This window comes from Cajanus cajan, chromosome 2, assembly GCF_000230855.2.
Source record: "Cajanus cajan strain Asha chromosome 2, NIPB_CcT2T_4, whole genome shotgun sequence".
NCBI lineage: Eukaryota > Viridiplantae > Streptophyta > Magnoliopsida > Fabales > Fabaceae > Cajanus > Cajanus cajan.
Window position 1 is genome coordinate 15890705 of NC_138518.1, and position 72089 is coordinate 15962793.

Consider the following 72089-nt stretch of genomic DNA (forward strand, 5'->3'; position numbering starts at 1 on the left):
AAAAAAATAACTCTCCTCTTAATAAAAATATATCCCATCAAAAGACAAAAATAACCCATAATATATGCATGAGATATATCCCCGTCAAACAGATCGATAAAAATAACCCATTAGATATGCATGAGTTGTCACTTAGTTAGTTTTTTTAACAATAAAAGAAATAACTCTCTTTTTGATAAAGATATATTCCCATCAAATAAATTGACAAAAATAACCATCAGGTATGCATGTGTTGTCTCTTAGTTAGTTAGTTTTTTTTAATAACTTTTTATATATTATTATAAACTCTAAATTTTAATAATAATAGAGTAAATTATTTTTATCATGCAAATTAAAAAAAATTATTCTTACTTGTATCTGAAAATAGGTTAAAATATGTTTATAGTCCCTATAATTTCACTTATTTTATCTTTTAGTCCCTATAGTTTAAAATAGACTATTTTAGTTCCTATACCTATCTTTTTCAATCTCTATAGTTTAAAATAGATATTTTTAGCTCCTATTCTTACAATTTTTTAATCTTTCTAGTCCATGTAAATTAAAAACCTCTACAACATCAATAGAGACAACATTACAAACAAAAAATTAATGATAAGAACTAAAAGAATTAAAAAATTGTAAGTATATGGACTAAAAAGATCTATATTAAATTATAGGGACTAAAAGTTAAAATAAGTGAAACTATAGATAATAAAAAAATATTTTAACCTTAAAAATACAATTGCTGGCTCCTTTGAAATTAACTTTATTGGACTATTTTATGTTGTTAATGCAAATTAGACTTTTAAATAATTGAATAAAGAGTAGACTTATAAATTTTTTTTAAGATAGATAATATGCAAATAAGTCTGACTTAAATTTTAATTTTATAGAACAAACTTGACTTATATGTTCATAGTAAAACCGTACTTAATCTATTCCAATTCTTAATATGAAAGAAACTAAAATCATATAATTACTCAACTAAAAATTAAAGATTTAAATTACATAATTATAATATTTAAAAAACTAAAATTTACGGATTTAATTCTAAGTCCTTGTTTGGTAAAGAGTAAATAGAGAAGAAGAGGGGGAAGAGAAGATAAGTATAGAGAAATTAAAAATTTTGTATTGTTTAATAATGAGGAATTGTGAAGAAAATAAAATAGTACCTAAAAAAAAAACTTTCCCTCTAAAATGAGAGAAGTGTGAAAAATTTTTCTTTTTATAAAAATAAGAAGGAAGGAGAGGTTATAATATATAATAATATATATATATATATATATATATATATATATTTTAAATAAATTTATAAATAATTAAACTCTTAATAATAATAAACAAATATAATAATAATTTATATTATTATTTTTAGACAAAATCATTTATAAAAAAATAAACCCCAAATAATAGTAATAAATAAATATAATAATAACAAAAATAATTTTTATTTATTTCTTTTGAATAAAATTATTTATAAAAATTATATATATATATATATATATTTATGTTAATAATAATAAAACAATAATCCAAACTATATTATAAGAAAAGAAAAAAAATAATAATTATGAATATCATTTATTTTATATAAAAATTCAATTATATAAAACAATTTTAAAATACTAAATTCACTCTATTTCTTTATATCTAATTTCACTCTACAAAATAATTACAAAATTCACTTTAATCTATCCTTTTTTTTTTTTAATACTTATTTTATATGAATTAATTGTCATATATTTTACTTCTATTCCTCCCGTAACAAAGCCTAAGAACCTCTCACAAAAGGATGCGAAAAGCAAATGTAAGTTAAGATTGTGACAAGCAACACTTTCTTCACATCATTCATTTTCTGTTACCCTTCTCTTTTCTTTCTTCTGCACATTCCTCTCTCTTCAAATTAAAACCCCACAGGATACAACACAACCCAACGCAGAAATTCTCTCTCCTAGTTTCACGAAAAAAAGAAAAAGAAAAAATTTGGGAACACTTTCGATTCTCTCTGTGACACCCACCGACGGTTCTTGCTGTGTGAGTGTCATTCTTCTTCTTCGCCGCTCCCAATGAAACGTGGGTACCAGGAATCTCCTTCAACCTCGTTAGGTCCACCTCAATCCAGAGCTAGGCATGATCCTCAAGGTGAACTTTTTGGTGCTTTTTGCACTACCCATTTGTTTTTTTACTTTCGATTTCGCCATTTGGGAGGGTATGTGGATCTGGGGTTCCTTGGTTTTGTCACTTTAGGTTGGTTGAGTTTTCAAGTGGAGGAATGGGGGTAAAGTTAACGATTGAACGAGAATGAAAGTGCACCCTAATTTTGTAATATTGGGTTGCCGTTTGGGGATTGAGGTTAAAAGTAGAGGTTTGTTTTGACTGTGTAATGAACAAGCAAAGTTGCTAGCATATTTGATGAAAACAATATTACAGTGTGAACGATGCTGAACTAATATAAATGAAGTCCCCGAGAATTTCGTGATACTAAGTTTCTGTGTGTAAAGTATTTGTATGATTCAATTGCGGGAAGTAGAGGCTTTCTATCTACTTCTCAAGGTTTTAAGGAATGGCCTATAAACTGCTGCAACATCATGGCTTTTGGGTTTCTGGGAGGTATCACAACCACAATTGTGGCTGCATTAAGTGCATTTGTGCAATTTTGTATAATATCAAGAATCTGTGATGTGACCGCTACTGCAATTGTTTTTCTTGTGGCAAGATCATAAGGGGTTGTGGTTACGGTGTTAATTTTCTTTTAATGTTTTGTATGTAGGTGGTGCACACTTTCTTGAGGACGAAAGCACTAAGAATTTTGCTCGGAAAGTAGCTGATCATTATAGTGCAAGATCCAACCAGACCTTGGAAGAACGGGAGGCGAGTCCTATTATTCATTTGAAGAAACTCAATAACTGGGTATGTGTTGTATTTTGTAATGTATGATTTGTTTTCCATGGAGTGTTGTTACGTGATTGCCTATTAATTGCTTTGTCAATTTTGTCATTTAACAGATTAAGAGCGTCTTAATTCAGCTTTACACTCGCCGGGGAGATGCAGTACTTGACCTTGCCTGTGGCAAGGTGTTAATGGTTTTCAGTTGTTGTTTATATACTACAAGTCATTCCCAGCTTCTTGGCTAAGCATCCTTTTTTGTTTCATATTGTTTATCAGGGTGGTGATCTTATCAAATGGGACAAGGCCAAAGTTGGGTATTATGTTGGTATTGACATCGCTGAAGGCTCCGTAAGTATTACATTTTGCCAAAACCGTCTGCACTGGTTTTCCTTATCTGATTGTTTCCATAATCACTTCCATCAAATCATACTAATGTAGTTGAATAAAGTCATTTCTAGGCAACTTAAGTGTACATTTGTATCTGTATTGGATATGTATCTGATATCGATAATCTCAAACATAGTAGTCAATAGCGCCAATTAGTGGTGCTATAGTGGGGTAGCAAAGTGGAGCTGCCCTGCTGCTATGGGATTCAAATAAGGAAACAGATTTTGATAGATAGCACCCGTTGAGGCTGCAATAGCTTCTTTTTCACGTGCTATAGTGCAACTACCATGATATACGCTTAAAAAATGCAACAATGAGTCATTATATCTGTTTCAAATTGTAAAGAACCCAGTAAGTATTATTGAAAAAAACCTTGGGAGAACTACACCACAAAAGCTAGCTGTTGTAGTTGAAGAGCCCAAGCTCTTCTAAATCACACACCAAAATCCCATACTTCACGGTTAAATTCTAACATCATGCTTTAACTGGTTGTAGTAAATTTGCCGTTGCAGCTATACATTTCCCCCATGTTTAGGTGATGAACTTAAAATTATGTTTTATTGCTCAAATCCTTGTGTTACATGGTGAAACGATATACACCTTATCATGTCAAACTATTTGTAATTATCATGCATGTGTCCTCACTGTATGCCTGTTGAACTCAACAATCTTTCCAGATCAAGGACTGCCGGACACGTTACAACGGTGATGCTGACCATCACCAGAGACGTAAAAAGTTCACATTTCCTGCTCGCCTTATTTGTGGAGATTGTTATGAGGTGTATTTCTACCCTTTGAAAAATAAAATTCTGTTTTATGATTGATAACTTAAGTAGATCCCAAAAGCAAGGATTTAGCTTACTAATGTTTGAACTGTACTTCAAATTTCATCTCTATTTATTCTTTTTGGTTTGTTTAAAAGGGAATGAAGATGGACGGAATTAAAGCAGAGAAAGATATATAAATAAATGAAATATTATATTCAAAACAAGGTTTTAGAAAATGGTTTGCAATTCCAATTGCGGCTAGAACATTGAGATCTTTGGGACTCTACTATCTCATTGCAACTGCAATTATGGTTGCATCAGCTTTAAGTGTTTACAATTTCTTTGGCAATATCAAGGATTGTGATGAAATTGCAACCATAACTACAATTTAAAACTTTGATGCGCAATTTCTTCTCTTCAGATTCATTCCCCTCAAAATCACTCTATTTGAGGTAAATGTATTTTAACAAAGTTGAAGCAGAAGATTTTGGTGTGTTACTTATGTCTCCTTGTCAATAACAGATGCACCTTTTCTTTCTGTTTTTAATCTGGTTGCGTAAGTGTTGTTAGCATACTATAACTCAAATATTCAATACCTTTTAAACATTTTATTCCTGGCTTATTATTATCATTTTTTTTGAAATTATTTAATAAAATAGATTAAATTTTTAGGATCTCTTTGTTTCTTGTTCTTAAAAGCTGTTTTCTATTTTTAAAAACAAAAATAATTATTAGTGATTCATACCTCTTTTTAAGTTTTTAAAATAAAGAACTCAACATCTCTATTACTCATGTTCTTCCTTACATTCTTTCATCTTCTTATCCCCCTTCTATTGTCTAAAAATTAGTTTCTGAATATTGTTTCATAAAATTATTTTCAAAAACTAAACAAAAACACAATCAAACACCCTAAATTTTCTCTAGAGAAAGTGATCTTTCTTTCTTCAGCTTCAATACGAATTTCTGAATTTTGTTTAGATGTTCAAAAAGGTCTAATTGTTTGTATCATTCACAATTGCAGGTTCGCTTGGACAAAGTTCTTGCAGATGATGGTCCTTTTGATGTTTGTAGTTGCCAGGTAAATGATACACTCTTGATTCAATTATCTTTAATCAATGTATTTATGCAGAAAGAGAAATTGATGTATGCCGTTAGAAAATCTAATACCTTTAGAGGTGGCATCTCCAAGTAACTAACTTTTTTTTTAATTAAATTTTTCCCCATATATTCTTGTTAAGAATTCTTATATTTTTCTTTTATTACCTTTAAGATGATTTATTTCGCATCTAATTCTGTTCTTGCAAAGCCCTTCTTCTGCTACAGTTTCCCTGATACAAATTATATAAAAAAGTAACTCAGTGATATGTTTACCATTTAAGTTATTGATTACTGCCTTTTCCCCCTTGAATATGCAACACCACTGTGCTGTTTTGTCAGTACGAGCAAAATCACCATAATATTTACACTAAGTTCTGTCGAACATCCTTCCATCTTGAAAGCGTATGTTGGTTTTAGTCTGATAATTTTTTTCAATGTTGCAGTTTGCATTGCATTACTCATGGTCTACAGAGGTCCGTGCCCGGAAAGCTTTGGCTAATGTGTCAGCTTTACTGCGCCCAGGAGGCATTTTCATTGGAACTATGCCTGATGCCAATGTGATTATCAAGAAGCTTAGAGAAGGTTTTTCTTGCACGTTCAATTCTTATTATTATTCTTTTAAAATAAATTAAGTTGTCAATGAAGTTCTATGACATGAATTGATTCATGTAACCAACCTCATCTAGTGAAATAAGACATGATGATTGTTGTTATTTTAAGAAAATTAATAGAAATATGCAATTGAACTAAGTATTTGCATGAACATATGCTTCACCAATAACTCTGGCTTAGAAGTGCTATTGTGTGATTTGTGTTGTCTTAAATATTTTATTTATTTACTCCTATATTTGTAGTCAGAATACACAAATTTGGGTCACTCTCCCATTATTTCTATTAATCTTTCTCAATATTCCGTTTCTTCTCTCCTTTATATGCACATTTCACACAACACCCCACAACTAGCCAAAAATAAATATATTAATTATGATATAATTTATATATTAAAAATACAAATTATTTTATATAAAACTAAGCATTTATCATGTATAATGCACAATCTAAATACTAGTAATAAACAAAAGAAAATTCTGTGCTGTATTTATTTCCCCCTCTTTTGGTAAAATAGAGATCAAAGATTGCTATGCTGCATATAAGTGAGAATTTTGTTGGGTGTGACGGGTCCTTTTTGTCATTCTTGATTGGGGATGCTATTTTCACTGTGAATTTGCAGCTGAAGGATTAACTTTCGGTAATAGTGTCTATTGGGTGCGTTTTGATGAAGAATTTTCTGATAAGGTAATTTTGTTTTCCTGGGCCTGATGGTTCGTCTTTTCATTATTAATGCATGGAACCTCTGTAGCTTTGGAAATGATTTTGGGAATTCTACTTACCTGAAATTCTCCTTTTTGTGATTCAGAAATTTAAATCTTCCAGCCCTTTTGGAATAAAGTACACATTCCATTTGGAGGTATCATTGTTTTTTATCTTCTTTTTCTAATCATGGTAGCCGTTCCCCCATAGCACAAGGATGATTTGGAGTTTCCCTGTCAAATTACTATGAGATGTATGACTTTGTTCATGCCTAAACTTAAAGAACCTTTGTGTAACTAGTGTTATGATGTCCTCATTCAATGACCATGTCTCTTAGTTACAGTTGCATACAGTATATACCTATGCTGCCATTTAAGATGTGATGTCTTGTTGCAGGATGCTGTTGATTGTCCTGAATGGATTGTCCCCTTCCACATATTCAAGTCATTAGCTGAAGAGGTATATATCACTGTCTGTGAAACAATGCCATATTACTAGCTTTTCTAAGATGAGTATTGGATTTTTAAGGCTTGTGCTTCTTGATTACTCATTTAAACTTATTGTTTACAGTATGATTTTGAGCTTGTTTTTGCAAAGAACTCGCATGAATTTGTGCACGAGTATATGAAGAAACCAGATTTTGTGGAGCTCATGCGAAGACTTGGTGCATTGGGAGACGGCAACCAAGATCAAAGTAACCCTTTGTGCCTACTGTATATCTTTTCAATTTCCATTAAATTGCATTGAACGTTGTTTTTCCCTGTCTTTTTTTGTGTGAAACCCCCGTTTAACTATCCTGGTTAGTAGGAATCCTAGTAATGTCATGTGTATATTTCTATATCAGGTACACTCTCGGCCGATGAATGGGAGGCAGCATATTTATACATGTCATTTGTATTGAGAAAGGTCAGTAACAAAAGCGCTTAAATTGGCCACTTCATGTTGATAAGGTCGTATGTTTGAGGAAGGAAATGGAGAAGAGTGATATAAGATGAAAATACCGAAGTTCTGTTTATTTGAGAGGAAAATAAAAAGGAAGAAAGTTTTTATGGGTCTTGCATATGAAAACGTTTCCCTTCCAAAAGGGGGAAGAATGCTTATTGCATTTGAGAGAAAGAGAGAGTTTCAACTGCATATTCTTTAAAAAACTGTTACTCCAAAATAGCTGAAATGGATTTTTCTTGTGATCACACAGCGTGGTCAACCTGACAAAAGTCAACAGAGTAGCAGAAGGGACCGAGGGTCGATGCACATTTCAGAGGAAGACATCATGTACATTAGCACTGAGTATTAAATGTGAATAAGAAACAACCAGTCTCTGAAATTTTCTAGAGTGGCTTGCATTGTCATGTGCCAATACCAATGATCTCACAACCGTGAGCTTCGGCAAATTATTTTTGCTGCAAATTATTTTTGCTGCAAAATATACGATGAATTTTGTAGGTCCACTATAAATAAATAAGGCAAATTTTTTGCCTTCCAATTTGTATTAGCTTCTGGATTAGACTTATGGCAGTTTACTTTTAGCAAACTCCCTCACCAACATATTCTTCCCTGTTACAGCAGATGTTGATAGTGAATATTGAAAAGGTTCCAATGACAGTTTTTAATTTTTATGGAAGGAACAACTGTGTTAACAGTAACACAATACATTAGAGTCCCCCTTTCAGATGAAGCAAAACTTGTGGATGAAAGCTAGGGTAGATTATACTACATTTACGCTTGATCTCTGTTCACTATAATATTTTATTAAAACTTTCACTATGTTTGATGGATATCTGCACTCTGGCAGTTATAATTCACATTATCCTTTGTTTCTACTTTCCACTTGAAACAGTGTGGAACAAATAATGAAATATTATTAGGAACCTCTTGCAATGATGATTATCTCAGTACTGGATCTGTTCTGGAAGCTTCCTTTTATTTATTTATTATTATTTTGTTTTTACAGAAGTGTGGATGAAAACTCCGGTGAATGAAATTAATGAAATATATTATCTAATTGTCATTTATTTAATCCATCTGGACTTTAGGCCATGTTTAATTCCTCTTGTTGATGGCTTTGATCCTTGATTTAATTCCAGACCACAGTTTTCACCTTAGTTCAATCTATTGCTCTTATGATCAACTGGAACAGTTGGAGCACAATGTTAAGCTTCTTGATTCTGCAAAATCATTTATAAAAGGGGAAGAAGATTGTGAGATACTAACTGGCTTGTCAACCAAATTCTTAATAATTTTCAAAAGTTGATGTTTTAATAAATGATTGACAAAAAGTAAGCTCGCCAATATGATAGATGTCCTCAATACTGAATTTCATTCTCAAAATGCCACTCAGCACAGTAAGAATGTAGTGCCACGAGTCATTTCATGACTGCTTTTATGTTTGATTAGCAGAAAACCATGGGAACTGATGCAATGTGGGCAAATTTTAATTGCTGTCTGGGATGAGAGGAATGTCAAGAGAGAAACTAACTTACCCATTTCTATTTGGTTGTGCAATAGAGCATCCATAATCAAGTTGATGCCAATATACAGTGCATTCAAGGCATGGTTCATATGGAAAAAGTTGCTTTTATGCATAAATGTTAAAAATATTAGTTCGAGGTCAAGAAATAGATTAAGAAGTGGCCATGTACAACAGGGATGGCACAGGATCAAATAAAAGTGTTACCATTCGATGGAAAAATGACTTTTAGTACTGAAGCATTGAGGCTGGTGTTTGATCTAAATGTAAATTTACTCCAAATTTTCATTGAAAAATTGTTGAAAAGTGATTACCTTATTGAATGCTGGGCATCATTTGGATTTACCCTGTATTGTTATCGATTAACAAATAAAAATTTTAAAAGAAGATTGCAGGGTCCTTTTTTGAAGACCCTTTATAAAAATTAGTGTATGCAGGTTAAAGAGACAATCACATTGTATTCTTTAGTAAAAGGTGAAAGAATAGTGTGCTTTGTTCTTATCACACAGCTCCATGTCTACACATAACTGCAGCGTGTCATTAAACAACGTGAAATCTTCACTTTTTTACAAATGTTTTCTTTATTTCTTGCAGACTATACTTGCTGGATGTAAAATTTTACTGTGACAGAATTTTTTACACGTTCTACATTTAGCATTTTTTTAGTTTGTAGTTTTTTTTACCACCGCATACATAACTATTGTGTTGGACGAGGAAAATTAACTAATGTAAAAAATCAAAAAATTAGTATTTTACGAGATTTGATATTATTATGTAATTTTTTTTTTCATAGTTACCTCATTTAGGAATAAATGAATCTCTATAATAGGATAAGATAAGAATGTAATTGGTATGATACAAATGAATAAAATAATCTCTTTCAACATGGTATTAGAGCTACTGATATTGGGACCGCTGTTTCTGCTGCCTTGTCCTAGAATTAGAGTTGTTGTCGCACTCTCCACTGTCACCATTGGAGCTGGTTGTGAGCTAGAAAGGAGCACCCTTCACCAACAATCACAACATCATGAGTTGCGTAGCCAAAATCTCTCCATGCATCATCTTAATTAATTGCTAGTTTGCCCCATTTTCTGGCTTGTTGTTAGGTTAAAGATGACCTTAGATTCCTCAAACTATAAGTTTTAATGATAATAAACTTAATCATTTTTCAAGAAAACATTTTTTAGATCATATTATAAGACTAATAACGATAAGACGATTAGTTATTATGACATTAAGTCTCTCATATAAATCACTTTATCTATAAGACACAAACTTTTAATATGTATTAATTTATGATGTTTGATAACCAAATCACTTTGTCTATAATATTCCTTAATAGATCTAAAGGAATAAAAAACTTCTTCAGTACTCTCACTTTGTAAAGGAACAAAAAAAAAAATGCTTTGCATTAAAAAAAAGACTAGCATATATATATATATCCCTAGAAGCAAGTGAAATATCAGAGAAAGTTGTTTTCAAACTAACATGCATAATTCCTCTTTTTTGGTACCTCAAAGATGATAAACAACTTCCTTAATTAAATAAGAAGTGATAATTTAGTGAAATGCATTTAATGCACCAATGGACACTTGATGGAAACCTACTCCCTAAGGTTTCCTTTGGAAGAGATAAGATCAACAATGGTGAAGATTGATCCATGGGAAGTTCACACTTAAAGGCCATTGGACCTTCAACATGGTCAATGGTTAGGCGGCTAGAGGAGGATTCTATAGAGGAGGTGCTTCTTAGACCTATGCTCTATATGAGCATTGATTATGATTTCTCTTTTTAGTCTCATAGTCTCTATTGTACATACCTTGTATAGTTTGAGTTCTTGTACCTTGTATATAGTAGATACTTGTATAGACTTAGTTTTTCCTTTGTATTTGTAAGGCACCTTTATCTTTCTTTGTAGGTCATACCCTTAGGATTTTAGGGTATGTTGCTTGGAGATTTTTACTTCATTTGATCTTGTATTTTGGGTTAAGTAGTGTAGATAATTTTGTCTTTGTATTATTTTTACTTAAGGGTATAATTAGTAGTTTAGGGGAGGTGTAACTAGACTAGACCATGATTTATTTAGGCTTGGATGACCCAAACAAATTTTAAATCCACCAAGGTTGGACATCCACTTGCCTAAGAAAGTGGTTTGGACGTCCAATCTTGGTGAGGAATCCATCCAAGTTTGTTAAAATAAGTCACATGGCCTTGAAAGTGACATCTCAACAAACTAGTTAAAAGTAATCATTAGGTTAGCTAGATGGAGTTAATTTTAGCTAGCCTAGGTTATTTCTAAACTAGGATTAGCTTAGCTTGCTCCATAAGCTTCTAGGAAGGTAACTAGAGTTGGTTAGTTTAAGTACAAGATAGCTAACCATGGTTCCACTTGACCATGGTTAGTTTAGCTTGCACCATAAGCCAACTACACTCTATATATTATTTTTTTTTTGTAAATACTTTTGGATGTTATTTTGAGAATTAGCTGAGTTATATCTCTGAATTCTCTCTCCCTAAAGTCTTGAAATGTCTTTGATTTGGTTCCAATTCTCTTATCCTTTTCCTAAAGAGTGTGGTGAGAATTGAAGTAGTTCATCTTCTTCTAAGGAGTGACATCACTTGAAGAGATTTTTCACCTTCTAAGGTGAAACCAAAGGTCTCTACCTACATTAGAGACCTTAAAGAAGCTTGAGAAGTGTCAAGAAGCCAAAGATCTAGGGAGGAACTTGAAGGAGAAGCGAAATCCATTCCGATTCTCCAAGAGTTTTCCATCAACACTTCTCTCCAAAAGGAATGAAGATGAAGAAAAACGAAAGTAAGCATGTGAGAGATGCTCAAAGATTTAAAATAGTCATCTTCATGAAGCAATAATATAAAGAACTTTGAAAATTCAGAAAGAAAGAAGAGACACACGAAAAGAGAGAACACTCATTGTAAAAATATATTCTTTCTTTCTGTAAAAAGCTTTGTACTTAATTGGTTGTATCACATCTTGGTAGAAAGATGAAACAACATAGTTATTTCCCAACTTTAACTTTGTGTTATTACTTTGAGCTTGAAGAAGCTTGACTATAAAAGAATACTTAGTTGTTGAAGCTAAGTGAGACTTTGTGTTTAAAGAATACTTAGGTAGTTGATTGAAGAGGGAAGTCAAAGAACACTCAGGTTAAGTCAAAAGGAACTTGTGAAAGAATACTTATATCTTTGTAAAAGATAGTGAAACTTGATCGAGTTGATTAAGAATTGGATGTATAGTCTCGGTGGTTGAGATGAACCAATATAAAAACACTATGTATTTTTCGTACTTAACACTTTTCCTAAACTTATAAGGTCTTGATACTACTTCACTATTTTGAAAAAAATGTTTAGCTTTTCTATTGATATTATTCAACCCCTCCTTTTTAGTGTTTTTCTTTACACCACACTTGTATATGTCATGCATCTAACTCCGACGAGATCCACTTGCTAACGACCCCTAACCTATTATAAGGGTGTTGTTGTTTAAATCCATTATATTTTTTTTTTTATCACAAATATGAGTTTTCTCATTTTTTTTTGTGGTTTTGTATATTGGAATCATATAGACTTAAAGGTTGAAATTATTTGCTTAGGTCCTAATGACTTGTCGAATGTGGTGAGACCATACAGTCTTGATGGTTGAAATTATATCCAATGGGATAAATTAGGAAATTCTTAAAATTTGGTCAAATTAAACTATATTGAGGGAGAGTTTGGCTTTGAATGACCCAAAATTTAAAGTGTGATATAAAGAAGACTCTTATCATGACTAGGATGTGCACTTTGTGGTATTTTAGAAATCAGACAGAATTATACATTTTACCCTAATATAAAGGATATTGTTAGAATATCTTATTATGGGAGCTTCTTCAAATTGTATTTTACTTTTCTTTCATATTGTATAGCTTGCTTTGATGTGATGTTATAGGTTTTTTAGCCAGATCACCCAGGTTGAACCCGTGGTGAGCCGAGCTGACTCACCAGTCTGTAATTAAAAAAATGCAATAATTATTGGGCCAAGGTGCAAGTTCAACCTAACATGAGATAGGGTTTCAAGTTAACTTTCAACTTTAGAATAATTTCATAGCCCCTTTCGCAGTTATGCCTCACTAGTCACCATAGGCCGTAATGCAGCCAGCTCCAACCTCCCTCTCACACCACACTGTACCACAACTACCACGCGTCGCACCACTGCTGCCACACACCACTATGCGCCACGTGCCACTATGCGCGTCGCGAACCACCTTACACGTCAACACCCCGGGCCACCTCGCACCGTGCACGTCATTTGGGGGCCACCCACCACTGTTATCCTGACACCACCGCCTGTGCCACGCACCACCCTAGAACACCTCACAGTCTTGCACCATACACCACCTATGAAGGTAAGCATTTTGTCATTCCTTGAGTATGAACCTAAATCTCGATAATTTGATAGTTCATACTCCATAGACACCTTTTTGAGTTCTTTTCATTAAATTTGTGGTTATGTTATTGTTAGCTTTTTTGACTAATTTTTTTTAATATTAATTAAATTTGTTGGTTGTGCTGACTGAAGCTGATCGAATCAATGAATCTTGATATGGTTGAATCCCAATAAATTTCTTTTGTATGTTGGTTAAATTTGTTATTATTGGCTTTGTTGCCTGTGTTGGCTAATTTTTTTTAATATTAATTAAATTTGTTGGTTGTGACGTTGTGTTATTGGTTGAATCAATGTAATATTTGACAAGCTAAATTTCTGTCTGTTACTAATTGTGTTGTATATATTTATGGTTTTACAAAACAAAATGAGATATGAAATCGTAGATGAACAATGTGTTAATAATAATTTGAATGAATCTTTGCCATCAATTGTAGAAGAGATTGAAAATGAGGGTATTGATGCTGATAGAGAAAGTAAGAGATCTAGGGTAACTACTTCTAAAGTTTGGGATCATTTTACAAAAATTGGTATAAAAGATGGTAAAGAAAAGGCGAAATGTAATGCATGTGGTGTTGAGTATGTTGTTGGTGGGACAAAAATAGGAACTTCAACAATGTTGTGTCATTTGTCAAAGTGTGTGGTGCTAAAAAAATTAAAAGATAATGATGTGGGGAAAATGATAATTGATCATGTTGGGAATTTAAGGTCTAGTGTAATTGACCAAAAAGTTGTAGATGATCTTATTTTAGTGGCTATTATTCAACATGGGTTGTCATATAATTTGTTGAATATAAGTGGATTAGAGAATCCCTTATGTATCTAAATTCAGAAGTAAGAGTTCCAAGTAGGAATATAATCGTGTCTAATATTTCAAAGAAATTCCATCAACACAAAGAGAGAATGAAAGTTGCAATGCATAAATCTCATAGCCGAATTTGTTTAACATCTGATTGTTGGACTTTTATAACTCAACAAGGGTATATTTGTTTGACGGCTCATTTTGTTGATGCTAGTTGAAAGTTGAATATCAAGATTATTGGCTATTGTAAAATGGAACCTCCACACATTGGTCATGATTTGGTACAATTTTTTTTGCTTTGTTGCTTGGTTGGGGAATAGATAGGAAAATATTTTCTATCACATTAGACAATGCTAGTGCCAATGAGGTGTTGCAAAAATTTTGAGTGAGCAATTGAAATTGCAAAATAATTTGATATGTAATGGTGATTACTTTCATATAAGGTGTAGTGCACATATCTTGAATATTATTATGCAAGAGGGCTTAAGGGTGACTTCTGATGCTTTGCACAAGATTAGAGAAAGTATTAAGTATGTGAGAGGATCGAAGGTAAGAAAAATTGCATTTAAAGAATGTGTTATTCAAGTGAGGGGTATTGATACAAAAGTAGGTTTGAGAATGGATGTTGCTACTAGGTAGAATTCTACCTATCTTATGTTTGAAAGTGCAATTAGATATCGACGTGCCTTTGGAAGCATGGTTATCTGTGATAGAGCTTATGTTCATTGTCCATCAAATGATGATGGAAAAGGGCTGAAAAAATGTGAGTTCTTGAAGCCATTTTATATCATGACATGACTAATCTAATTTCAGGTTTATCTTATCCAACTTCTAATCGTTATTTCATGCAAGTTTGGAAAATTGAATGTTTGTTGTGGGAAAATGCCAAAAGTGATGATCCGACAATTAAAGATATGGCATTGAATATAATGAACAAGTTTAGTAAGTATTGGGATCATTATTGTGACATTCTTTCTACTGGGGCTATTCTTGATCAACAAATAAAGTTTGAAGCTATTCAGTTCTGTTATTCAAGGATTGATCCTTCTACATGTGACGAAAAGATTAATATTTAAAGGAGAAGATGTACAAGTCTTTTGAAGAATATGCCAAATTACATTTAAATGAGTCAAATACATCAAGTTCTCAAATTTCCCCTCCAACACAAGTTGCTTCTTTTACGAATGATGAGTAAGTGATGGATGCATTTGATGCAAGTTTTTAATTCTCAAAATTTTTAACACAACTTGTTTTATTTTATTTACATCTTATTTCTTACTTATCAATGACATTAAAATTCTTTTATAATGTCTTAGGAATATGTTGATTATTTGAGTTAATATATTAATGAAACTGGAAGGTCTGAATTGGATCTTTATTTAGATGAAGGGAATCTTGACCCAAAGTATTTTGATAAGTTGGATGTATTGAGTTATTGGAGGGATCGTCAAGATCGTTATCCAAACTTATCTAAGATGGCTTGCAACGTGCTTAACATTCCAATCACTACAGTTGTTAGTGAGTCTTTCTTTAGTCTTGGTTCTCATGTGCTAACAAAATACCGTTCTTCCATTCTTCCGGAGAATGTTGAGGCACTCATTTTAACTTAAAATTGGTTACATGGTTTTGAATTAATAGGTAACATTTATTAGTACTATGAAATTAATTTAATAATTTATTACTTAATTTTTCATCATTATTAGTTAATATTTTTTTCTTATTGTAGATGGGGATAAAGAAGATGCTTCAATAGATGAATATATGTTGGATTGCTCCATTCAAGACTCTAATGTTATAGATGGACAAGTGACAACAATGATTTAATGTTGGATTGTAATTTGTAATTTTTATGATTTTGGATTGTATTTGAAGTTGAAGATGATTTTGGATTGTATTTGAAGTTTAAGATGATTTTTGGTTGTATTTGAAGTTTAAGATGATTTTATATTATATTTATCTATTTGAGATAATTTAAATTTTATTTGATTATATTTAGAATTATCATTTAATGTTTGGGATGAATGATTCATTTATGGATATCTTAATTAATAATCTCAGATTTTTAAAATAGGTTTGAGCTTTTTGAACTTTAATTGTATATTAAGAAAAAAAGAAAATGAATTTTTTTTTAAATTAGGTGAGCCAACCCTTTTAACCCATCAATCCGTGGTGGGCCAAGCCGAGTTTAATTTTTTTGAGCTCATTAATAAATGAGTTAGGTTGGGTTGACCCACCAAATAATCAACTCATGGTGGACCGGGCTGGATCGGACCGTCCGTTTTGACAACTCTACTTCTTACAATTATATGGAACAATATCAAACTTGAGTGTAAGGTCACTTTTATTTGGTTAGTTTTCACTAGTTGTACCATAAACTTGTATGAAGAAATAAAAACAGAAAACAAGAGGGACAGTTTCAGTTACTGAACTAGAATAGATGTTTGGTTCTAATTCTTGAAGGTTTTCTTGTATGAAACACTTCATGTGAAACCTTGGATTGTTTTGGCTAGGCATATGAAATGTAGTTGGGTTCTCTTTCCATAGTGAAGCTGTCTGCAGGGAAAGGGTGTTCTGAATGAGAATTCTGATCGAGAATCAGAGATGAGGTTAATAGCATCAATTGCAATTTTGGTTGATTAAATTGTTAATACATAACCCATTATTGCTAAATATACAAAATCTAAAGATTTGAGTAGCACAAAATAAAAATTTGGTTGATGCTATTTTACGAAAATTGCCGTGTGCTCTTCCAATTGCCACTTTTCATTAAAAGACGACAAAATAGTTCGCTTTGTGCTTGTCACAAGGCTCTGATTATGTAATCAATGACAACCATTTTGGTTTGTAGTGTATTTAAAATTTCTTGGATAAAGTTAGTAGCATTTTTGAAAATTTTTATATTAAAAATTAAATGTTATTTTAAATAGAAAAACTCACAATACTACTCTTAATATTGTATTCAAACAGACACAGTCCCTTGTCTTGTCATAGGTCTTCCCATTTCTTATATTAGGAAAACTTCACTTCTACAATAAATTTCTAGCATACTAGATTAGGGATGGCAACGAGGCGGGTCGGGTACGGGTTTCATGATACCCGTTTCTGTTCTCGCGAGTTAAACTCATCTCCGTCCCCATCCCCATACCCGTCGGGTATAGATTTTCATCTCCATTCCCGTTCCTGTCGGGTATCGAGTATACCCGTACCCGTACCCGTACCCGTACCGTTAATTTTTTTATTTTTTATTTTTTGTAAAAAAATGATATTTTTAAATTTTTTATTATTATATTAAATTATAATTAGGTTATTTCTTTATCTCATATTATAATAAATAATCACGCATAAAAAAATATTAATTTTTTTTAATATAATTAAATTGAAAGTGAGTATTAAATTAAAAATGAGAACGGGACGTGCCCGTACCTGTACCCGTACCCGTACCCGATTTAATATATCGAGTTTTACCCGTACTCGGTCAAACCGGGTATTTCCTGTCAAAGTCGGGACGGGTTCGGGTATTACCCGCAGGTACGGGTATATTTGCCATCCCTACACTAGATACAGGGGACAGGACTACTAGGTTCCTTCGTTAGTTCTTCACCTCATTGTTCTGCTTCTGATTTCTCTTCTGTTCTTGTTTGGTTATCTACCGGAACCTCGGAAGCACGGATACGCCAATTTCTATCCCGTATCCGTATCGGATACGTATCCGATACGGATACGTTTTGATACGCCTAGGATACGTATCTCAAACGTATCTAGAATGATTTTGTTAAAAAAAGAAAAAAAGAAAAAATATTTTTGCAGATTTATTGTTATATGATTCCATTGATCAAAAATCAACCATAAATAAGCAGAAAAATTAAGAAATTTGAGACGAAGAATACAGAGATGTGTTGATGTGTTGCGCTGCCAAACACCAGAGTTTCCGAGCGCCAGACCTAGTCAAACAACAGAGTTTCCAAGCAGCGAGCACCAGACCCACTCATCCAGGTAACTCCGTTTCTTCATTATTCTTCCCCGCAGTGAGTGAGAAGGGGCTGGGTAGTGAGTGAGTCCCGCGTCTTCGCGAAGTGTCTCTTCTGCAGCGTGTATGTCTTTTGCGGGGACAGGCAGCGGGGAACTTTTTCTTTTTTAAATGACAAGGCTTTTATTTTCTTTTTATTTAAATTGTAAAAGGGGTTAATTATTAACCGTTAATCTCAAATTATTCTTCATTATTCTTACTCATCCAGGTAACTCCGTTTCTTCATTATTCTTTTTTAAATGACAAGGCTTTTATTAACCGTTAATATAAAATTATAATTTTATGATGATTTTATAATTATTAAAAATATAATTATTCTTGCAGCTTTAAACATTTAGAATAATTACTTACTGTTTTTTTTATTTAATTTTATGATTTATTTAAAAAGTTTTTAACTTTATGTAAATTTTAAATTAATAATAATTATAATTTTTTAATTCTTTTTTAGCATCTCTAAAATAGTAAAATGTATAAAAAAATTGTAATAATTAGCAATTTAACATAGATATACTTTTTTTATAGTTTATATTTTTATGATTTAGAGTGATTAAAATTTTTAAGTTGTATAATTTATTTAACAATTAGCAATTTAACATAGATATACTTTTTTTTTTGCAGAAGCATAAAAATTATTTATTTATAATGTCAACAGCAAATGCTTCTGGTTCTGATTCTAATATCAATTCTAAATTCCAAGTAAGTTCGTTTCTGATGATGTTGTACAAGATGATCATGCTCCTCTTTGGTGTTATGTTAGCATATTAGATAAAAATTCAGAAGGGGGAGGAAATAAGAGTTGGTCTTGTAATTTTTGTCAAAAGGTTTATAGAAGTTCTTATTCAAGAGTTAAAGCTCATTTGTTGAGGATTTATGGAACTGAAATTTCTGTGTGTGCAAGTGTAAATGATCAATATTTGGTTGAATTGAAATCAATTGTTGAATTGGCTGAAAATAAAGTGAAAGCTAAGCATGTCCCATTGCCTACAGAGAAAATGCATCAGAGTTCTTTATTGAAAAAGAGAAAAGTTGGTCCTTTGGAGAAAGCATTTAATTTAGAAAATAGAGATAATCTCAAAGCTCTTATTGCTAGAATGTTTTATTCTTCTGAATTGCCCTTCAACCTTGCTAGAAATCCCTATTATGTGAATTCTTATTCATTTGCTACAAATCACATGCTTAATGGTTTTCTCCCTCCTGGATACAATGCCTTGAGGACAACTCTCTTACAACAAGAGAAGGCACATGTTGAAAGGTTGCTTAAACCTATTAAATCGACTTGGAATGCAAAAGGTGTTAGCATAGTATCTGATGGATGGACAGATGTCCAAAGAAGACCTTTAATTAATTTTATGGCTACAAGTGAAGGGGGTCCAATATTTTTAAAAGCTATTAATGCTTCTGATGAGATTAAAAACAAACATTATATGGCTGATAAGATGATAGAAGTTATAAAAGAAGTAGGAGAACAAAATGTTGTTCAAATTATAACAGATAATGCTCCTGTATGCAAAGGTGCTGGAATGATTGTTGAAATTTCTTTTCCTAAAATTTTTTGGACTCCTTGTGTTGTTCACACATTGAACCTTGCATTGAAGAATATATGTGCTGCCAAAAACACTGAAAGGAATGAGGTAGCTTATGCTGAATGTAATTGGATTACTCAAGTTGTTGATGATGTTTCTTTTGTTAGGAACTTTATCATGAATCACTCAATGAGATTGGCAATTTTTAATCACTTTTCACCTCTAAAATTGCTTGTTATAGCTGAAACACGCTTTGCATCTATTCTAGTGATGTTAAAGAGATTTAAACTTTTGAAAGGTGCTTTGCAATCGATGGTTATTAGTGAAGAATGGAATTCTTATAGAGAAGATGATGTGGGTAAGGCCCAAGCTGCAAAAGAATTTATTTTGAATGATGTGTGGTGGGACAAAATTACATATATTCTTAATTTCACCGAGCCTATTTATAGTATGCTTAGAGCTTGTGACACAGATAGTCCCACGCTTCATTTGGTCTATGAGATGTGGGATAGTATGATAGAAAAAGTAAAGACGTCTATATATAGATATGAAGGAAAAGAGTTAAATGATACATCAACATTTTATGAAGTTGTTTATTCTATACTAATTGATAGGTGGACTAAGAGTTGCACCCCTCTCCACTGCATGGCTCACTCTTTGAATCCTAGGTAAAATTAGCCTATTAAATATTTATTTGTTTTTAGTATTTATTTATAAATAATTTGATAGTTACTAATTTTTTTTTATTTATTAATTTTTTTATTTATTCACAGGTACTACAGTGATGAATGGCTTCAAGAGGCTCAAAATAGAATTTCCCACATGAGGATGAAGAAATTTCTATGGAAAGAAATAAATGTTTAAAAAAGCTTTTCACAACAGCTGAAGAAAGAAGAAAGGTTTCTCTTGAATATGCTGATTTTTCATCAAAAGCTCATAATTTTGCTTCTTTTGACTCAATTGAAGATAGATGGACATTAGATGCTAAATCCTGGTGGGTAATGCATGGTTCTTCTACCCCTCTCCTTCAAAAGCTTTCTTTAAAGCTTCTTGTACAACCTAGTTCTTCATCTTGTTGCGAAAGGAAGTGGAGTACTTATTCCTTCATTCACTCCTTGAAAAGAAATAAGTTGAATCCTAAAAGAGCAGAAGACTTGGTTTATGTACATACTAATTTGCGACTCTTATCTAGGAAAAGTGAAGAATATATGCAAGGGAGTACTAGAATGTGGGACATTGGTGGAGATGCATGGGGTAGCTTTGATGGTGTTGAAAATCTTGAAGTGGCGTCATTATCTCTTGATGAACCAGAAATGGAAGCTGTCTTATTTACAGATGATGGTCAAGGAGGGGATGAAATTGATACTATTCCTATTTCTCGACAATAAAAAAATGATTTATAATTTTTTTAGTAATGTTTAAAAATTAAAAAACAAGAAATGTATTCTTAATTTTGATTTTTGAATGAGATTTTTTTGCAATTATTATTTTATATATATTAATTTATTTATTTTTAATACGTATCCTAAACGTATCGTATCTTATATTTTCAAAATTTGACATATCGCCGTATCGGATACGTATCGTATCCGATACGCGTATCGTATCCGTGCATCATAGACCGGAACAGATAGAGACTATTTTTTCCTCTCTCTCTCTTTTTTTTTTCTCCAAAAAATATCCCTTCTAGTACATTATAATTTGTATGAAATGATAAAGTCATTTTAGTTTTTTGTTTTTTGTAACTCAGGTTGTTGATTTCTTTGTGATTGTGAAAGGCTTAAAAGACTCCTCGTGTGTATGTTGGGTTGATTCATGAGTTATACGGAGAGAAATTTTGAAGTTGAATTCCATGTTTTCAAAGTTATACAAAGGTAGTAGAAGCATTACTCGATGATTTTGTATATTTACTAATTTAAAGAAAGAATGAGAATCTTTGTCATCTCACCGTGTGTTAACAATCATTTCAAAACACCACAATGAACAATGTCCATTGGAAGATCAACGTTAAAACTTTAGTCATTATTTTATTGCAGTGTTTTTTTTTTTTTTTTTTTTTTTTTTTTCGTTCCTGGAGTATCTACCGCTATCCGATAGCGGTGACTAATCTATTCGCTACGTTAGAGGCACATCAAAGGATAGGATAGCTGACCCCAAGATTTAACGCGGCTGCATACATAAGGCAGGATTCGAACTCCTAACCTTACTTAAGCGTGGATCAATCCCTACTGCTGAACCACACGTTTGGGGTTATTACAGTGTATTTATTTCTTATAATAGTGTTACATTAATTAAGCGGAATGCATTGTTGCATGCATATAAGCATCAATTTTTCCAGATATATAGCCATGTAGAAAAAGACCAAACAAATTACAAATACAACAATATATTCATGCACATAAGAATCTATAAAAGGAGTGAGACCAAAACCCTTTGCCCCTCCCTCATATTTTTGGGCACTATTTTATCATTTTATATATACAATTTCAAAAATTATTTTATCACTTTATTAATTTTATGTACGTTTTTAACTACCAGTACAAATTTAAATACTGAAGTGGTGGTTCACTCCTTTTTTAATTGTTATAGAGGACATAAAAGAAAAATATGAATGCCAAAATAATTGTACCATTTAACATTATTCATAAGTTGAAGAAATATAGACCAAAAGTGAAGCTGGGGTGGATATCTATTTACTTTCTACGGGTAGCATTCAATGTGCACTTATATACCAACCAAATTAATTGTTTGGTGCTAATTAGAAATGTTTCCGACACATTAGCCAGTAACCTATGAAGTGGATGAAGTACTAAATTGGTCAAAAGAAATTAAAAGAAATTAAAAGAAATTAAATTTTGAGCTGAGACTTCGGTGCAGTGATTATACCTAATTGCCATAATATTTAGTTGGTTAAGGTTTTTTTTTTTCTTCCCCTTTTTATTTCAACTTTACAAATAATATGTAAAAAATAAATTTGTTTTAGTCACAGTAAAATGAGTAAGTTTTAATTTTAGTCTAGAAATTATTTTTTTTTATTTTTATTCTTCAAAAACTTGTAAACATTATTTTTTATTTCTTGAAAAATATTTATAGTTCTTTTTAAACTAATAGACTTTTTTTATATCCTTGAAAGTATTTTTTTTGGCTAAATTGAATTTTTTATTTTGTTATTTTCATTCATATGCAGTTTTGGTTTCCCAATTTTAGAATAGAGACATTTAGTATCTTTAATTTTAAAAATACAAAATTTTAATTCTCTCATCAAATTGCATTTATACTTATACAAAATTGGTATATGTTAATTGTTAAATTTCAAGGTTTACTTATACTTAAATGATGGAAACTTTAGTAACATGACATTTGAAGATAAAAAAACTAAAAAAGATACATAAAACTAAGACATTAATAAAATAAGTACCTATCACTTGTTAAAATAAATACTTGTTAAAATAAATACAAATGAAATTTTTTTGTAAGTTATTTTTTTTTTTAATTTTTATCTTTACATGTTATTATATCATTAAATATTGTGTCATGTAAGTTGTGACATGTCACCAAACAACGTTAAAATTTAATGATTCACGATTATCAAATTGATAATAGACAAAATTTTATATATTTTTTTAATAAATATCTTTACTTTAAAATAAGAAGATTAAAATCATATATTAAAAAGTATAGGGATAAAAGTGTAATTTAACTTTTTTTATATTCATATATATTTTTAGTTTTATCATTCCAAAATTTAAAATCATTAATTCTTATCTTAACGATAATTTTAAAATAGATATAAAACATTTAATTTAAGAAATTATAAATTTTTGTTAAAAGTATTACACACTAACATATGGATAAAATCATTTGACTTTTAAAAAATAAGTAGTTAAAATATAAAACAACATTTCTAAATTTTAGAAGATAAAAAATTAATTTTTATAAATAATAAAATTAAAACTTGTTCATTTTATAACTAAAGTCATATTTTAAAAAAAGAAAAATAATAACCAAATACAGTGCCACTGGTTATTATATCATTGGCTAACACTAAATTTTTTTCATCCATAAACATTGACTTTCAACTTGACACTAATAACGTCGCTTTATTACGCAAATTAATTAGAGTTTGCCACTTAGACTCTAACATTAGCGTTAGCCTTTTTAATTTGGTTTTAGCTTATACTTTTGTGTCGGTTAAAGTCCCATCAACTCAAAAGCCAACGAAGCTGTATTTAGCATTGATTTTTGCAGGCTGATGCTAAATGGAAATTTTGATATTCTTCACAAACTTTGAAAAAACTTTTATCAAATTAAAAGCGAAAAAAGCTTGTCATTAAATGGATATTTACTTGGAAGTGATCACAATTATAATTTCTTTTATTACATATAATTTTTCATGCAATTTTTACATAAAATTTTTGTAAGAAAATAGTTCTTATAATTTATTTTTTTTACACCTTTAATATATGATTTATAACTTCTTAAATTCTTAGAATGTAGGTAAAGGTTAAACTCAATTTTACAAAATTCATTTGTAAGGTAAATATTGTCTTCACTTATATAATATTTAGTTGTCTTATCTCTAATCAATGTAAGACTTAAAATTTTCTTAAATATTAATTAGACTATATTATTAAAAAAAAATCAATTCATTATATTGAACTACAAAATTATATTATTATAAATTATAATAATTCTTAAAATATTTAATATTTTAAAAAATATTATTAAATAGTTTCATTTTCAAAGCTATCAATAAATTAAAAGTCATTATTATTAATTTATACATTTAATTAAAATAAATGTTTAGTTTACTAATATTTTAAATTATAATTAATTTTGATGAAATATTTATAAATAATTTAGTAAAATAATATTTTGTTTAGTAAATATTTTGAATTTTTAAATTTTATAAATTATCATTAAATTGAAATTCATAATCATTAATTTTTAAACTCATAAATTTAAACAGCTTATTTTTATTTTTTTATTTTTTATTTTACTTGCAGATTAAAATTCAGAAGAAAAGTTACCTTCGGAATTTTTCTATCATTTATTATAATACTAATAAATATTATTTTTAAATTTATTTTTACAAGAAAATTTACAATAAAAGAAAGAAAATTTTTACAACATTTTCTGCAAAGGGTAAAATTAAAAGAGCATATTAATTTTATTGAGAATCTGAGACAAAGGAATTACTTAGTACTTCCCACTATTGTAATTTTATGCAAAATGGAAGTTAATTTCTGACTTCCTCTAATTTTGTAATTCCCCAATTAGATGTTGAGGAATATGAAATGAAATCACAATTACAATAAATAATGAAAAGCAGCGAGGGACGACAAGATGAAACTAGCATGCAAAAGGTCATTAGAAAGTGCATAGATTTGTTGGCATATATCTTCATGTGTTGATAGCATCCAAAGCTAAGATTGTGCTGAGGTTCATTGGGTTCATGTAGGTTCTAGAGCCTGACATGATTTCCTCCGCAATGAGCCTGTTGGCCTTTTCAGAAGGATGGAATGCATCCCAAAATGCATACAAGTCTCTGTTAGGACAAAGGTTGGAGAGTGGTGTGCACAACCCTAGACCATTGTAAGGTCCTTGCCCACAACATGCTACTTTTGATGTAACAAAACCAAATTGTTGAGGGTTACTAATGAAGTTGTTGTGCATTTTTCCTGTGTTTGCAGCAATGAAAACGTCACTTCCAATTTTCCTGTTGAGTTGTAGTAACATTTGTTCAAGTTGTGGGTTAAACAATTGTGCAGCTCTTTGAAGGTCAGGAGCACATTGTCCATTTCTGCCACGTTGGGCCAATTCTGAAGGAACACAACCCAATGGTCCTGTGCCTGTCACAAGAACTCTGCGAGCTCCAAGATCATATAGCCTCTGCATGCAATTGCAACATATATATGAGAAATTAAAATAATATTATGATCTCAACTCTCAAGTCAACACATTAAGTATTGATTAACAAATAAAATATGTTACCTGCAAAAGCTTTTGGTATTCAGAGATGAGATACTTGACATATTGAGGCAGTGGGTACTGGCGGGACCTTGCTGAATTTGGCACCAAGTAGTAGTTGTTTACGAAATCATTGCCACCACAAGTGATGAGAACCAGTGCTCGATTCACCAGACTCTTTGCCTCTGAAGCTCCAATTATAGCACTCACTCTTCTTTGGTACTCTTGAAAATACTCTAGCTGTCTATACATTCTGATTATGTTAACCTGCAAAAGTTGCATGCATTTATACATTAGAGAACACACATATGTGTATAGGAACTGGCTAGGAAGTAATTAATAATTAACTTACAAACTGAATTCCTGTGTCATTAAGGATTCCAATTCCAGCAGAAGCAAAATTGGCACCGACTAGGAGCCTGTTTCCATTTAATTCTGGACTCAAGTATGGCAATGTAGACTCAGCACCAAGTCGTTGACCTGAAACAATCCAAATAGTTAGATATATATGTGTGTCTATGTTAATTATTATATGCAAAAAAGTTGAAAAGTTGAATGATATATATATGGATGATAAAAATGAAACTTAACTGATAAGATCAGGAATGTTGTAGCCATTGGAGAAACGACCAGTTGGTCTATGAGTTGGAGCATAATCAATTCCATAAGGAGGAGCATCAGCACGTGCAGTTGTGGCCAAGTAATTGTTATTTCCATTATCAACTAATGAATCTCCAAATACAAAGAATGCCCTTGGCCTAGCTTCAGCCCCAGTGACAATGACCCCAATTACCAGAACTAAACTAAGAATGGCCAAAGGACCAAAACTTGACAAAATTCCCATGTTGAAATGAATCTTTGGATGTGGGGTTTGGTGTGCTACTAGCTAGCTAATTCGAGATGTAGACGGAGAATGTACAAGGATTCAAGTCTTTATATAATGAGCCTTTTCGCTCGATTTGACACAGATCTTACCAGTTTAGGAGGGCGCTTTAGTGCTCTTTAATTTAAGGTTTTATGTTCTTCTAAAATGGTGGCATTGGTCAAAAAGAAAAATAAACATAAATGCGATCGTTGGACTATTCATTCAGTTGCAACTAGAATTGGTAGATGGTAAAGTTCATTAAATTTTTTCTTGTTAATTCAAAATATTCCATTGCCGATGCGCATATTAACTGTACTGAGTGGCGTTTTACTTAAAACTTTGTATTAAGCAGCAATGTTTAATTATTTCGAAGTAATAAACTTGTAAACATTTTGTTCACAAAGCTGCCTCAAATATCTTACAGACGCGTGATAACCTAAAAGAAAATTGAGACCCTTTATCATAACTAATAATAAAAAGTTGTTTTCCAAACTAAGGATCAATGTAGAAAACGACCAATTAATCGTAAGGCGTATGGTGGATATGCATGTGCTAAAAAAATAAGTAACTATTGTATTGGATTTTGGGCTCCTATGCGGGGAATAGACTTAAATATAGAATAAGTTCATCTTGTCTCATTTAATCAGGTGAAGAGGGGTCACATTAGGATACAGAGAAAGTATCTCATTTTGAGAAAATAGTAGCAAAATATAAAGAGAAGAAAAGAGAGAAAGTTACAGGTCACATATCCACCGAATAGTATTTATTGAATTGTAATTGGAGATATGTTTTACTAATAAGTGTCAATTGTGTCTAAAAAAAATATTAAATTAGGATACTTATCTAGCATAATTTTCTTTTAAAAGAATGATGAAATTATTGTAAATATAAATAGAATCAAAAAGGATTTTCAAATAAGTGATTTTTATGGAGTGATGATTTTGGTGACCAATTGCTTCTTTGTCTTGCAGATTTTGGAGATTGGAACAAGAAAAAGTCTCTGGGAGAAAACGGCTCAACCCTTTTAGGGGACTAAGCGTTTTTAAGGCAGAGAACAGTACAAGTAGAATATAGGCAAAAGGGCTAAGCGCCTCAAAAGGGCCGAGCGGTTTGGTCAGGGAAGAAGGAGCAGTCTCGGCCTCCAAGGTGCTCAGTGCTCATAAAGGGCTTGGTCCTTTGGAATACTTAAGTCAAGGTTGAAGGATTCTCCCAAGCGCTCAGTGGATTAAAAGGGCTCAGCCCTTTGGATTTCTTCATGATGGATTCTCAAATCCGTTCAATTGTTCCCAAGCGCTGAGCGATTCCTTCTCTCTCCTACTTACCCTATTTTATTTTCATCACATATAAAAAGGCTGGAACTTGAAGAAAATGGGAGCAAAGTGAGAACAAAGAACAGTACATTAAATGGAACACTCTAGAGCTCGTGGAAACGAAGTTCCTAGGATCAATCTTCTTCTACCTTTCTTTTTGTTGTTTTCTTCTTGTGATCTCCTCCACTATGGAGAACTAAAACTCCTTGGTTGGGATTAAATGTTATCATCAAACTCCCGTGTATCCCTTTGATTCATATATGCTATATTTATTATTTAGTGCTAGTGATTCGGATTTTGTTCTTAAAACTTTGATAAATTGATCATTTATCTTTGATCTTGGATTTAGATTTTGGTTAGGAAACGTTTTCTAAATCTAGTTTTGAAATGAATCACCTATTAGTCTCAAAAGCTCGGAATAGTTTCAAAATTGATAGTTGTAATGAGTTCTAATTCTTAATGTGAGATATCTAACTGGATGAAGTAAGGAATCATTCATTAAGTTGGATATATCCTAGAATTTCTAATGTCAAGGAATTGCTTTAGAATGAATATAGAGAACTCAATGGTAATGAATAATAGAGTTATTTGTAAGAATATATCATTAAGAATGTATAGAAGGGAGATTGATGAAATTTAATCCCAACTTCTTAATATATATGTGTTTCTCTAAATTTAATTTGGTTCCAGAAGTTTGGTCTACTTTTGTTTATATCAAACACTTGATGTTTTTGAACATTGGAAATTAGATTCAACAAGTAACAACTAGTATAACAAAAATCATTTCTACTTCACAAGTCCCTGAGGATCGACAACCTTTTACTATATTATAGAGACTTGTGTGCACTTTCCATAAAAGCTGATGAGGTTCCACTTGTGAATCCTCAAGAACACCTTCAAATGCTTCTAGGTTCCTTGGAAGGATGGCAAGGAAGGAAGCTCCAAGAAGCACCAATGTGACCTAAACCTAACCAAACCAAGTCCAGAAGAAGAGAAGGTTATCCTAGCTCTACAAAGAGAGGAGCTTAAGGAGGGTAGAGGTAGGATAGAGTGACTTTCGGAGGGAGAGAGTTCAAGTGTGAGAAATCTCTTGCATATATCCAAAAGTGCTTACAACTCTCAGCCACTTAGAATATATAGGGAAAATTTAGGTTAAGGGAACCATGGGTTAGCCTAAGGTTAAGTGAAACATGGTTCATCCTTGTCTTTTGATTGTTTGATCCGTGGTTCATCCTTGTGTTCTTGTCACCTTTTGAGTTTAATCTTTCCTAGATCTATTTTTTGCCTAAAATTTGATGGATCTAGTTGTCATGTTGCTTGAATGATTCATCTATGCGTTTATGATCAATTGCTTTCATGAATCATGCTCCATTCTATTATGCTTTTAGAAATTTTCTGCCTATGATCTTTTTGATTTGCTTGAGTCATATTTGAAATCTTATTTGGTCATTGTGTGTTTGAGTCAATTTTATTTTGAATCCATGTCTAGAAGTAATGTGTAGTTCTTTTATTGTTCATCATTCTTAGCTATGCTTGTTTAACTTTGTGTTTTTATTTTTCATCTTGAAAATTTTTCTGGATTTGGCCAAGATCCTTATTGTCTTGTGTGCTCATAATTTTTGTTTGAATTTGAGTTCATAAACTACTACTAGTTCATTAGTAGTTTTCTTAGATTTTAGGTTTCCTATACTATAAAATGTCTTGAAATTTTTTTTCCTATTCGTGAGTTTGATCTTGTGTGAGAATTGTTTTCTGAAAATTTTTGTTTAAGATTCATTTTGAAATTTGAATTGTAGAGCCAAAACCGTGCACGTGCTAAACAAACAAGCAAGTACAAAAAGCATGTTGCATTTACATTGCATCTTGACCTAATTTTCTTGCCATTTGCATTTCAAATTTGAACCGGTTTTGTGCTTCAACCTAAGTGTGACCGAGAGTGTGTGTTTGCAAATTGTTTTAAAGAAAAAGGCATCTCCTAAGATAAAAAAAAATAGAACAAAGTTTAAAAGAAAATGCAATAGCAAAGTGATTAAAAAAAAATATAGCTAAACCTAATTACTCAAAGTAAAAGCCATACAAGGAGATTTGTGTTGAAATTGTTCAAATTTCTTCTCGGTTATACATTGCCTCTTGTGTCTACAATTTTTTTTTCAGCTTACATATTTTGAGTGCTTTGGTTTTGTTAATCAATTCTAGATCTTATCTAGGTTAATTCCTTCTTGTCCTAGCCAATTCTTTGTTCTTTGTTCATCTATATTGTCTTCTCCTAAACTCTACTCTTGTCTTCTTTCACTCTCAAATCTCTTGGCTGTTTATGTTCATTTTGGTACTCAAATGTGACCTAAGTTTTGACCTAGCCTATCTCCTTAGAAGCTAGTTCTACAAGGGTCATCAAAAGAGGACTAAGAAAAGAAGGAGGGAGGGACAAAGAGTGCTCTCGGATTTGGCTACCAAACTTGAAACACCAAACACTTTGTTGGCTGAAATTTTGTGGCTGCTGGACTTTCACATCCGAGGAGATACATTAGAGTTTCAATTGATTTGTAATTGAATTTTAAAAAAAAAATAGAGTATTAGTGACGGATTTAGAGACCAAATCTTCCTTACTACTTTGACTTTTTGTTGCAAAATTGGTCACTAATCCCTCACTAATTTTGGTGGCTGTTTTTGACTTATCTTGAAGCCACTTGTTTACTTTGCTGTTCAGTTTGTTATTCATTGTAATTTGGCCATTTTTAGGAGTGTCTTGGGTGTGTCTTTGGTACACAACCATCTCTCCTTAGGTTTCTAATTTTCGTTAAACTTGGTGAGAGTGGTCCTTGATTGGTCTTTGGTATCTCTCAAGCTCTCACCTTAGGAAAACGTTTAGATAGTTTTATTTTTTCTTGAAATCATACTTGTTTTAGTTGCTTTAATTCGCCTAGTTTATCTTAGTTCACAAATCACAAAAAAAAAATAATTTTCATTGAAAAGATTTTGGTGGAGATTAACTACAAGGGGGATTGGTAATTTTTACTTGAAGAGACTTGGTTTTTAAGTGGCTCTTAGTAGCTCACCTCCCTCCAAAGTTCAATTTGTATACTTAGTCCTCCAAGTACTTAGTCTTAACCTTGTTAAAAAAAAAATTCTTTCAAAACTTCTTTTATCAAAAGAAATCTTTCTCCTATAATGGAAGAATTTTCTACTCCTCAAAGTGATAGTAATTCAAGTGATTACAATGACATGGAAAAAGTAACACATGAATTAAGATCACTCAAAATTTGGAAAGAGCAAGAGTCCAAACAAAGACTCAAAGAAAAACTTGAAAGAGAGGCTCAACTTGCTCTTTTGGAGGAGGAAATTCGTTTGTTAAAGGAAAAAGAAGAAAAATTGCACCACAAGCACCGAAGTTGATAGACTATGGCCAAGGCCAAGGAATCCAAGAGGTGATATCTTAAAAGAACCAAGAGGAATGGGATGATATTAAAGACCTTTCATATGTTTGTGCTTATAGTAGTCTCTTTGTATAGGCTTATTTTTGCCTTTGTATTTGTGAGGCACTTTACTTGCTTTTAACTAGTGATTGTATATTGATTTTAGGGTGGGTTACTTGGAGAGTTTAACTCCATTTAACCTCCTTTGTTGATACATTCATTTTATATTTTTTCAGTAGGGAAAAAGGGGTGGCATTTAGCAATGCTTGAGGGTGTGACTAGTAATTGGGCCAGAACTGGGCCTAGGCAAAATTTTGCATATTAGACTCATTTTGCTCCTAATTTTTCATAGATTTGATTTAGCTAGGTCTCATCATCATATGATGAACCTAACTAAACCAAATCAAATATTTTTGAAATAAATCATGGAGCATTTTTGAGCCTTGCCCGCCTAGCTCATTCCTTTTATTCTTGGCCAAAATTTCTAGCTTCTCTTACAAGCTTTGAAGCTTTCCTTCCAAGCTTCTAAACCTTAGTAGATTTGGTTGACCTTACCGTGGTTCTTAAGTGAACCATGGTCAAGGTTAGCTTCTCCTACAAGTTTTAGAAACCGTGGATGGTTTAGCTACACCTTACCATGGTTCCTAGTGAGCCATGGTTAAGGTTAACTTCCTCTACAAGCTACCTCTCCCTATATATTTCTAAATTGCTCATTGTACTTCACTTTTTGAGATATGAAATCAGAATTTGACTCAAATTCTCTCCTCTTAAAGTCCTAAATTTCGTGGAGAAACTTTCTCTCTAAGTTTCTCTCAAAGGTTTCCAACCTTTTAGCTTGTTCAACAAGCTTCATCACTCTTTCATGGAGTAACCGAACCTCCTTGGTGATTCTTCTCCATTGAAACTTCTTAAAAGGAGTTCCTCATCCAAATTCGTGGTTAACCTCAAGAGTTTAAAGGTCTTGGAATGGAACACTTGAAGATTCATCAATCTTCTCCAAGTAGTTCCATCAGTTTTTGTATCAGAGCCTTGGTGCTCTTGAGGTTATGTGTTCCTAAACTTTGTTTGAATCCGTGTTGTCTCTTCCATATTTTACATGTCACTTCTTGTGTTTTCTGTATGGATCTAGGTTTAATACATATTTTGATGGATCCTATATGTCACATGAGAATTGATTGATTCACATTTTTCTTGTTCCATTAATCTTGAATCAATCCGGTTTTGGTGCTTTAGGTTTCTATGAATTTGTGCATTTTTTATTTTGTTGAGTCTTCTCTTATTCCTTATGACCTAAATCCGTGATTGGATTATGATAATGAATAGCATGTGTTTTTGGTTTATAATCTTGTGTTTTGTCTAGAGTCATGTGTAGTCCTTTACATGTCATTAATTCCTAGACTAGCTTGTTTAACCTTTGTTTTTGTGTTGTTTTTGGTCAATTCGTTTTGTGCAATTTATATACTCTTTGTACCTGACCTATATGTGCTTTTGCTTTACATGATTGAGTTCTTAATTTTCTATTAGTCCTAGCAAATTTCTTAGAGTTAGGTTTCCTTTATGTATTGTTAAAAGTTTTGTCAAAAAAAATTGTTAAACACTTTTCCTACTAGGTTTCTTTGAGTCTTGCTTTGTGACTGAAACTTTTAACACATTTTAAGTCCTCAAAACAGAGGCAAAACAGAGGTATAATAGTTTTAAAAACATTAGAAAAGCAAAAGAAAAAGTGCTTAAAAATTTGACCTAAAATAGCACAAAATTGTGAAGCACTAGTTGATTAACTCATTTGAATACCTCTTGTTTTGTGTGAAAATTTTTGTAGCAGTTCTATCCTATTAAATCCGAGACTTACACATGTTTAAAAGGCATTAAACTCCTGTGTCAACAAAGAAAAAGAAAGAACAAAAGAATTTACAAAAGAAAACAAAAAGAAAGAACATAAGAAAAGCCAAGGAGTGAAAATTTGTGTGAATTAGCTCTCAGTTTTGGTGAAATTTTTGCCTATTAATTTTTAGTCCAGCCACATATTTTGTGTCTTATTTTTGTTTCTAATCTTAGCTTTGTTTTTGTAATCCATTCTAGTGCCTTTGTTAGGAATTCCTTTGCGTACTAGCTTTCAAATAGTGCTTTATTTGTTACTTGTCTTTTCTTGGAATTCCTTCTAGTCTTGTCACATTGCTTTCCACCACTTGGTGTAGCTGTTCCGAATTGTGCATTTTCAGTTTTTAGACTTTTTATTCCATCACTTAAGGTGTGTTGAGTGCTCCTTGAAGGTGTTGAAGGCCAAGCTCAAAGGAAGTCAATATTGGAGGCTTTTTGGTGGCAACCTAGAAGAATTTATTCTCCATTGGATTTTTGGCTTTGAGTTCTAAACACCTAGAAGTATCCATCATCAAGGCTACTTCTAAAAGTGGAGTGATACACTTGTGAGGGCAGCAATTTTGGTGGCTGGAATTGGAAGCAAAGGAACAACCAAATTTTAGTAAATTTTTTTGTGAAAACAAGAAATTAGTAACAAATTTAGTGACGGAAATTTTGATTTCAAAAAATTTCTATTTCTAAATCCATCACTAAATTTGTCACTAATTAGTGGCTGAATTTTGTTTCTAAAAACTTTTGTTGCAGCCATTAATTTCATTTCAAGTGAATTTGCATTTCATTTGAATGTGAATTTACATTTCATTTAGTGTAAATTTGCATTTCATTTGGTGTAAATTTACATTTCATCTCTTGTAAATTTTTCAACTTCTCATTTTTTGTACAAGGCCTTTATTAAGGAGTGTCTTGGAGTTCCTTTGGTGTATCTCCATCTCTCCTTAAGTTTTCTAATAGTAAAACCGTGTAGTACTTGTGAGAGGGTCCTTGAAGGTCTTTGGTGCCTTTTAAGCTCTCACATAGGTTTAATTGCTTTCAACGCCTAGTTTATGTTTTCTTGTCTTTAAGATTTCATGCAATTTATGTTTTAAGCAATTTATGTTTTCAGCAATTTAAGTTTTCAAGCAATCTATGTTTTCTTGCCATTTATGTTTTCAAGTATTGATTAATTGTACATTTTAGGCACTTGCTTATTATTTTTCTTTGAAAAATATCTTTGTGAAAATTGTTTTGTGCAAGGCAAACGTACAAGGGGGTTTAGAGATTTTTACTTGAAGAGGCTTGGTTATTAAGTGGCTCTTTAGTAGCTTACCTCCTTCCATAGTTCAATTTGTACTCTTAGACCTCTAAGTGCCAAGTCTAAGCACTTCAAAAATATTATTTTCTTAAAATCTATTTTTGTGTGAAGAGAAAAATCTTGTTTAAAATGTCTCAACAATCCAACTATAGTGGAAGTGATAGCTCTCCTAAGATCATTTCTTACTTAAAAAAAGGGCTAAAATCACTTAAACTATGGAAGAAGCAAGAGGCCTTTCAAAAAGAGAAGGAGAAAATTGAAAGAGAGGCCAAACTTGCTATCCTAGATGAGAAGTTGAGAATTCTTAAACAAGAAGAAGAAAAATTGAAAGAAGACATGAGAAAACACAAAAGAAGAAGACAAATGAAAATCAAAAGAAAATAAGAAATAGAAAAAATAAAGAACTTTGTGTAGGGAAGAGTAAAGAGGAAGAAATATCCTCTAAAGGATTTGTGACTAAAGAGAATTGTTTTAGTACTAAAAATCCTATGAAAAAAATTCTCTTTATTCATAAAGATCTTAACTCTTGCCCTCATTCTGCCACTAGTCTTGAGGAGGAGATTTATAAATCCATTATTTTTAAAGAAAAAGAGTCTCAACTTCAAGATTTGGTGAAGGAGAAGTGGACTTCACCTAGTTCTACTTCTCATTCTACTTCCTTGGTGGTGCCCAAGGTAGATAGCCTTCTTTTGTGTAGGACTTTTCCTACCTTAGTTGTGTCAATAATGCACCCAATTTATGGAATATATTATTTGTTGGATATAACATATGAACCTTCAAGGTTCCTTGTGACAAATTCTTTTCATAACTATCCAACAAATAATATAATCCAAAATTGTTTAGGAAATTTCTTAGTAGTATTTTCCTTATTTTCTAGGAAATTCCTAGGTTACCACATAGGGTAGTTTAGGCAAGATGTTCTAGTTTTTAGGATTGAGTCTCTAGTGTGCTATAGTTTTAGTTTTAGCACATTTTTAGGATTTAGTAATATATGTAGTCTATGTTTAGGAGATGATCCTATTCATTATATTATAAGGTCTAGTATCATTGATTTCTTTAGGTTCCATGAAAGGATTCCTTCTAGGATATACCTTTCACATTTATTTGTTGAAAATATCACCTCTAATGAATTGTATTATATATTTGTAGGTGTGGCCAATAATCATGAAGACCCTCGAGATTTGAGGTCAAATCCTTTTCAAGAGGGAGGGGATGATAGACTATGGCCAAGGCCAAGGAATCCAAGAGGTGATATCTTAAAAGAACCAAGAGGAATGGGATGATATTAAAGACTTTTCATATGTTTGTGCATATAGTAGTCTCTTTGTATAGGCTTATTTTTGCCTTTGTATTTGTGAGGCACTTTACTTGCTTTTAACTAGTGATTGTATATTGATTTTAGGGTGGGTTACTTGGAGAGTTTAACTCCATTTAACCTCCTTTGTTGATACATTCATTTTATATTTTTTCAGTAGGGACAAAGGGGTGGCATTTAGCAATGCTTGAGGGTGTGACTAGTAATTGGGCCAGAACTGGGCCTAGGCAAAATTTTGCATATTAGACTCATTTTGCTCCTAATTTTTCATAGATTTGATTTAGCTAGGTCTCATCATCATATGATGAACCTAACTAAACCAAATCAAATATTTTTGAAATAAATCATGGAGCATTTTTGAGCCTTGCCCGCCTAGCTCATTCCTTTTATTCTTGGCCAAAATTTCTAACTTCTCTTACAAGCTTTGAAGCTTTCCTTCCAAGCTTCTAAACCTTAGTAGATTTGGCTGACCTTACCATGGTTCTTAAGTGAACCATGGTCAAGATTAGCTTCTCCTACAAGTTTTAAAAACCATGGATGGTTAGCTACACCTTACCATGGTTCCTAGTGAGCCATGGTTAAGGTTAACTTCCTCTACAAGCTACCTCTCCCTATATATTTCTAAATTGCTCATTGTACTTCACTTTTTGAGATATGAAATCAAAATTTGACTCAAATTCTCTCCTCTTAAAGTCCTAAATTTCGTGGAGAAACTTTCTCCCTAAGTTTCTCTCAAAGGTTTCCAACCTTTTAGCTTGTTCAACAAGCTTCATCACTCTTTCATGGAGTAACAAAACCTCCTTGGTGATTCTTCTCCATTGAAACTTCTTAAAAAGAGTTCCTCATCCAAATTCGTGGTCAACCTCAAGAGTTTAAAGGTATTGGAATGGAGCACTTGAAGATTCATCAATCTTCTCCAAGTAGTTCAATCAGAAGTAGACATAGCTCCCAAACTCATAGTTCAACCATAGGAGAGTCAATGCATGATGATAGCCTATCCTTAGGTAATCATTACCAACAACCTCCTAGAAGAGTTCATAGGACCCCCAAAGTAAGGGAATCTAGGGTAGATCTCCCTTATTTTCATGGCAAAGATTATGTTGAGGGGTACCTTGATTGGGAGATGAAGGTTGAACAAATCTTCACTTGCCATCAAGGAAAATATTACCATTGCTAGATTTTTGAGTGGGTTGACTTTTGAGATAAGAGATAAGGTTGAGCTTCTTTCTTATAGAGATTTGAATGACTTGGTTCAACTTTGTATCAAGGTTGAACAACAAAATTTGAGAAAGAATTTAAAAACAAGCTCCTACTCATCTTCTTACTCAAAGGTTGACTACAAGAGGGAGGGAAAACAAAACACTTTTGAAAAGAAAAATACTTTTGACTCCTTTAAAAATCTAGACAAGGGTAAAGAAAAAGAAAAAAATAATAACGCCTCACACACTAGCACAAAGTCTAGTGACATAAAGTGTTTTAAATGTCTTGGGAGAGGCCACATTGCTTCTCAATGCCCTAATAAAAAGGTTATGATTCTAAGGGGCCAAGACATTTATAGTAGCCAAGATGAAGCTACTACTTCTTCATCTTCAAGTGAGGATAAAGAAGAAGCAAGATGAGGGAGAGTCATGTGAGGTTACTTACCCTTACAATGGGGAACTTCTTATGATGAGAAGGGTCCTCAATAACCAACCTAGTGATACACAATCCTAAAGAGAGAACATCTTTCATACAAGATGCAATATTTCAAACAAGGCTTGTTCTCTTATAGTGGATAGTGGATCTTGGTGCAATTGTTGTAGCACTAGGATGGTTGAAAAGTTGGGCTTGATTACCACACCCCATCCCAAACCTTATCAACTTCATTGGCTTAATGATGATGGGGATATGGTGGTCAACCAACAAGTGGAAGTAGAGTTTTCTATTGGGAACTATCAAGATAAAGTCAAATGTGTAGAGGAACACTCACATGCACTGCCACAAATTCTTTGGAAACTTCTCTACCTCTTGAAGTTCAAAATCTTTTAAAAGAGTTTGATGATGTATTTCCTAGTGAAGGCCCAGTGGGACTTCCACCTTTTAGGGGAATAGAGCATCAAATAGATCATGTGCTTGGGGCTAGTCTTCCCAATAGACCAGCCTATAGGACCAATCCACAAGAAACTAAAGAGATAGAGAAGCAAGTACAAGAGTTGTTGGATAAGGGTTGGATTCAAAAGAGTCTAAGCCCTTGTGCTGTGCCTGTCATCTTGGTGCCAAAAAAAGATGGAAAATGGAGGATGTGTTGTGACTGTAGAGCCATCAACAACATCACAATAAAATATAGGCACCCAATTCTTAGGCTTGATGACATGCTTGATGAATTGCATGGGTCATCCATATTTTCCAAAATAGATCTTAAAAGTGGATATCACCAAATTAGAATCAAGGAAGGTGATGAGTGGAAGACTGCTTTTAAGACTAATTTTGGATTATATGAATGGTTGGTAATGCCTTTTGGGCTTACTAATGCACCTAGCACATTCATGAGGCTAATGAATCATGCCCTTAGGGATTGCATTGGTAGGTTTGTAGTTGTTTATTTTGATGATATTTTAATTTATAGCCAAAGTCTAAGTGATCACGTGGATCACCTAAGACAAGTCCTACTTGTTCCTAGAGCCAATCACTTGTTTGCCAATGTAGACAAGTGCACTTTTTGTGTGGATAATGTTATTTTCCTAGGGTTTGTGGTAAGCAAAAAGGGGGTTCATGTGGACCCCGAGAAAATCAAAGTCATCCAAGAATGGCCTATTCCTACTAATGTTAGTGAAGTTAGGAGCTTCCATGGTTTGGCAAGCTTTTATAGAAGATTTGTTCCTAACTTCTCTACATTAGCTTCACTTCTCAATGAGTTGGTGAAGAAGGATGTGGTCTTTTTGTGGCAAGAAAAACATAATTTAGCTTTTCAAGAGCTTAAGCAAAAACTTACTCAAGCACCTGTTCTAGCTCTCCCTGATTTTAGCAAAACCTTATAGCTAGAATGTGATGCTTCAGGTCTTGGCATAGGAGATGTGTTGTTACAAGGTGGCCACCCCATTGCTTATTTCAGTGAAAAACTTCATGGGGCTGCCTTGAACTACCCTACCTATGACAAGGAGTTATATGCTTTAGTTCGTGCCCTTCAAACTTGGGAACATTATCTTGTGACCAAGGAATTTGTTATTCATAGTGATCATGAATCACTTAAATACTTGAAGGGTCAACATAAATTAAATAAGAGGCATGCAAAATGGGTTGAGTACCTTGAACAATTTCCTTATGTCATTAAATATAAAAAAGGCTCTACAAATGTAGTATCTGATGCTTTGTCAAGAAGACATGTGTTGTTAAACATCCTAGGTTCTGAAATACTAGGGTTTGATGACATAAAGGAATTGTATGAGAAAGACCTTGATTTTGCTAACTTTTATTCTCTCTGTATTCAAAAACCTTATCAAGGGTACTATATTTCTGAGGGGTTTCTTTTTAAAGAAAATAAACTTTGTATTCCCCAAGTATCTATTAGGAAAATCTTGGTAAAGGAAAGCCATGAGGGTGAGCTCATGGGGCATTTTGGAATTGAGAAGACTCTTTCCCTTTTGAGAGAGAAATTCTTTTGGCCTCATATGAAAAGAGATGTTCAAATATTTTGTAGTAGTTGCATAGCTTGTTTGCAAGCTAAGTCTACCACAAAACCTCATGGACTATTCACCCCCTTGCCAATATCCAATGCTTCTTGGGTAGATATTTCCATGGATTTCATCCTTGGTTTGCCTAGGACCCAAAGAGGAAAGGATTCCATCTTTGTGGTTGTGAACCGTTTTAGTAAAATGGCACACTTTATTCCATGCCACAAAGTGGATGATGCAAGTAGTGTTGCTAAGTTATTCTTTCAAGAAATTGTGAGACTACATGGGTTACCTAAAACTATAGTCTCCGATAGAGATGTTAAGTTCCTTAGCCATTTTTGGAAAACTCTATGGGCAAGGCTAGGAACTAAACTTCTATTTTCTACCACATGTCATCTCCAAACTGATGGTAGTTAATAGGTCTCTTGGGACTATGTTGAGGGCAATTCTCAAAGGCAATAAAAAGTCATGGGATGACTATCTCCCTCATGTGGAGTTTGCCTATAATAGAGTGGTCCATAAAACCACTAACATGTCTCCTTTTGAGATTTTTTATGGTTTCAATCCTCTAACTCCTTTAGATTTATTACCCCTTCCTGATGTTGCTTCCTTTATCCATAAAGAAGGCACATCTAGGGTTGAATTTGTCAAAAATTTACATGAGAGGGTTAGAAATCATATTCAATCCCAAACTGACAAATATCAAAAATACAATAATAAGGGTAGAAAGGAGGTTGTCTTCAAGGAAGGTGACTAAGTTTGGCTGCACCTTAGGAAGGATAGGTTTCCTTCCAAAAGAAAGTCCAAGCTTAGTCCTAGAGGAGATGGACCCTTTCAAATCCTTAGAAAAATAAATAATAATGCCTATGTCCTAGATCTCCCTTCTGATTATGGTGTTAGTCCTAGTTTTAATGTTTCTGATTTATCTCTCTTTATAGGACTTGCTACCCAAGAGGAGGATGCTTTGGATTTGAGGACAAATCCTCTTCAAGAGGGAGGGGATGATGGAGGAGGCCCATGGGCCAAGGGCCCAACTACTAGGGCTATGGCAAAGAGCATCCAAGAGGAGTGGGCCCAAGTTCAAGGAAATTCCATCACATTGTTTAGTTGGGCTTTGACTCAAGCCCAAGTAGAGTAGGAGTAGTGTAGGGTTGGGCCTTAGGGCTTGTATTTCTTTTAGGCCTTGTATTTCCGGCCATTTAAATTAGGATTTTCATTTAATGGTCATTTGAATTTAGGGTTTATTTAAGGTGGCATGTGTATTTGCATTAGAATGTAATTAGCTTTACATTTGGTATGCATTTCGGCCATGTGCAACACATGCACATGGTGTGACCGAAATGCAACTCAAATGGAAGACAAATTACATTCCAAATGAGGTGCACATGGGTGGTTCCGGGTTTGGCTCCAAAATTTGAATTTTGAATTCAAATTTTGGGCGCCTAAGGTTAAGTAAACCATACCATGGTTTCACTTAACCTTAGGCTAACCCATGGTTCCCTTAACCTAAATTTTCCCTATATATTCTAAGTGGCCGAGAGTTGTAAGCACTTTTGGATATATGCATGAGATTTCTCACACTTGAACTCTCTCCCTCCGAAAGTCACTCTATCCTACCTCTACCCTCCTTGAGCTCCTCTCTTTGTAGAGCTAGGATAACCTTCTCTTCTTCCGGACTTGGTTTGGTTAGGTTTAGGTCACATTGGTGCTTCTTGGAGCTTCCTTCCTTGCCATCCTTCCAAGGAACCTAGAAGCATTTGAAGGTGTTCTTGAGGATTCACAAGTGGAACCTCATCAAAGGCCAACATTTACCATTAGGTCAGACTAATTTTTGCGCAATAGGTTCATACAACGCGAAATTTCATATTCAACGGTTGGATCATCGAAAAGAAGTCTGAAATGGGAGAAAAGTGTCTTGCAATAATAACTCTATTTTGGGATTTTTCATCTTTTTATTTCTCAATTGTAAGCAATTGTGCTTGATTTAGTTTTTCCAGATTGTAAGCACTATTTGGTGTGTTTTTTTTAAAAACTCTCTTGTGCCCTTTGTTGATCATAGTGAAATTTTTCTTTGGTCTGTACAACTTGTGATTTTTATCCTTACATTGATGGATTTTTCACGTTAAAAATATTTATGACTCTTGTGTGTTTGAGTTATCTATTTTTACTCTATTTTATTGGTGCTCCTCACAAATTCTTGCAAATAGGGGGATTTAATTTCTTCTGCATTATGTTAGGCTTTCCCCTATCATATTGTTCGTCTAATTCTTTTTCCACAAAGTCATTTTCATTTTTCTATAGCCGAATACTATAGTTCCAAATGTTGCTTTCTTGATAGATGTTCTAACCGTCTCATGTACATGTAAATTTTCAAATAAAAATAATGCAATTTATTTATTTTCCTAGAAACTATAGCATCAATATAAAGTATCCACCATTGAAAATAATGAATAATCCTCATCAGAGATTGTGGGCTCACACTAAGTGAGTGTTATCCCCTCAACATAGTTGAACTTTTTGAGAATAAGTTTGTTTAAACCCTAAACTCTAAACTTGGATATTCTCCTCTCAATATTTCTGGGTTGTTGAATTTGAGATATCTTCCACTTGGATTGGTTGCAATGGTAACTACAATAACACTCTAACGATCAAATTAGAAGGTAATCAAACCAAATGTATAACAATTATATATTAGTTGTTAACCTTTCTGTTGGAAAGAAGTAATTTATTTACATTCAATGGAAATATGTTACCATTCATTAAAGTGAATAAAGTTACTTTATTAATTTTATTAATGGTTTAATAGCTCATAACAGTTAAGTTACTTTAGTTCCTTTGGAGGTGACCGAACACTTATTCGTATAAGTTGCACTAAGAAAACATGAATTTAACCGGGTTTTCTAGTGAGGGTTATATTAACTGTCGAAAACACAAGCAATTACCGAGGGTTTTTAAAAACCCTTGTTAAGTAATGTAGCAACCTAGATTGCAATGGAATGATATGTAACAACCTAGATTGCAACGAGATGGCAAAGATAAATTAAAAAAAACCCTTGTTAAGTAATGTAGCAACCTAGATTGCAATGGAATGATATGTAACAACCTAGATTGCAACGAGATGGCAAAGATAAATTAAAAAATAAGGAGTTGTCACCAATGTTTATTTTTGAAAAAACATTGGAAAAACTATGCAAAATAGAAAATGGTTTACTAAATCAGATTTTGAGTTTGCGAAACAGCTACGTGTAAGGAATATATTAGCATCATATAACATTCGTAGTAAAGAGGATTACCTCTAATTAATTAAGCAAACTACTTATAACTTTAAAATATTTATCTCACCTCAAATTAATCAAAATTAACTATAATAATCAAATGCAATATTTAACAAGTGTGTTTAATTTACTTTAATGAATACTAAAATTATTATTGTTATAAAAATAATATTTTTATTTTTATTTTTTTGGCTTAACAGGAATAATTTTCCTGCTCCTATGTGTCTCTAGGTAAAATGAAGAATCAAAGACATGTAGTTTTTTTGAAAAATATTTATGTGTCGATATTTTTAATTAAATTATACTTTTATTAAATGTAGGATTTTTGAACTGTCACACACAATTTATACATCCTAAAATACAAATTGACATAGGCATACACCAAGGTCAATTTATTAAAATATTTAATTTTGATTATAATTATTTTCATTATATCCAATTTATAAAAAAACTTATTCCTTTTTCTTATAAGTTTTGTTACAATGGTTTTAAATATTTAGCAAAACATTATAATAATATTTTTAACATTTTATGATATGAATTATATATTTTTATTAATTTAGAGAATAACTTTAAGATAACAAGTTAACGCAACTTATATCCTTAAACCCTTGAATTTTAATTTTATTACAAACTTATATTTTAAATGATTATATATTTATTTTAGAATTTTAGAACAATTAAAAATTGTCATGTTCTCTAAAAACATGTACGTCAAAAGAATGTTACATTCAATCGACCTCTTTCTCTTGTTTTGTTTTTAGAAAGAATTGTTATTATTAATAATTAATAATTATTTTAATTAATATATGAAAGTTTGTTATTAGAATTTCTCTTATTACATGCGATTTTTTCTATGAATTTTTCATAAAAATTTGAGGAAAATGTTCTTCCTACAAATTTTTCTGTGAAATTTTATCTTTATATAATAGCTTCGTGGATAATATGTTTTTGCGAATTTTAAAATTTGTAAGAAATTTTCATGCAAAAAAAAAATCGTCAGAAAATTTTCTGCGAAAAAAATTCGCAAGAAAGTTTTCTGTGAAATTTTCTGCGAATTTTTTGCAAGAAAAAAAATCAAAGAAATTATTATTCAGAGATAATTTTTGTATAATTTATATTAATAATTCTTCAACCTTTAAATTCTTACAATGAATTCATCCGAATCATGTAAATTATAGCTCTAATTAACACTCAACCATAGAAAATTAACTTGTAAAGTTAGTGTTATTTTTCCTGTGGATTAAAATTGACAGGAAAATCTGCACGAAAAGTTACCTGTAAAATTTTTCTACAATTTAGTAAACATTACTTGCAAATTTATTTTTACAAGAAAATCCGCAAGAAACAAGATAAAATTCTTACAACATTTTCTGTAAATTTTTACCCTGAAATTTTTTTTATGACCATTAAAATTGTAGCAAAATTTGCAAAATAAATTTGTGGATTATTTTTTATAAAAAAAAATTGTAAGAAATTTCTATAAATTATTTTTCGCAAATAAATTTGTAAATTTTTTTTGTAAAATTATTATTGCAAGAAAATTCGCAAAAAAAATTCTTGAATATTTTTTGTAGGAAAATTGGCAAGAAAATAATACTTTTCTAGTAGTAGTTTGATTTCATTCTATTATTATGAGCTGAGATATTGAATTTTAAATGATTTTATTGGTTTTTTTTCTTAAATCCTTATTTTAATATGGATATATGTCATTCTTTGGTTTATGTTGATAGATTCTTTAAGTCTTACATTTCACTCTTATGCTAATCTAACTCTAGTAATTTTGCACACGAAAATACAATGAAAAGCATAAGAATATATTCTATCAAACACTGATAAAAGCTCAAAATAAAATAGAACCGCATGCATTATATTTACGTACTCTACAGAAAAGTGATATATCAAAGAAGAGAAAGAAAAGATCATGAAACAGGAGGCACGTAATATTGAACACAACTTTTATGCATGGGTGAAGCAAATAATATAATAAAAAACTAAATGAAAATATTTATTATAATACAACTAAAACATAAGTGTAAGTAATAAAAGGACAGAAGTTGCGAACCTGAGGCAAAACCGAAGGAATGTTCCTTGCCAATTCTTTGGCTTATGCAACAGTTTTTTTTGTGGTGTAGCTTGGAAGAATTTTCCGTAGGTTCAGGTCATTTGGTGGCAGGTACAACTATTAGTGCTTGTTGTACATTGTTGTCCACCTTCACGATCGATCACGAATAATAATTTACCTTCTTATCTGAAACTTATAATTACAAAATTGATACTACTGTCTTTAAGAACTTATTCACTTATTCACATGATATGCAAGTTTCTCAAAATATAACAGATTTTTTCAAATAATAATTAGGGTAATAGAACTAAGAAATTTTTAAATGAGAATAACCCATAAAATTTGTAAAGTGGTGAAAAGGAGATGTGTGGAGAAACACTTAATTAAAACCTTCTAGATATTTTATTTATAATGAAAAAAATTGCTCGTTAAAACTACTTAAGATCAAGTCAATCAATCCATAGAATATGATAAAACTAATTATTAGGAGACCAAGTAAAAAGGATAAGAGAGACTCAGTCAACAAAAAATAAATAAAATATTTATTTGACAAAAATTAAATAATAAATTTTTTAATCTTTTTCAAATATTATTCAAAATACACAACAATTCCTCACATATTTTAAAAAGGTTAAATATTAAACATTAAGGAAAAAGAAAGATTTTTTTGGATTCTCTTCTCTTGGATGTAATGTGTCGGACATAGTGTAGCAAAATATATGAAACAGACTTAAACTAATAAAACTTAATACACAATTACTTGGTGTAGTAAGTTATATGAATCAAAGACACTTGATGTATGTTAGAGATCTACCAATTACATTATACCCCCACAATCCTTGTTGTCATCAAGTGTATGTCGCAAATCATACATCACTTAGAGATATGAAAATCATTAAAAGTTTTATAAGTTGTCAAACTTTCTCATAACTTCATAAAGATTAACTATAAAACTTATCCTCACATTAATGCAATTCTAGCATTTTCTCACATCATAGGAAGAGACCAAAGCATATTAAAATCAATTTAGTGCTAATAGGACTGATAAGTGACTTGTTTTTACTCATATAAACGTTATTCATGGGATCTCCAATTATACAAAGATTGGGTTATCATCACTTGTTTGTTTTTAAGTGGCTTAATAAAGTCTCATTCCCGTAATGTTTAATATAACAATATCTTTAATTTTTAAGAGTTTAAGTCAAATGATCGGCTGAATCCATTATTGACTTCACATGATCAATAAATTTAAACTTTTAATTAAGTAATTGCTTTATCACATTATTCAATCTCAATCTTATGTTCACAAAGGAATATTTACTAAAAGATTTTTCAACCACTTAGTCTCATAATCAACCATATCAAGTGTAACAAACTCTGACGCAATAATTATTTAGTTGGTTGATCTCAAAGTAATTGTACTACAACCAAGTATAGTGACTCAACCAATGGTGGATTTTGTCTTATTTTGATCAAAGATCCAATTATTATCATCATTTTATTTCTAATAAAATGGAAAATCCACCACGATGGAAACTCCAAGGAGAGACTAGATTGATGTAGTTCCTCCTCCAAGCTTCTTGAACATATCTTTCTCTTCTTGGTCTCCTTCTAGCTTCTTCAATGGATTCCTAAGGTGTTAGAAGCCATCTTCAAACACACATGGAACGGTAGAAACTCCCTTGGTGATGCCACACTCATGTGAGTGATAAGTTCCACCAATTCTCACCACACTCATGAGAGGATAAGAGAAAAGGAACAAGTTTCAAAGAGAGAAACAAGCTTTGAGAGAGAGAATTAGAGAAAATTCATCCAATTCATGTATATACTCAAAGTAAGTCTCAACCAATACAAGGAAATCCTATATATAAGAGTTTGTTGGCTTACGTTCAAGCTAGACTCACCATGGTCAAGTGTAACCATGGCAACTAACCCTAGTAACTCTTTAGAAACTTATGGAGCAAGCCAAGCTAATCCTAGCCTAGAAGTAACCTAGGTTAGCTTAAGTTAACTCCAACTATCTAACCTAATTATGCCAACTAGCTAACTAATGATTATTTTTAACAAGTTTGTTGAGATGTCACTATCAAAGCCATATGACTTATTTAACAACTTGGATGGTTAATTTGGCGAGCTTGGACGTCCAAACCACTTGCCTAAGCAAGTGGATGTCCAAACCTATGGCTTAGGGAAAAAGTTTGGGCCATCTAAGATTAAATAAGTCTATGGCTTAAGCTAGTTACAATCTTAAAGAAAAATTATATGAGGAAAAAATTTTCTATATTACTTGACCCAAAATACAAGGTAAAAAAAAAAACCTATACAATCACTATTAAGAAAAATGTAAAACAATAATAAGAGTCCTTTAAGGTAGGATAGGCCTCCAAAGGTAGGGTACCCTATAAAATAATGGTAAATGCCCTACAATTCTTCAAACCATCTTTATCATCCTTCACCCTTCTTGATCTTATCTCTTCTAAAGGGATCCTTGGGAAATAGGTTTGCATCACACCATGTTGAATATCATTAACTTATGGTATCTCTCCAACATCTCATAGCATGTAAAATTTTGCAATATGGAGAGTTTCACATAGACACTACAATCAAATAAAAATAATTGAAAATTTTCTAACAATTCACACAGTTTTCAGCATCTCATATCATAAATGAAAAATGCATTCAGAAGCTAACTTAGAGAACTTCAAATCTCAAAGAAGCAATAAAGGGTATTGTCTCATAATCAAAACTAGTAATTACTCCTTCAATAAGTCAGCATAAGTATACAACTTATAAATAATTTTATCAAGTCCTCTTTCTATCTCATATTATAACAAGTGTATAGAAAAGTCTCTTTTGTTCTTTTCAAGATTTATAGTTGTGACACCCTCTACCCCAACATACATATATAGTAATTATATAAAATAAATAAAATAAAATACAATTCTTCAACATAAGACAATCAAATCTCCAACAACATAAGGGTAAAAAGTTCACATTCATAAACTTAATCCAAATAACATATAGAGAAATTACAAGGAAATGAAACTGAGTTTTTTAAAAATGATTTAATAAAAACAATATCCCAATCTAATCCTATTTATGCCCCGATGTCACATGTCCTATCAGAGCAAATCCCAACGTAGAAGCCTAAGCTTCATCACCAACATCCTCAGCCTCATGCCGGTAATAACCTGTATGACAGTTAGAGAAAACAACACAAGAGAAAAGGGAGTGAGAAACATCTCACTCTGGCTCACAGCGTAGAAATATACGCCGAATAGCCAAACACAAACAAAATAAGTATAACATAGATAAATTAATAATAACATCACACTCATCCAAGACATAAATCATCACTTTATCATATAACATTAAGAATGCATATGCATGGACATGGACTACATATTATCATGCATGTGGCGTCAGTAAAACATCACATGGCATATTACCGCTAGCAATACACGAAGAGTAGTCTAGGAGTACATGCCGGGTCACACCCTCTGCACACTCTCACTAGAAGGATATACTACCAGAGTCTCGACGGGATAGCTAAGCCGCGCAAGATACATCCCATGCACACAATGGGCGAGACTGAGACTTCCAAACTGAGCTATCCCCAAGGACTAATCCCCAAAGCTATTACACTAGGGGGCCTTCGCTGGCGGTGTATTCCATATCGTACCCTTAAAACACTTATGCAAATGATGCATAACAATCACGACTCTATGCATTCTCATATCACATTATCATTTCCCATGGTCATTTCACATCATCACATTTCGTCATCACATTTCATTATCACATTTCATATCTCATGTCTCAATCACATTTCACATTATCTCATCATATTCCTAAAGCCTCCACAGAGCACTTTAATTTATATCAAAACTTGTTTATTTATAAAATTAAATACATATTTACACTATACATCACACAAGGAACGTAACAGAACATTCAAAAAGCAAAACAGAAAATATTCCTATTTTTCCTGTTTCTCAGAGGGTTTCTCATAGGAACCCATAGAGTTCTCAAATCATACAATTAATTGCATATAAGAAAAATAATAAGTGAAACAGATACAATTGAGAGAAATCCCTCATACATGAGCATACAAAAATAGAATAAACACAGGATTGGGGCCAATCCCACTACCCAGCATACAATCCCACACCCAGAGCGAGGTTTCTCACTCCCCCCTTACCTCGATAAGTAGGAGCCAAATCTTGTTGGTCGCCCCCTATAGATTCCGCTTCGTCTTCAGAGAGAAAGGAGAAAAAAGATTAGAAAATGAAAAAAATGCGTTTTAGAGAGTGCAAAATGCTCTATTTATAGGCATCAGGCTGCGGCCAGAACGGCCTGTTCCAAATCCGGAACGGCCCGTTCTGAGCCCGTAGAACACGTACAAAAGCCTCTCCAAGAACGACCCGTTCCAAAACCAGAACGGCCCGTTCTGGGGTTTTTGGAACGGCCCGTTCTAGGTTGAAATTTCACCCATCATACTCGAGTTGGAATGGCCTGTTCCAAAACTGGAATGGCCCGTTCCGGGGCTATGAAAATTCAGAATTAGTAGTTAATAAATAAATAACACACACACACACACACACACACATATATATATATATATATATATATATATATATCAAATTAAAATACAATATCAATACAATTTTAAAACATAATTTTCTTCAACTAATAATTATAACAAAATATCATAATTAATAATATTATAAAAATAATAATTTTCATAAATGATTATTATTAAAAACCTTTAAAAATTCAATCAAACCCATTTAATGAATTAAAATAATTATAAGGAAATAATCTTCATAAATACAAAAATAAATAATAATTATTTGTAGTATTAGTAGAAAAATTTGGGATGTTACAATTCTCCCCTCCTTTTAAAAATTTCGTCCCCGAAATTACCTGAAACAAATAAATGGATATGTCTTCTGCATTAGACTTTCTAATGTTCCACCTTAGACTTCTGAAATACTACACATAAGTCCACAACTTCCTCTACTCCTCTCTTCACCTTAGACCACCACGCTTCCGCTACGCCACTCTTATACATCCTCCTAAGGTCCTAATCCATCTTAATAGCTCCTAAGTGAATACTAAGAATACTCTTATTGCCTTCTTCTAAGATCATCTTCCTTAATTCGGGATTATTAGGCACATAGATTCTATCCTGAAACCACAAAACACCATCAACCTCCACTCGAAAAGGACTATCTATACCCTTACCAATCTTCTCCACTTGGTTCACTAAGAAAGGATCTAACTCTTATGCTCCTCTAATCCCATCCATTAATTCACTAGTCACCTTCGATATACTCAATTCAATGCTTCTAAGGGTAAGCTCACAAATCAAGCTTAAATCTCTAAACTCTTCAATCAAATTTAACCTTTAAATCATCAAAACGATAGATGAAAGATCATCCTACTCAAGGCATCTGTCACCACATTGCCTTTACCTAGATAGCAACTGAGATTAAAATCCTAGTCCTTAAGAAATTCCAATTATCTCCTTTGGTCAAAAGATATTTAAGACTCTAACAATCGCTAAATACCTCAAGCTTAGAATCATATAAGTAGTGTCTCCAAATCTTAATGTAATATCATAACCACGAACTCATAGATAAGGTAGTTCCTCTCATGAATTTTCAATTGCCTAGAAACACAAGCTACTACCTTTCCTTCTTGCATCAATAATGCATCCAAATTCATCTTATAAGTACTATTATATACCACAAAAGGCTTACTAAAATCCAATAATATTAACACTAGTCAACCTTGCCTTAAGAGTTGGAACTATTCTCATACTTACTATCCCACATAAAGACAATACTCCTCCTAGTGAATGTAGTTAAGGGCAATGCTATCTTAGAAATTTCTTCAATAAATCTCCAATAATAATAAGCTAACCTCATAAAACTCTTATCTCACTAACTGGCTTAGATATCTCCCCACTTAAACACAACTTTTACCTGAGACAAATCCATGTTTACCTCAACTGGAATTTACAGGAACTAGAAAACTTATCTCATACAATAAAAATAAATAAATAAATCAATCAATAAATAAAATAAAATAAGATAAAATAAAATAAAATAGTAATACTTAGATAACTTAACATACAACCGTCTTGGATATATCTCCACCCTCAACTACAATATGATCATATCACACCCTAAGATCAATCTCACTAACCACACGACATTCACCAATTGATCCCTAAGGCCATCTATCCACATATTAACATACATGCATATTAAATCATATTAGAATACCTACTTTAAACCTTCAAATATACCATCCATAAGCATGTACATGAACAACCCTTACCACATAGCATCATACAACCTTAAACAACATCTCAATCCACATGAAAACACCCCAAAACATCTTAACAAAATCAATTCTTATCCTTGCATTGCCTAACGATTCAAAAATATCATGACACCATACATATCCCTTCAACAACGATCAAAGAAAATGATACCTAGAGATTTATACTCATCCAAATGATCTCAAACCTATCCCAAAAGAAAGCTAAGAGAATAAGCTACAACTCCTACGAAGACATAAGATTCTAAAAAGATCATCTTCTTAGCTAAAAATTTCAAAAACCACAGTAGATATATTCAGCGCTTACAGCTAGACCTTTGATCACCAAAGTAGCTATAATTGGAGTTCTAGACCTCCATTTTACCTGATTCCAGTTCCATTGGAAAGATAATGTCCAATGATACAACTTTTGTGAAGACCATAAAATCTAAATCTATCAATACGGTACTCATACTGGCACAACAAAACTGCAGCGAAAATATCCTCTACACCAAACAACATTAGTGTATCAATATATCTAAGGCCACAAAAATACCTCAACCCTTCCAAACTCACACCTCAACTTCATATCAAAGTTTCCCACTACAAATCTAAACCAAACAACTCACATATTCAGTACAAAAGACTTAGAAAATAAAATTCACATGCTACCTAAACCATAAAAGGTCAACATACAACCATCAAACTCTAGAAATCATCAACACTTCAATCTCTCCTTAAGAATACCAAAACTCCAATTCTCAACATACATCATCCTTGGATTCAATCGCTACAACAATAGCTTTCAAAAATTCCACCAATCGTAAACTCTTAATACACTAAAAAAAAATCAATGTCTTACCCAAAACTAAGGCCTCAATAGTTCCTACAATATTAGCACAATATCTCGTCTATCACTACTCGCACATATGCTTGCAACACAAGCGATATCACTCAACCACTACTTCTTACGTAAGCAAGAAGTATCAAAAAAATAAGCAATTATAAGAATGAAGAAAAGCGATCATAATGGTATTAGCTAACACTATCATGACTATCATTCCTCTAATTACAAAATAACTTAACAATATCAAACTCGACAATATCAACACAAGAAGAACATCATCATCATCAAAGCAAAACATCATCATAGTACACAACAAACAAGACACAGTCAGAGCACACAATAGAGTCGTGATAAGCACATAACACACACGGTCGATTGGATTGACCTGGCTCTGATACCACTTAATGTGACACCCTCTACCCCAACATACATATATAGTAATTATATAAAATAAATAAAATAAAATACAATTCTTCAACATAAGACAATCAAATCTCGAACAACATAAGGGTAAAGAGTTCACATTCATAAACTTAATCCAAATAACATATAGAGAAATTACAAGGAAATGAAACTGAGTTTTTTAAAAATGATTTAGTAAAAATAACATCCCAATCTAATCCTATTTATGCCCTGATGTCACATGTCCTATCAGAGCAAATCCCAACGTAGAAGCCTAAGCTTCATCACCAACATCCTCAGCCTCATGCCGGTAATAACCTGTATGACAGTTAGAGAAAACAACACAAGAGAAAAGGGAGTGAGAAACATCTCACTCTGGCTCACAGTGTAGAAATATACGCCGAATAGCCAAACACAAACAAAATAAGTATAACATAGATAAATTAATAATAACATCACACTCATCCAAGACATAAACCATCACTTTATCATATAACATTAAGAATGCATATGCATGGACACGGACTACATATTATCATGCATGTGGCGCCAGTAAAACATCACATGGCATATTACCGCTAGTAATACACGAAGAGTAGTCTAGGAGTACATGCCGGGTCACACCCTCTACGCACTCTCACTAGAAGGATATACTACCAGAGTCTCGTCGGGATAGCTAAGCCGCGCAAGATACATCCCATGCACACAATGGGCGAGACTGGGACTTCTAAACCGAGCTATCCCCAAGGACTAATCCCCAAAGATTTTACACTAGGGGGCCTTCTATGGCGGTGTATTCCATATCGTACCCTTAAAACACTTATGCAAATGATGCATGTCAATCATGACTCTATGCATTCTCATATCACATTATCATTTCCCATGGTCATTTAACATCATCACATTTCGTCATCACATTTCATTATCACATTTCATATCTCATGTCTCAATCACATTTCACATTATCTCATCATATTCCTAAAGCCTCCACAGAGCACTTTAATTTATATCAAAACTTGTTTATTTATAAAATTAAATACATATTTACACTATACATCACACAAGGAACGTAACAGAACATTCAAAAAGCAAAACACAAAATATTCCTATTTTTGCTTGTTTCTCAGAGGGTTTCTCATAAGAACCCATAGAGATCTCAAATCATACAATTAATTGCATATAAGAAAAATAATAAGTGAAACAAATACAATTGAGAGAAATCCCTCATACATGAGCATACAAAAATAGAACAAACACAGGATTGGGGTCAATCCCACTACCCAACATACAATCCCACATCCAGAGCGAGGTTTCTCACTCCCCCTTACCTCGATAAGTAGGAGCCAAATCTTGTTGGTCACCCCCTCTAGGTTCCGCTTAGTCTTCAGAGAGAAAGGAGAAAAAAGATTAGAAAATGAAAAAAAAATACGTTTTAGAGAGTGCAAAAGACTCTATTTATAGGCATCAGGGCGCGGCCAGAACGGCCTGTTCCGAATCCGGAACGGCCCGTTCTGAGCCCGTAGAACACGTACAAAAGCCTCTCCAAGAACGACCCGTTCCAAAACCAGAATGGCCCGTTCTAGGGTTTTTGGAATGGTCCGTTTCAAGGTGGAACGACCCGTTCTGTGTCAATATTTTTTCTTTTGAAAACACATCCGGAACGGCCCGTTCCCAAAGTGGAACGGCCCGTTCCCAAAGTGGAACGGCCCATTCTAGGTTGAAATTTCACCTATCATACTCGAGTTGGAACGGCCCGTTCCAAAACTGGAATGGCCCGTTCCGGGGCTATGAAAATCCAGAATTAGTAGTTAATAAATAAATAACATATATATATATATATATATATATATATATATATATCAAATTAAAATACAATATCAATACAATTTTAAAACATAATTTTCTTCAACTAATAATTATAACAAAATATCATAATTAATAATATTATAAAAATAATAATTTTCATAAATGATTATTATTAAAAACCTTTAAAAATTTAATCAAACCCATTTAATTAATTAAAATAATTATAAGGAAATAATCTTCATAAATACAAAAATAAATAATAATTATTCGTAGTATTAGTAGAAAAATTCGGGATGTTACAATAGTCACTAACAAAATTCTTAAAGGATAGTGATATATATATATATATATATATATATATATATATATATATATATATATCACTACAAGGAAAATGATGAATTGCGACGGTTATCCTGAAACCGTCGTCGCTTTGATATTGCGACCCTTCATACGAAGATTTCTCCCAACTGTCGCAAAATTTTTCAAAATTGCGACGGTGTCTTCCAAAATCGTCACAAAATTTTCCAACATTGCGACGATTTCTCCCAACTATCGCAAAATTTTTCAACATTGTAATGGTTTGTCTCAAAACCATCGCAAAATTTTTAAACATTGCGACAGTTTCTCCCAATCGTCGCAAAATTTTCCAACATTGCGATGGTTCCTCCCAACCGTTACAATTTACAAGACAAAAATTGAATAAAAATTCACACAAAGTCATGCACACTCCAAAATTATATAATTTTACTTTCAATAAAAAATAGAAAAATAAAATAATAATGACATTGAATTACATTTAGAAATGTTAAAAAGGAAAAAGTACTTTAATATACCATATTAATTTTATTTCTCTATCTTTTAAATTATTTTAGAATAAAAAAGTTTTATGTTAATCTTAGGATTCTAAAAATTAAAAAAAAAATATATGTTAATTTTTTTTATGTGTTAGTGAAATTAATAATACATCTTAATTGTAGATTAAATCGAGAATATTGAAAAAAAATAATAAATATTATTATTTTAATGGTTATTTAAATATAAGATATTTGATAAATTAATTATCTTTTCACAAATAATAACTTAAAAATCACTTCTAGGTTTGAATATAATACACACACACACATATATATAACCCCTATTTAATTAGAATTTAAAAGTTATTTTTAGTACAAACTAAATATTATTTTGTTCAAAAATTACGGTGAAATTTGATAAAGTTTAGTATTAAAAAATATTTAATAGTAGATTAGAGCAAAAGTAAGATTTTTCTTTTGGAAGTATTATATTATGTTAATAAACTTATATTTTATTAACAATTATATATATATTTTGTTTAATATGAGATACACAATTATCATCAAAAAAATTATATATATATATATATATATATATATATATATATATATATATAGAGAGAGAGAGAGAGAGAGAGAGAGGGAGAGAGAGGAGGAGGAATCAAATGTCTTACAAAGTAACTTTTAATAAAGTTACTCCGCTCAATAACTCATGGTATACGTTAAATTTTATCGATCCAAATATTAAATTAAAAGTTATTAAATTTTACTAATAATTAATATAGAAAAAATTGATTAAAAAATAAAACAAGGATAAATATATTTTTTGAATTTTATATCTTAGATTTAAGATGAATAAATAAATTAAGTTAATTAATCATTTATTTAAAATGTTAAAATTTAATTTATAAAAATAATATTTTAAAAGAGAAAGGTTAAAATAACACCAGTGTAACTTTTACTAAGTATTACACCATTCAATAACTTTATATTAAATGTGAATTTTATAAATTCAATCGTTAGATTGAAAGTTTTTTACTCTTAGATCATATATACAAAATTTTATATTAATTCAAGATGATTTGATACTTCATTCTTGTAAAAAAATTGACGTAATATATACATTTCAAAATATACTAAAATATGAATACTTTGATTACCTTCAAGTTGTTCAATTTTAACAAAATTTGATATAAACATATAAAGTGATATGAACTTTCAATCCAACGGTTAGATTTACAAAATTCACATTTAATATAAGATTATTAAGTAGTGTAATACTTAGTAAAAGTTACACCGGTATTATTATAACCTTTCTCATTTTAAAATATATAAATTATTATTTAAACTTTTTAATTTATAATAAATAATTCAAATTATATCATAATATTAATTTTAAATAGAAATAAGTAGATTGTTAATTATAAAAGTAAGTATATATATAAATAAAGATTAATTAAATATAATATAATTATTATTAGTAATATAATTATTATATATTTATAACGGTTCAGACACACCGAAATGAGAGGGATCCAAAGATAGTATAAATATGAGATTTTATAGTTGAGAATGACTTAAATGAATTAATTTGTATTACTTATACTGACAACATGTATCTGCTTTTCTGTAGCTTATCTCATCAGAACTCCACAGTTAAGTGTGCTTGACTTGGAGTAGTATAGGGATGGGTGACCTTATGGGAAGTTTCCCAGAAACTGTGTAAGTAAGGACAAAACATACTAAAAAGTGAAGTATTGTGAAATAAAATCCTTGAGAAGAATAACAACCGAATTTGAGACGTCTACAAAATTTAATAAAATAAAAAATAAATATTTAGCGACTGATTTAGAGGCAGTTAGTGTGATGGGTGCTGTAAGGGTTGCAATTCCAATTTTGCGACGGTTTGTGCAACGGTTCCAGTAACCATCGTAAAATTCACTCGTGACGGACATTTCTCTGACGGTTAGTGAACCGTCGCAATGTAGGTCATATAACTATCGCAAAATCGTCATTTTCTTGTAGTATATATATATATATATATCATAATATTGTATCAACTTTAAAAACTTGCATTACTTACACATATCACATCTCAACTTAAAAGATTCACCAAAACTACAAGTCTAGTTTAGTCCAAAAGATCATGTATCAAAATCAAATCTAAACTTACTCTCCATTCATTTTTTTTTTTAAAAAAAATGAAAATTTCAAATCCTTTATCACCATAAAGTCGATAACCTTACTTCAAAAATTCTCATAGAAGTTTTTATAGTTAAAATCCTTAAATATTTATAACTTATTTGAAAATAAACGGGTACATCAAATACACTTATAAAGATCAATATATTTTCGAAAAATCTTAGAAATCAGAAAATAAATCCATAAGCTAACCAATAAATTTTCATATCTCACATCTCCACATATGCACTTTAAAAATAAAATTTGTACTACCTTTGGAAATTATTTTTGATCATTTCCCAGTCACATTACCCAAACATAAATTAACACCATATGTTAAGAATTATTTTATGTAATTTACACATCACTAATATACTAAAGACATCACCATTCATTATACAATTGAGACAATTAATTAATATACTTAAATAACATTAATTATCTCCTCATAACATTAAGTTTATCTCTTGCATAATTTCATATTATGATCAAACTTATATATAATCATGTTTTTCCTCAAAAGAAAATAACAAAACATATACTACTAACCAAATCAAGTATATGGTCACAAAAATATGATGGAACTTTAAACCAATATCTCAAAAACATATAACAAATATTTCAACAGCAAATAAAGTAATGTACCTAAAGCTCATCATATATAATTATATTGGTGCTAAGGTGAATCTTATCTCATTCATGAAAATTAATGATAGTAATATAGTATACTAATAATTAAATATTCTCATTATGAAGAGATTCTCAAATATTAATTGCCTACATCATTATTTAAATGAGGTTTCACAATTATTTTCTTCACCTCTTTACCACATCTCATTTTTACCCAATTTTGAAAATAACATATGAAATCAGTTATAAACAATTGATTTCATATGTCAACAAGCCTTTCATTGCGCCCAATCCTTGTAGATCTCAACCACACCTCCAAACTTGCAAGTGACATAACATTTTTCCATAACCCATTGCTATCAACTTAAGCAAAATGAGCCCAATTGTTGTAAGTCTCACCTCCAAATTTACAAGTGACACAACATATTTTTGTGACTTGCATATGCTACATGAGAGTTGAAGAACCCAATTAGAGTGTTCAGACTAAATTATAATATTCATGAAAAATCAACATTAAATTTTACACTTATTTTTTCTTTTCTTTTATGTCTAGGTCATACGACATGATGTAGAATCCTTCCACCATGTATACACGAAGCGCACTATGAACACATTGTTTGTTGTCCAAGTAGAAAAGTAGGGTGGCATGTGGCTGAGCATGTCCTTATGGTTGATATGCTTAATGCCCTAGTTGGGGTTGAGGTGTTAGACAATGACGGGGGTAATAGGTTGCGTTGCAGAGGTAGAGCTCGTAGATGACGAGGATGATGCAACAACAATGGGGAAGGGGTCAACTCATTGGTGGTGGAAACAAGCCACCACGCCCATCCTAGGACCACAGATCCTCTTCATACATGGAGGTTCACTTCAATGAGACATAAAAATTGAAAACTTAAGACATATAAAATCAGTTGACTAGCAATCAATTTTGTATATCACTTGTTAAATCAATTATTTATGTAACTAATTATATAAGTACATACATAATTGTTTTTTTAGAATTGATTTTAAAGGCCATTGTGCTATTTACAAATTTGCCACTGCCTCTCCTATTAAACTGGTTCTCTTAATTATAATTGATTTTAAATCCCAAATTTGTGTTCTATTTTTTTGCACTAGTGAATGATGATATGCAGATGTTAAATTGTGGGGAGATAAAAAAAGAGCTAGAGAGTGTTATAAATAGTCTTTGTAAGTAGTTCCTCATCCAAAATTGGAGTAAAAAGAAAATTAAGGAAGTTTGAAAATATTTTTGACCAAGTTGGATTATTAAGATTGTTGAGATGATGGATATCATTGAGATGACTTGAAGACAACTCAAGAAGATTTAGTTCTGATGATGTTAATGTATAAATGGTGTTTAAGCCTATGCAAAAGGATATTGTATTGATTGTAATAGATATAGGCTTGTGTGTGTGTTTGTTTATGATTGATGATGATAATGAATGCTTAATTCAAGAACTAATCAAGTTTTTTAAGAAATCAAGAATTTGATTTTTTTAGTATTTCCATGAGTAAACATAAAGTAATAGATTATCTTGAAAATGCTAATTTACTATCAAGTGTTTAAACATAGAAATATGACTTGATTCAAACAAGAGTTTTCAAGGTAACATTGTTAATCAATTACCATTCAGGGTAATAGATTACCAAATCTGTTACTGGAAAAGGATATTCAAATATCCTCCGTGTTAATAGATTACCACGCTTGTTACTGAAAAATATTTTTCAAGTACTTTCTGAGGTAACAGATTACCAAAGTTGGTAATAGATTAAAACAAACTCTATCAAAGTTTTAATTGTGTTAATCAATTACCACAAGAGATAATCGATTACCACAGAATGAAAGACAATCCTGGATCTTAGAAAGCTCAGGATAATCGATTACCATATCCCATAATCAATTACCCTGGAGATATTTGTGTTTCTGGTTTATTTTAAATAAGAGCTGGTAACAACTACCATATCAGGTAATAGATTTTCTCTGTTATTACTCTTTATAAATGAATCATGTCTTGCACTCTATAAAATAAATCTTTTTGAAATTAAAAAGAAAACTTTTAAAGACTTTTTGAAAATCTTTTGAAAGAAAAATATTTGAGAAAAAGATTACTTTCAGAAACAAGATTCAAGACTTATCAAAGAATTTTTCTGAAATTTCAAGAAGTGAAAAGATAGAATATGAATTCTTGAAAGAAGAAATTCAAGAAGTGTATTCAAGAGTGAAAGATCAATACCTACACGAAATTAGGTGATATCTTTCTGATCTTTAAACTTGTATTTTCGTTTTGATTGGTGTATCTCTTGAGATAGGGTGTGTCAATAAGAGATGTTGAAATCTTGAGTAGGATTTCTCAAGTAATTAATTTCTGTGGGGTACAAAAATTTTGTTTGTTTTCAATCTTGTGGTGTCAAGATTGATGTTTGTTTGAATTCTTGTAATATTGTATGTGCAAGGTGTTTGTAAATAATATTATAGTGAATGATCTTTGATTTAGTAGGGTGCTAAATTAGGGAAAACTGGATGTAGGCCAAGTGGATGGTTGAACCAATATAAATTTCTGTGTTCTTTATCTTCTTACCCTTATCTTTAAAGAATCTTGCTAATTTCTTGTTTAAAGGTTTTAAAGATTTCTGAGATATGAAATTTCAATTATAGTACCAACTTTGATCATTATTCTTTTAATTGAAATTTATTAAAAAGAAGGTAATATAAAATTAATCTTAGTTACAAGTGATTGTTTCGCTGCATTAACGTTGATATTCTGATACGTTGGTAATAAACCTTGTAATATTCTATTATGTGTTATTTCAAATTGAGTAATGGTTGTATTTTAGATATCTTGATAGGTTTTTATCAAGAATTGTCAAAAAGTGAGTCATCTTAGGATATAGAATCTATTCAACCCCCCTTCTAGATTCTAGTAAATTGGGACCAATAAAGATTATTTGAGAAAAGATGAATAGGTGGCAAGATCGAAGCTTGATGGGGAATGTGGCTTGAACTAGTGCAAAAAGGGATTTTTATGATAGGAATTTTATGTCAAGTTCAATCCACATATCATAGAAAGTGACGTGATGACAAAGTTATAAATATGAGAAAATTAACTATGGCAAGATTTGTTTTAACTAACATAGAAAGCATTTTCTATGTTGAGTGTAATTGCACCCATCATAAAATGTGTTGGTAAGAGAGCACCACATCAACACAAAATAGATCTTGTATACACAAAACAACTCCACAAAATTATGAGCCCTCGCACAAAACAGTGTTCACATCCTCAACTTCCTATTCCAAATTAACCACTGCTTTTGGCAAATGCAAAATGGTCAAGGGCAAGGCTTGGATTTCTACATATGGGAGGTTCTATTGTGCAAACATGGAGTGTTCCACATTGTTGATTCTTCTTGAATTTGTTGAGTATCTTGAACCTAAACAAACTCATCGACAACATCAACCTCTTACTCTTGATGTTGTTCAAGCTCTTCTAGATCCTTACTACGATGGGATCAACTACTGAGGTTTGGAGAAAAAGGATGGTGGAGATGGGTATGCGGAGGTGGTGGTGGTAAGGGGAATAGGAAGAGGTCATTAGGATAAATGTGATTGAAGTTGAGAGTATTTCAATCTTATATTTTTGACTTTGAATTTAAGCAAACTAAACATACAAAATCAGTTAATTGTATAACCGGTTTAGTATGTGATATACTAAATTGATTACTTGATTACTAACTTAAAAAATATGTTGACCATATTTTCAAAAATGTTACTATGTCATCTATTAAATCAGTTGCAGCACAACCGATTTAATACCTGACGTGATAGACTATTTTTTATTTATTGTCATCCAATCACAAATTGTTATACATGGTAAATTTATCAAATTTACAATAATTATTTTAAAAGTCACACTTAACTTGAATTCTAATTGAATGACACAATAAGTAAATATTTTATTCCAATGCATGGATATTAAACTCTTTAAAATAGAAGAAAATTAAAAAATTAAGTCAATGCATAAGTTGCTTGTACACCGAGACCATATGATCCTTACTTTTACTTATTGCACTACAACAAAATGAACTTCTAGAAGCTATTTATATATTCTGATTTTTTTTAATTATCTTATTTTTTAATTAATTATTTTATCTATATATAGTCAATGTGAGACTATGATTTTTTTCTTATTTTTTTAATTGTCTTATCTTATCTCTTAAGAGATGTGGAACTTGAAAGGTGAGACTTGCTCTCCACTTATATATTCTTTAATTATTTTATCTATAGTCGATGTGAGACTTGAGTTTTTTCTTTATTTTTTTTAATTGTCTTATCTCCTAAGAGATGTGAGACTTGCAAGGTAAGAGTTTTTTTTCTTCTACTTACATACTCTTTAATTATTTTATCTATAATCGATACGAGACTTAAGTTTTTTTCAATAAATAATTATCACTAATAGTAAATTTTGGTATGAAGTAAATATTATTTTTATTAGATAATAAAATAAAAATAATTAATTTATTGTCATTAAATAACTATCGATAATAATAAATTTTGTTGTAGAATTGGGTGCGTGATTGGTGAAAATTTTCTCTTCTGCGATTAATTGGAGTAGAAAGATATGTTTCGATTATAGATGTTGTAACCTTGAAAACCATACCTAAAATGCTTTCAAATTAATTAAATTGAGGCATATATATCAATTGATGCTGGAATACTTGCAGAGTTGCCCGATTTCTTTGTTACAGTTAGTTTAAAATAAGTACAAAATTAGTACGCAACCGGAAACGTAATTGGATTTTAGAATTTGCTTCGAGTATTATGAAAGAAACATTATTGTCTTCCAATTCTAGATGCAACTCGTTGAATCCAACCTACCTATCACGTTATGTTTTTGACCAATGCCACCAGTTTTATACGAACATAAAAGCTTCAATTATAGAGCACTAAAGCCACCTCCTAAACTAGTGGGATCTGTATCACAAGGTCCATTATATAAAGACTTGAATCCTAGCATATCCTCCATCCACATCTCAGTTCAGTTAGCACTTGGCACACAACCCCACATCTTCAAATATGGGTATTTTGTCAAGTTTTGGTCCTTTGACCATTCTTAGTTTAGTTCTGGTAATTGGGGTCATTGTCACTGGGGCTGAAGCTAGGCCAAGGGCATTCTTTGTATTTGGAGATTCATTAGTTGATAATGGAAATAACAATTACTTGGCCACAACTGCACGTGCTGATGCTCCTCCTTATGGAATTGATTATGCTCCAACTCATAGACCAACTGGTCGTTTCTCCAATGGCTACAACATTCCTGATCTTATCAGTTAAGTTTCATTTTTATCATCCATATATATATCATTCAACTTTTCAACTTTTTTGCATATAATAATTAACATAGACACACATATATATCTAACTATTTGGATTGTTTCAGGTCAACGACTTGGTGCTGAGTCTACATTGCCATACTTGAGTCCAGAATTAAATGGAAACAGGCTCCTAGTCGGTGCCAATTTTGCTTCTGCTGGAATTGGAATCCTTAATGACACAGGAATTCAGTTTGTAAGTTAATTATTAATTACTTCCTAGCCAGTTCCTATACACATATGTGTGCTCTCTAATGTATAAATGCATGCAACTTTTGCAGGTTAACATAATCAGAATGTATAGACAGCTAGAGTATTTTCAAGAGTACCAAAGAAGAGTGAGTGCTATAATTGGAGCTTCAGAGGCAAAGAGTCTGGTGAATCGAGCACTGGTTCTCATCACTTGTGGTGGCAATGATTTCGTAAACAACTACTACTTGGTGCCAAATTCAGCAAGGTCCCGCCAGTACCCACTGCCTCAATATGTCAAGTATCTCATCTCTGAATACCAAAAGCTTTTGCAGGTAACATATTTTATTTGTTAATCAATACTTAATGTGTTGACTTGAGAGTTGAGATCATAATATTATTTTAATTTCTCATATATATGTTGCAATTGCATGCAGAGGCTATATGATCTTGGAGCTCGCAGAGTTCTTGTGACAGGCACAGGACCATTGGGTTGTGTTCCTTCAGAATTGGCCCAACGTGGCAGAAATGGACAATGTGCTCCTGACCTTCAAAGAGCTGCAGGATTGTTTAACCCACAACTTGAACAAATGTTACTACAACTCAACAGGAAAATTGGAAGTGACGTTTTCATTGCTGCAAACACAGGAAAAATGCACAACAACTTCATTAGTAACCCTCAACAATTTGGTTTTGTTACATCAAAAGTAGCATGTTGTGGGCAAGGACCTTACAATGGTCTAGGGTTGTGCACACCACTCTCCAACCTTTGTCCTAACAGAGACTTGTATGCATTTTGGGATGCATTCCATCCTTCTGAAAAGGCCAACAGGCTCATTGCGGAGGAAATCATGTCAGGCTCTAGAACCTACATGAACCCAATGAACCTCAGCACAATCTTAGCTTTGGATGCTATCAACACATGAAGATATATGCCAACAAATCTATGCACTTTCTAATGACCTCTTGCATGCTAGTTTCATCTTGTCATCCCTCATTGCTTTTCAGTATTATTGTAATTGTGATTTCATTTCCAATTCCTCAACATCTAATTGGGGAATTACAAAATTAGAGGAATCCAGAAATTAACTTCCATTTTGCATAAAATTACAATAGTGGGAAGTACTAAGTAATTCCTGAGTCTCGAATTCTCAATAAAAATATGTTCTTTTAATTTACCCTTTGAATTCTATATCCTTTATTTATTTATTTATTTTTTGTATAAACCTATCTTTTATAATAAAAATTGAAAGTAAAAAGCAGACTTTTCTACCTGCTTAATTAGTGTAAATTAAAAATGTAATTTGTCATTTGTGCAAGTGAAAAAGTATTCCATGTAGATAGGATAAATTGGCATATATAGGTGATATCAACACCTTTTAGAAATTGACATTACCATTACCGATTTATTAATTGAAAAAACATTTTTTCCCTTTTATTATTTGAAGTCAATATAGTGTCAATGTCTATTATTCTTTTAAAAAATAAATGAAGTAGACAAAAATATTGTTTACTTTGCTTATATATATATATATATCTTAGAAATCTAGCTCGTCTACTTTTTTATTATATTATTTTTAAAAGAAAACATTGAAGTAAAGAATGTCACTTTCTACTTTGCTTTCTTTTTTTTTTTTTTTATTGGATCGATCAAAGTAATGCCATAATAAAGTATAGCGATGAGGACAATAATAATAATCATGGAGAACCTATGCCACAATAATTAAAGAAGTTCTCATCTACCATAATTAAATCAACCACAAAAAAGAGTTCAATATGTACAAAACAAACAACGAACTTCATGTGAAACTCAGTAATTACAGTAACAACTTTTGTACATTAGTATTTTTAATTTGTACTATTTATATATAGTTTACAATGTTTTAAACTATTTATACACTTTTTAGTTCAATATAACATGTTCGAGTTAAAAAATGCAAAGTAAACAATATAATTAAAAAAAAACATTTTGACAATATATATATATATATATATATATATATATATATATATATATATATAAGTGAATGGTCGTATGCATTAGAAAAGGAAAAAAAAAAAAAAAAAGACAATAGCATTGTCTACTTCAATACTTTAAAAAATAATATAATAATAAAAGTAGGTGAGCCATAATCGGTTTCTATAAAACAAAAAGAAAGCAAAGTAAAGAATTCAATTGTTTACTTTAATATTAAGAGAGAGAGAGAGAAGACACTAAAAAAATATATTTTTTAATAAATCAACAATGATGATGTTAATTTTTGAATAGTGTTGATATAGCCGATGTTAATTTACTCTAGCTATTTATGTAAATGTTTTTTATTTACACCAAATAGGTAATTACGTTTTCTATTTATACCATGCATGTTGAATAGCCGGGAAAAGTAATACTCAATCCTTTTTATTTTAATTTTTCTGCAAATTAAAATTATTTACAATATTAAATGTATGATGTTGTTTTTTACATATCAACCTTTCATCTGCATTATTCCAGGCCTCGATAACTAAATTGATAAGAATTCATTGTTGAAAAAAATAAATTTTAATTGCAAAATGCCACTAACCATAAGTTCCAAGTGAAGTATGTAAGTATCCACATATGACTAGCTTTACCCACTTTTTGTTATATATATATATATATTCCAATTTTGTAGATAATATTTTCTTTTTATGAATTGTAAAGAATATCTAATACACAAGAAAATTGCCATTTAGCATCAGCCTTCAAAAAATCAATGCTAAATAAAACTTTGTGTTGGCTTTTGAGTTGATGTAACTTTAACCGACACAAAATAGAAGCTAAAAACAAATAAAAAAAGGCTAACGCTAACGTTAGAGTCTATGTCGCCAACGCTAGTCAATTTGTTTAATAAACCGACATTATTAGTGTCAATTAGCAAAGTCAATGTATATGGATCCAAAAAAAAAAAATAGTGATAGCCAGTGATGTAAACTATAACAACCAGTGAGTGGGAACTATATTTGTTTACTATTTTTTACATTTTTTTTTAAAGTTGGAAAAAAAAATTACAAAAAAATATTAAAAAAAAAAAAAAAAAACCTTAGAAACCAACATCTTGATTCGGATAGAAGTGGGAACTTAATTAGGGAATCATAGTCAATCGATTGTTGCAATTAGGTATAATCACTGCACCGAAGTCTCAGCTCAAAAATTAATTTCTTTTGACCAAATTAGTACGTCATCAACTTCATAGGTTGCTGGCTAATGTGTAGCAAACATTTCATATTAGTTTTAAAACGTAGCACCCAAACAATTAATTTGGTTGGTATATAAAAGCATGCATATTGAGTTCTACCGGTAGAAAGGGAAAAGAAATCCACCTCCACATAAATTTTAGTCTATACTAGTGTGATAATCCATCTCCTATGTAAGAGCCCAAAATTGCTGGGCCAGAGGCCCAATTGATTGCCCGGAACGGGCCGTTTCAAAAGTGAAACGGGCCGTTCCGGAATAAGAAAAATGCCAAAATTAGAGAAGTAGAACGGGCCGTTCTGGTGGGAGAACGGGCCGTTCTGTTGGGATTGAGAACGGGTCGTTCTGGTTTTAGAACGGGCCGTTCCAGTTGAGAATTTTGCATAGTTTTGAAGGGTCCAGAACGGCCGTTCCACTTTTGGAACGGGCCGTTCCGGTAGGTGAGCCTGAAATCCTATAAATAGCGCCCCTCACCTCTCATTTTCACACATCTCTCATTCTCTCTTCTTATTCTCTGCTGTTCTCTCTTCTTTTCCTTTTCTTCTCTCTGAAGACCAATGGGCATTTAGAGGAGGAGACCAAAAGATTCCTCTTTTAGTTCAACTGTTGTTTATCCAGGTACGGGAGAAAAGAGAATTATTTATATGTAGAGTTACATGAGGGAATTGGGTAGAGGAAGAGCCCTTAAGATTATGATTAATTTTATAATTATTTCTCTTTGAAGAATTATTAGTCTTATTTGATTCTGTATGTATTTAGGAATATGGATATATGATTAATTGGTAAAAATGATGCTATGGGAAAGAGAGCGAAATTATAGAAAAGTACTTGTAAGTTAGGTTGTGAAAAATTGGATAATTTCTGTTTGAGGAATTGATGATCCCATTAGATTCTGTATATGATGAGGATTATAAATATGCCAATAATTTGTAAGAATGATGATCTGGGAGAGAGAATGAAATTGTAAAAAAGTGCCTGTGAGCTAGGTTTTGGAACAATTGGGGGTTTTACTATTTATGTTAAGATTGTATTAAATTGATAATTCCATTGATTATCATATTAACTTATGATTGTAATTGCTATATTACTTGATGAAATTGATGACTTAGATGTGAATTGCTTGAGATGTATGAAACTCATTATGTTAGACTTATCTGATGCGTATATGGAATTGAACTATGAGATGTTGTGTGGAATGTGGATGAGATGTGATTGTGGTTCTTCACACCTATGTCCAGGGGTGAGCACGGCCTGAGATTGTTACATGGGTATCGTGACATTGGTTAACATGTCAGGGGTGAGCACGGCCCTGGGTTAGGGGTAACGTGACCTTGGCATAGTGTTATATCAGGGGTGAGCACGGCCCGGGTATGTTACATGAGTATCGTGACCTAGGTTAACATGTCAGGGGTGAGCACGGCCCTAGGTTAGGGGTAACGTGACCTTGGAAAAGTGTTATATCAGGGGTGAGCACGACTCTGGATTGTTACGTGGGTATCGTGACCTTGAATAACATGTCGAGGGTGAGCACGACCCTAGGCTAGATATGCTACAGGGGAATCGTGACCTTGGCACAGTGTTATATCAGGGGTGAGCACGGCCTTGGATTGTTAATTGGGTAGCGTGACCTTGGCATAGTGTGAAGTGCAAGATTTGTGATGAATGGTGTGATTGAGAATTATGACGTGATGACGATGCATGATTGATTGAAATATGACATGTTGAAATATTTATGAATATTAAGCTATAATGAGATAATATGTTGTGTTTTCTTATGTGCTATATATATAGATGTTTTCTTTTCTCACCGTATAACTTGTGGATGTTTTAGGTGAGGAAGATCCGGGCTATAAGTGGCATCTAGAATGTCAACAGTTGATTTATGGGTATGCTCTGATATTGTGACATCGGGGCAGAGGATTTCTAGGACATGAATTGTATTTGTATATGGAGTTGAACCTATTAATTTGAAAACATTTTGTAACCTCTTATGTTTTATTTTTCAACTTCCATTTTCAGACTATTCTAGATATTGAAGAATGTTTCTAAAGGTTTTTATGTGAACCCTTTTACCTATGTGGAAAATTTTATTTCCTTAGTTTATTTATATTATTACAATATATGTGTTGGGGTAGTAAGGGTGTCACATTTAGTGGTATCAGAGCAGGTCGATCCAATCGGCCGTGAGTTATGAGTCTACTATGCTTGTTTAGTAGATGAATGATAGAATGAATTGATCGTGGAATTTATTGATATGCTAGTATGATGATTGATTTTGTTTGTTGTTATTTAATTGTGTGTACTCTAACAATGTTTTGCATTATGATGAGGATAATGATGATGTTTCCTTTGTGTTGTTAGTGTTGTGCTTACTTGTGCATTGTTTTCTCATAATTTGGCTGAAAGACATGATATAGCTTAGTTGATGCTATTCATGATTGCTTATTTGTTTTGATACTTCTTACTTACGTAAGAGGTAGTGGTTGAGTGGTATCGCTCGTATTGCGAGCATGTGTGCCAGTAGTAGTGGACGAAGTCTTGCTAATCAACTAGAACTATTCGGACTTTGAATGTGGGTGAGACATTGATTTGTCGAGTGTATTAAGAGTTTACGATTGGTAGATTTTCTGAAAGCTATAGTTCTAGTGATTGAATCTAAAAGGTTATGTGTTGAGCATTAGAGCTTTGAGTGTTCTTGATGAAAGGGCAGAGTGTTGGTGATTTCCTTAAGTTTTGATGCTTACATATTAACCTTGTTAGGGGTTAGGTTGCATAAGGATTTTATTTCAACTCTAAGTCTTTTGTGTGGAGTATGTGAGTTGTTTTGGTTTAGGATTGTAGTGAGAAGCTTGGATATGAGTTTGAGGTAAAGGAGTGAGTTTGAAAGGATTGAGGTATATTTATGGCCTTAGATGTTGATACACTATTGTAGTTTGGTTTAGAGGAAGTTTTTTTTGTAGTTTTGTTGTGCCAGTTGAGTACCGTATTGATAGATTTAGATTTTGTGGTCTTCATGAAAGTTGTAGTCTTGGGAGTGATCTTTTCAACGGCACTGGAATCATGTAAAATGAAGGTTTAGAACTCCAGTTATAGTTATTTTGGTAATCAGAAGCTAGTTGTAAGTGTTAAATATATCTGTTGTGATTTTTGAATTGTTAGCTAAGAAAAGGATCTATTCAGAATCTCATGTCTTCATAAGAGTTATAGCTTATTCTTTTATCTTTCTTTTGAGATAGGATTGAGATCATTGGACAAGTGTAACTCTTTAGGTGTCATTTTTCGTTGCCAGTTGTTGATGGAATATGTAATTTGTCATGATGTTTTGAGTTGTTAGGCAATGCAAGGATGAAAACTGATTTGGATATGATATTATGAGGTGTTGTCATGTGGATTGAGAGGCCTTTTAAGGTTGTATGATGCTATGTGGTAAAGTTGGTTCATGTACATGCTATATGGAGTAAACGATGATTGATTCGTACATGCTTAAGGATGGTATATATGAAGGTTTAAAATAGGTATTCTAATATGATTTGATATGCATATATGTGGATATGAGGATAGATGACCTTATGGATTAATTAGTGAATGGTTGTGTGTTTAGTGAGATTGATCTTAAGATGTGATATCATTATATTAGAGTTAATTCTGAAGATATATCCAAGATAGATTTAGGCTAAATTATCTAAGTATGATTTTTGATTGTATGAGGTGAATGTTCTAGGCCCTGTAATTTCTTGCACGGATATAACGTAGATCTACCTATGGTAGAATTTGTGCTTAAGTGGGAGATACCAAAAGTCAATTAGTGAGGTTAGGAGTTTTATTGGGATAGTTTATAGGAAATTTATTGAGTAAATTTTTAAGATAGCGGTTCACGGTTTAGGCTGCTCTCGTTTCTCTCGTCGCTACTACGGGAATCGCTGTTGCTTTCTTTTCCTGTGGTTATTAAGATGTTTCAGTTCACCAGGTTGTCTCTTGCCTACCCATGGATTCAGCAGTAGTTCGAAAGGTTAATCTATATCGGGAATTCCTGGACCTATGCTTATTTTTTTAACTCCCCAAAGCATTTCGTCGCTTACTTCTCTAGGTCGCTTACTATTACCTTTGATTGGATTGACTAGCAAAGAGTTGCCTTTGTATGGGATAACAAATGTGAGAGTAGTTTTCAAACTCTTAAAGAAAGATTGACTAGTGTTAATACTACTGTATTTTAGTAAGTATTATGTGGTATATAGTGGTGCTTCTAAGATGGGTTGGTTGGAGTATGGATGCAAGAAGCAAGGGTAGCAGTTTATGTGTCTAGGTAATTGAAAATTCATGAGAGGAACTACCTTACCTATGATTTTAAGTTAGCAGTTGTAATATTTAGAGACACTTAGAGACACTGCCTATATGATTCTAAGCTTGAGGTATTTATTGATCGTTAGAGCCTTAATTATCTGTTGACTGAAGGAGCTAATTATGTGACAAAAGAGATAGTTTAATTTCTGGAGGACTAATATTTCAAACTAAGTTGTTAATTGAGTAAAGCCATTGTGGTGACCGATGTTTTGTGTAGGAAACCTTTATATTTATCTTCCCTTATGATTAGAGAGATGAATCCTTTTGGCTTAAATTAGAGACTTAAGTTGGGCTTATAAGGTTACCTTTAGTAGTGTGAGACTAAGTATGACTTGAGTAACGAATGGATTGTTGAAGGAAATTGGATAAGCATAATTAGTTGATCCATTTTGGTGACAAGATATAAGGCTATAGGATAAGGTGATGGATAAGAGTTTGACTTGGGTGTAGACGGAGTGGTGAAATTAGAGATCTGATATGAATATCGAGTGTACTTACGCTTAGGTGCTTGATCTTTAGAAATAATCATAGAAGTAAAACCAATATTGTGGCAGATGCCTTGATTATGATGACCTCTGATAAATCATTTTTGATGATTTAAGGGTTGGATTTGATTGAAGAATTTAAGACTTATTGATGGAAATCTAATCCCCAAGGATCCCTTTGGAAGAGGTAAGACCAAGAAGGGTGAAGGTTGATCCAAGGAGGCTCACACTTGAAGACCATTGGGCTGGGCCTTTAACTAGGTCCATGGTTAGGAGGCTAGAGGAGGCTTCTAGAGAGGAGGTGCTTCGTAGACCTATGCTCAATATGAGTATTGAGTATGATTGATCTTTTTAGTCTCATAGTCTCTATTGTACATACATTGTATAGTTTGATTTCTTGTACCTTGTATATAGTAGATACTTGTATAGGTGTATTTTTGCCTTTGTATTTGTGAGGCACTTTATTTCCTTTTAGTAGCTATTGTATATTGTTTCTAGGGTAGGTTACTTGGGCACTTTGACTCCATTTAACCTAACCTAGAAATACACTCTTTTCTTAGTTTTCTAGTAGTAGGATTGGGAGTGGCATTAGCAAGCTAGAGAGTGTTACTAGTAATTTAGCCAAAAGGTGGTCCTAGGCTAAAATTTACATATTGGACTCATTTTACTCCTAATTTTTCATAGATTTGATTTAGCTAGGTTCCATTCACATTAGATGAACCTAACTAAACCAAATTATCAATTTCAAAACCGGTTGGAGTAAATTAAGTCCAA

General features: G+C 32.0%; 4 protein-coding genes and 1 non-coding gene across 5 annotated transcripts; 3 read left to right on the plus strand and 2 right to left on the minus strand.

The window, feature by feature from the left end:
• Nucleotides 1-1769: 1769 nt before the first annotated feature.
• LOC109813294 (mRNA cap guanine-N(7) methyltransferase 1) lies at nt 1770-7935 on the plus strand. Its single transcript, XM_020377462.3, has 13 exons — nt 1770-2121; nt 2750-2889; nt 2985-3053; nt 3145-3216; nt 3933-4034; nt 5044-5100; nt 5564-5702; nt 6352-6416; nt 6538-6588; nt 6828-6890; nt 7002-7125; nt 7276-7337; nt 7627-7935. The coding sequence occupies exons 1-13, from the start codon at nt 2046-2048 to the stop codon at nt 7723-7725; spliced, it is 1119 nt and encodes a 372-aa protein (XP_020233051.2). The 5' UTR covers nt 1770-2045; the 3' UTR covers nt 7726-7935.
• A 1357-nt stretch (nt 7936-9292) lies between these two features.
• On the minus strand, nt 9293-9410 carry LOC114916842 (U5 spliceosomal RNA). The gene has a single exon (XR_003805450.1). It is a non-coding gene; the product is annotated as a U5 spliceosomal RNA (small nuclear RNA).
• A 9400-nt stretch (nt 9411-18810) lies between these two features.
• Nucleotides 18811-21079, plus strand: LOC145954773 (uncharacterized). Its single transcript, XM_083069459.1, has 3 exons — nt 18811-18864; nt 18990-20049; nt 20574-21079. Exons 1-3 carry the CDS (start codon nt 18811-18813, stop codon nt 21077-21079), a joined length of 1620 nt encoding a protein of 539 aa, XP_082925585.1.
• A 3758-nt stretch (nt 21080-24837) lies between these two features.
• LOC109818233 (GDSL esterase/lipase At5g33370) lies at nt 24838-26570 on the minus strand. The gene is made up of 4 exons (XM_020383665.3): nt 26253-26570; nt 26014-26141; nt 25686-25928; nt 24838-25583 (listed from the first exon to the last, which is right to left on the minus strand). Exons 1-4 carry the CDS (start codon nt 26503-26505, stop codon nt 25095-25097), a joined length of 1113 nt encoding a protein of 370 aa, XP_020239254.2. The 5' UTR covers nt 26506-26570; the 3' UTR covers nt 24838-25094.
• A 36165-nt stretch (nt 26571-62735) lies between these two features.
• LOC109818231 (GDSL esterase/lipase At5g33370) lies at nt 62736-64453 on the plus strand. The gene is made up of 4 exons (XM_020383662.3): nt 62736-63043; nt 63155-63282; nt 63368-63610; nt 63713-64453. Exons 1-4 carry the CDS (start codon nt 62791-62793, stop codon nt 64199-64201), a joined length of 1113 nt encoding a protein of 370 aa, XP_020239251.1. The 5' UTR covers nt 62736-62790; the 3' UTR covers nt 64202-64453.
• The last annotated feature ends 7636 nt before the right edge of the window (nt 64454-72089 follow it).

Coding starts and splice junctions, on each gene's coding strand:
- LOC109818231 (XM_020383662.3), top strand. CDS start 62,791: ATGGGTATTTTGTCAAGTTTTGGTCCTTTGACCATTCTTAGTTTAGTT. Junction 63,044..63,154: donor CAACATTCCTGATCTTATCA/GTTAAGTTTCAT, acceptor GGATTGTTTCAG/GTCAACGACTTGGTGCTGAG. Junction 63,611..63,712: donor AATACCAAAAGCTTTTGCAG/GTAACATATTTT, acceptor AATTGCATGCAG/AGGCTATATGATCTTGGAGC.
- LOC145954773 (XM_083069459.1), top strand. CDS start 18,811: ATGTCAACAGCAAATGCTTCTGGTTCTGATTCTAATATCAATTCTAAA. Junction 18,865..18,989: donor ATATCAATTCTAAATTCCAA/GTAAGTTCGTTT, acceptor TTTTGTCAAAAG/GTTTATAGAAGTTCTTATTC. Junction 20,050..20,573: donor TTATAGAGAAGATGATGTGG/GTAAGGCCCAAG, acceptor TTTTCACAACAG/CTGAAGAAAGAAGAAAGGTT.
- LOC109813294 (XM_020377462.3), top strand. CDS start 2,046: ATGAAACGTGGGTACCAGGAATCTCCTTCAACCTCGTTAGGTCCACCT. Junction 2,890..2,984: donor TGAAGAAACTCAATAACTGG/GTATGTGTTGTA, acceptor GTCATTTAACAG/ATTAAGAGCGTCTTAATTCA. Junction 7,126..7,275: donor AGACGGCAACCAAGATCAAA/GTAACCCTTTGT, acceptor TTTCTATATCAG/GTACACTCTCGGCCGATGAA.
- LOC109818233 (XM_020383665.3), bottom strand. CDS start 26,505: ATGGGAATTTTGTCAAGTTTTGGTCCTTTGGCCATTCTTAGTTTAGTT. Junction 26,142..26,252: donor CAACATTCCTGATCTTATCA/GTTAAGTTTCAT, acceptor GGATTGTTTCAG/GTCAACGACTTGGTGCTGAG. Junction 25,584..25,685: donor AATACCAAAAGCTTTTGCAG/GTAACATATTTT, acceptor AATTGCATGCAG/AGGCTATATGATCTTGGAGC.